The sequence below is a fragment of the Xenopus tropicalis genome, chromosome 8 (assembly GCF_000004195.4).
Source record: "Xenopus tropicalis strain Nigerian chromosome 8, UCB_Xtro_10.0, whole genome shotgun sequence".
Taxonomy (NCBI): domain Eukaryota; kingdom Metazoa; phylum Chordata; class Amphibia; order Anura; family Pipidae; genus Xenopus; species Xenopus tropicalis.
In genome coordinates this window covers 78400483-78472571 of record NC_030684.2, presented here as the reverse complement: position 1 = coordinate 78472571, position 72089 = coordinate 78400483, and the positions used below count along the sequence as shown (strand labels likewise).

Genomic DNA, 72089 nt, shown 5'->3' with positions numbered 1-72089 from the left:
TGGAATCACCAAAAAAAAGATGGGGCATCTTTGGAGGCACAGGTTTTCACTACCCTACTTCTTTAAGCTTTAGTGCTCCAATAAGAACTTTAGGCTGGCAGTTACTGGATCATTAAAAAAAATCAGGAACACTTTTATGAAATATAATTATATGGGATGTTGCAATTACAATTAATTTACCTGCAAACCCATAGGTATAGTTCCATGTACTGCATTTCAGATGATACTGAAGTCTAATTTGATGGAATGCAGAGAGTTTTGGTTTGACAGCTGATGACGGTTTGCCTTATACATGGGCCTAATACAATAAATACTACTGTCTAGTGCACTAATGACCAGATATTTAATATCTAATCTATTACCAAATTTTCTCAAGGTGTACCATCTCATACACTGGTTTTTATTGTAGATGAATGCAATGTATGGGCAATTGCAAACTGATGTGTGAAGATATCGTGGTTCTTTTCCCACTACACTTGCTCTAAACACAACAGATAAAAGCTAGTGGCTGTGTATGTCTTATCAACTACAAACATCAAAATTGTACAGAAGAAAGTCTCCGGGGCTATTGTTTAAGCAAGCATGGTTATTTATACATGTTCTTAGAATTATTAGCCTGCCTTGACTGAGCAGCAAGCCACTCCCATAAAGTGCTCCAGCGCAGATAATGACAACTTTTTTCCACTGTGGCTGCTTGCGGTTTGGAGGTTATAGAAGTAGCTATTCTGGGCTCTAAGGAAGATATCTCTATGCAAACAGACACACTTGCACATAGCATGCATGCTGACTTGGGGATATGTATGTCACATAAGGATCTGCACAAACAAAATAAATACAGGTGTGTGTTTGCTATGTAATTGTGTTGCACAAGTAGACAAGTTTGACTTCCAGTCAAACGGGACAATATCAAGTGTCACAAAATATTCTATTGATTTTGCAAGTAACAGTAAATAAATTCTGGACCACTGTATGCGGTCAAATCAGCCTTCAATAGTTGTGAAGGACCAGTAACATAAAACAGTTGCATGTATTTCTAATGTACCCTTATGTAATCTAAAAATACTCCAAACAGACTTGATAGAGCAGCAAAGGTAGCAAAAGTGCTCATTCAGAGAGCAATTTTGTGTGGGTCTAGCACCTCATGCTAGATGCAGCCCTGCCCTTACAATTTGTACTATGGTACAGGGCCATGATTAGGGTTGCCACCTTTTTATTGGCTCCTTACCACCAAATAATGTAAAAGCAGTAACAAAAGGGGGGATCCATGATGAAGAATGGGTGGGGATGTGGCATTTGTAGCCATAGCAGAAAAAGAATTGTAAGAAGGCATGTAATGGACAAGATGGATGGGGAAGGGGTGTCAGGATTGGGACAGATCTGAGGTGAGCCAGTGGCAAAATGACCAGGCATTATAAATTATGCCAGGTGGCAACCCTATCCATTATTTGGCCTGAGCCTGCTCCCTAAGTTAGGAAACAGAGGACAAACTGCTTCCCATGAGAAACATCTGTTATATCAGGGGTCAAATGTAGAAAGACTTGGAGAGCAATACAAGCATCATAAAATTTCATGGTGGTGCCAAATAAAGCCTAAAATTGGCTATTAGTGAGCCTCTGTGCACACTACTAGCTTACAGGGGGCTTTATTTGGAAGTAAATCTTGTTTCTATTCAACCAAAACTTGCCACCAAGCCAGGAATTCAAAAATAAATACCTGGTTTGGGGCACGGAGAGCAACATCCAAGGGGTTGGTGAGCAACATGTTGCTCACAAGCCACTAGTTGGGGATCACTGTGTTACATGATTATGTCTCTCTAAATAGGTAGAACACTCTAAACTTAATTTAATAACATTATGAAAGGAACCGACTTGTAAGGAACTCCAGTACATTTTATATAAGCATCACTCTTGATGGCCATGGGAAAAGAATTGCTGTTGACAGTAATCATGCAGATTTCTGAGCTTTAAGTACCTGTGTGTCATTTCACAGCCGAAGCATCAGTATCCAGAGGAACCGCCAGGGTCCTGTGGTTACAGAGCAATCTGTGAAGTGTGAAAGCCACAATATGTACTAGGTTTCGCATCACTACCCTCCACTGCAAGTCCTGCAAGCCTGGTACCAAGGGGAGCACTCATAACATCTGTATTGGAAAATGTCATTACTCAGTGCCCCCTGGTCCATTACAAGACTGTCTTTCTTTCCAGCACAGAGTTTATCATTCATATTTATTTATTCCCTGTCTGTTTCTAAAAATGTATGTCACACTCAAGCCACTTTTGTGGCTGTGACTACTCTCCAGAAAAGGGTTATATAAAGCACATGGAATACATCAAAACACTATTAAAACTGAAAAGCTGGCCCCCACACACACTCACAAGGTCAATGATCGGATCATACAGTAAGGCCTATAGAGCCTCGGAATGAGAACTGTATTTGATGTGCTCCTGGTCCAACAATATTTTAAAACCTGCTTGATTGGCCAATGGACCAAGGGGGCTGAGTTGGCAGCTTTTAGCAGCCAAACTTTTTAAAGGGCAATTCACACAACAGCACCACAAGAATAAAGTAGGGCAGCATAGGGTAAATTGCCAGTTGGAAAACACATGACGATTTGTGTCGTTTCCTCGCAAAGCAACTTTGGGTGACTTTCGAGAGCCAAAGCGTTTTACTACCGCAGATTTACAGTCTGGCTGGTAGGAATGCATTCAAGGAGATTAGTCGCCACCATTAAAGAAGGTTAATTGCAGGGCAACTAATCTTGTGTGTCATCGCCATTAGGGTGATGTCCCACTGGGAGATAAATCACCTGCGTTAATCTCAGTTACCACGGGCAACTAATCTCCCCAAAGTGCCTTTCTACCAGCAATAAAGTAAATCGCCGGTGGAAAGGCACACGCATTGCTTCATTTTCCGAAGTCGCACAAGGTTTCCTCCTATAGAAAACGAAGCGAACTGTATGCCTTTCACTTAATTGCCGGTGGAAAGGCATTTCAGGGGGGGATTACCTGTGGGACATCACCCTAAAAGAGGGTATATCAGTGCAGATATGACTACTGACATCCTAATGTGTGTCGAGGCACCTGGCCTATAAAAACAGCATCCCTGACATCACACTGACAAGGAGTAACTGGAGAGATACACATATGTACGTACAGTGGCTTGCAAAAGTATTCGGCCCCCTTGAACTTTTCCACATTTTGTCACATTACAGCCACAAACATGAATCAATTTTATTGGAATTCCACGTGAAAGACCAATACAAAGTGGTGTACACGTGAGAATTGGAACGAAAATCATACATGATTCCAAACATTTTTTACAAATAAATAACTGCAAAGTGGAGTGTGCGTAATTATTCAGCCCCCTGAGCCAATACTTTGTAGAACCACCTTTTTGAGTGCAGTCAGTTGCCCATAGACATTGCCTGATGAGTGCTAATGACTAAATAGAGTGCACCTGTGTGTAATCTAATGTCAGTACAAATACAGCTGCTCTGTGACGGCCTCAGAGGTTGTCTAAGAGAATATTGGGAGCAACAACACCATGAAGTCCAAAGAAGTCCATGTGGGGGACACAGCAAACATGTGGAAGAAGGTGCTCTGGTCAGATGAGACCAAAATGGAACTTTTTGGCCAAAATGCAAAACACTATGTGTGGCGGAAAACTAACACTGCACATCACTCTGAACACACCATCCCCACTGTCACATATGGGGGGGCAGCATCATGCTCTGGGGGTGCTTCTCTTCAGCAGGGACAGGGAAGCTGGTCAGAGTTGATGGGAAGATGGATGGAGCCAAATACAGGGCAATCTTGGAAGAAAACCTCTTGGAGTCTGCAAAAGACTTGAGACTGGGGCGGAGGTTCACCTTCCAGCAGGACAACGACCCTAAACATAAAGCCAGGGCAACAATGGAATGGTTTAAAACAAAACATATCCATGTGTTAGAATGGCCCAGTCAAAGTCCAGATCTAAATCCAATGGAGAATCTGTGGCAAGATCTGAAAACTGCTGTTCCCAAACACTGTCCATCTAATCTGACTGAGCTGGAGCTGTTTTGCAAAGAAGAATGGGCAAGGATTTCAGTCTCTAGATGTGCAAAGCTGGTAGAGACATACCCTAAAATACTGGCAGCTGTAATTGCAGCAAAAGGTGGTTCTACAAAGTATTGACTCAGGGGGCTGAATAATTACGCACACCCCACTTTGCAGTTATTTATTTGTAAAAAATGTTTGGAATCATGTGTGATTTTCGTTCCACTTCTCAAGTGTACACCACTTTGTATTGGTCTTTCACGTGGAATTCCAATAAAATTGATTCATGTTTGTGGCTGTAATGTGACAAAATGTGGAAAAGTTCAAGGGGGCCGAATACTTTTGCAAGCCACTGTATGTATCTTTATACATAAAAATACCACACTTGTAGTGGTGTGGATTAAATTGTGGGCTGTCCATATAGAGTGAAAGCCTTCTAAAAACAGCAGGTATTCACATTTCTCATGCTACACATTGCTATTTTTAGTAGTGCTATGTTTTAAGAAGGCTTTCACCGTATTTAATGAACAATGGCAGGCTTTTTGCCCAACCTCACCCTAATCTTACTAGTACCTCCTTTTCTGTACACAGGTTTTCATTTGATGAGCATCAGAGAAATTATGTGTTCAGGGCAATGCCACACACTTATAGAGAGACTTATAATATCCCTATATTTTACAAGAGGGGGTTGCCCACTCATCACCAATTGTAATGATAAAGATGATAAAGAGCCCTGTCTCATACACAGAGCGGATTATGGAATGGACTCCCGGAAGAAACTCACATAAAAGGAGAAGGAAAGGTCTAATCACTGAGGGGTGCCAAAATAAAATGTTAGCCCCCCCCCCCCAATGATTGTAATCACTTACCCGGGCCGGTGCTCCTGTTAGCAAAAATACATATCAGACTGTGGTACCCATGTCCAAGTGATCCTCTTCCTTCTTCTGCCTGTGCAGTAGAGCGAAAAGTCAAACTTAAACAAGAAAGGCGGCTTTTTCGCTCAACTTCACATGCACTGGATTTGGAATTCTGAAGACAGACGAGTGAAGGAAAAGGCCACCCCAGTTTCCTGCTAACGGTAGCACCGGCCCAGGGTATCACATAGCATTTAGTAATTTAATCCCTATCAGATTACAATCACTGAGGAGTGCCTAATAGTAGACACCCTATTCCCAAAGATCAAACATGAGTGTAAATTCAGATTATGGTTAAATTTCCATACCAGAAAACCCTCCCATCATACACACACAGACAGAATGCAGTACATAAGGTCCATACTGATAAACACAAAAAAACAGGTTGGTACAGATACCCTATAACTTTATAACAGGTCTGAAATTTGTAGTAGGTCTTAAAGGAATAGTAACACCAAAAAAATTAAATAATTGCTTCCCTGCCATGGTAAAAGTGTGTTTTTTTCAGAAACAATACTATAGGTTATATAAACAAAGCTTCTGTGTAGCCATTGGGTTATACTTTAATTACTTTAAAATATGTTCATTTTTTTGGTGTTACTGTTCCTTTAAACGCATTCACTGCTAAAGAAAATATGCAGACAGGTACTGACAACTCCCAACACGTACACCTAAAAAAAGCTTAGCTGGAATATAAAGAAGAGGTGAGTCCATCAGTAAAAAGTGGTTTCCAAACAGTGGAGCTGGTCACCCTGGGGCAGCCTGAAGAAAGAACAGCCTGAAGGACAGATTGGGGAAGATTTAGAGAGCATGCTTATTTGCTCTCCCAGGTCAAGCTGAGGCAGAGCTTGAAAGTCAGCAAAGGTGGATTTACCCCAGGTCAAAAATTACCCTGGTGTGGCACTAGCCTTAGGCTAATGGTGGATTCTTGCAAATAGTTTTGGAGGGCACACCACAATTGCTAAAGCAAAAATAGCTGGCTTTAAAACAAAGACAGCAAAAAGGAAAAAAAGGGTGCAAATGAGAATCTGTTCTCCAAGCCCACATAGGGGCAAACAGAATATTAATACAAATCAATCAATTACTCAATGCACACCTAATAACCACAAAAGGCAGCAAATGGTATGTTTAATATATAATGCTCTTTATATGGAAAATATTTTTGAATCCCCTTGACAAAGTACAGTGTTCCGAAACGCTAGGGTTCTCTCAATCCACGCGTGTCTGCTTTTTCTGTATATTGCATTTTGTTCAAGTGGTGGTATGTATATTATGCATTGTAATTGTATTTATTGTTCTGTGAATATCTTCCATATAAAGAGCATGTTAAACATACCATTTGCTGCCTTTTGTTGTTAGTAGGTGTGCATTGAGTAATTGATTAATGGTGGATTCTCAGAGAATCCGCCCCAATGCTTTAAACCAGCTCTCTTCTGTGTCTGCACCTGCAGCTACTGTGTTGGCCCAACACATGGAGCAGATTTTGGCTCGAAAAAATACATACCCCCGCATTTTTAAGCCAAAACCCACTCCATGTGCCTGCACTTGGGCCAATGCAATGGCTCTGGTTGCAGGCATAGAAAGACTGCCAGAGTAGGGGCCGATTCTCATCCCGACATATACATAGGCTGAGAGTTAGACTAAAGTTGGCCATACGCGAGCAGATTTAAGCTGTCAATTCAGCCCATTTAGACTGAGTAGGCAGCTTACCTGCCTGTGTATGGGGCTATATATTGGCTATATATTGGCCACATGTTGGCCCAACATGTTTGATTTTTCTCTGAGATCGAGGACTGCATCTGCACATTGATGTGGCCCCCAATCCCACTGCCTGCATAGCAGCAACGACTGGATCAGCCTGATGCTGCCCACCTCAATGTGGGCATATCAGGGAAAAGTCTGTTCATCTGGTCGACCTCAGCAACCTGCTAGAGTAAAATCTGGGAAATATGTTTGTTATCCTAGATATTCTTGGAACTATGGCTAATGCTTCAATGTTTTCTGATATCTGCACCCTTGTTATAAGCAAAGGCAATCTCTGATCAAAGGCTGGATACAAGCGGGCCTGTAATAAGGGCTGGTGGTTTCAAGGCAAAGATGCCATTGTTAAGCTGCACACTCCCCAATAAATATGTGGAAGTGCTAATGTCGCTTGTAAAGCAGGGCAGTGTACTAAAAAAATCCAGGTGTGGTAAGGCATAACCTGACTAAATGGAAAAACCAACATTTTTGAGGTGACACAATCATTACTTCCTTCCAGCCAGGAACAAAAACATGTTTCTCGTAATTCTTTTTGCCTTGTGTGTGCATTTTCCTTGTCTAAAAATGGCAAAGCTTTATCAGACTAGAAGGCCCCAGCCATTAAGATATTTCAACAAAATTAAAAAAAAAAAAAAAAAAAAAAAAGTGAGCCAAACCTCTACGTACTTTTGGTTCTATCTCAAACTATAGTACATTCTGAAAAATCTCTCTTGTTAAGGCCCTGAGCAAATGCCCCATTTGCAAAGTTTATTAAAGCAGCCCAGTGTAACCTTCACTGTAGGTAGGTACACATACCATACAGCTTTTAACAACATGGTTGAATGGTACACATTCCCTAAAGCTGTAACCCCACACTGTAGGCAAAGGTGGCCATACACTTAAAGATCCGCTCGCTTGGCGAGGTCGCCAAACGAGCGGATCTTCTCCCAATATAGGGCGAATTCAGGCTAATCCGATCATTTGGCCCTGGGGCCAAACGAGCCGATGCGGTCCCCGATCCGACAATTTTTAAACCTGCCCGATCGAGATCTGGGTGATTTCAGCCCAGATATCGGTCGGGCAGGCCTGTCATTAGTGCCCCTACACAGGCCAATAAGCTGCCAAATCGGTCTATGGGACTGATATCGGCAGCTAGAATCGGCCTGTGTATGGCCACCTTAAGTATACACACCATACAATTGTGACCACAAATGTTTCCTCCGATCTGCTAATTACCCCAACCACTTTTTTTGCTCCCCTTAATCAATAAAAACATACAAAAGACACCCCTATTCCATGAAAATAGTCTTGGACCACCCAAAATCTTAGGGGGGCTGCTCTAAGATAGACAGTCACTATTTATTGGGTTGGTGAGGGGCTGTTTGGGCCTCGGTGTACTTGAAATGCCAGGGCCTATTTCAGTCCCAGTCTGGACCTGGAGGGAAGCATGAGACATCAACACAGGTAGCAGGGTAGGAGGAGTGAGAAATGGACGGGGGTGGGAGGGGGAAGAAACAGTAATGTTGACGTTGAAAAGTTGCTCAGTAACTGCAAACCCAGGAGGATTTTTCCATGACACAGGAGAAAAATGTGTGTGTGTTTGTGTATGTGAGTGTGACGGGTTAACCCTTGACCTTCTCATAATAAAGGACCAGTTGACAGCTCTTGCCACTGAATATTTTGCTTATGTGGGTAAATGGTAAGTTAAGGTCAGAATGTTAAAAGGTGAAAATTTTACAGTAAACACATAAGGAAAAGTTAAATATTAGGCTAGTGGCACACAGGGTTGATGATTGGCTTTTCTTCTCAGCAGAATAGCCCTGTGTGCCACTAGCCTAAAGGTGAACGTCTCCAAAAATCCTAGCCCTATGTTACATGGGGCATTTTGACCTCCACTGCCATCTGAAATGAAAACAGCAGAGGTCAAAAGACCCATCCATCTAATGTTATTCACTGTAAAAGCTGTGTCTGAAGTGCAGTGACCAACTGAGCCCCATTTTTTAAGTGAAGGCTTGTCTGTCACATCTGTGCTTCAGACAAAGCACTTTACATTCACATACAGTCACAGACCAGAGCAGGATTTCTATCTCTCAAGAGAGAGATTTTTATCATGATGTCAAATATTTTAATTGGGTAATGCAATAATGTTCAATATTTGCTTAAGATTTTGAAGCCTCTAAGGGCTCTGGCACACGGGAAATCGCAGAAAAAGACTCGCAAGGCTTTTTCAGCGATTTGCGCAAAATCGCGCCGCCGCGTGTGCCATCCCACCGGCGACTTAAGGGCTGTGGCAGATGGGGAGATTAGTCGCCCACGACAAATCTCCCAGAAAAGCCATCCCACCGGTGAAAATGTAAATCGCTGGTGGGATGGCATATGTGGCGCCTTTCCTCTCAAGGCAACTTCCGCGATTTCAGGGGAAATCGTAATGCCGCGTATGCCATCTCACCGGTGATTTACATACTCGCCGGTGGGATGGCATTCCGAGGAGATTAGTCGCTTGCGACAAGGGAGATTTGTTGCGGGTGACTAATCATCCCGTCTGCCACAGCCCTAACACACACATGATCAGATTGTGTTTCCTGTTCTGCCACTTGTAAAGAATCACCCGGTTGCTGTGGGTTACTAGCCTTGCGGCCAAATTTGTTCCTGACACTTCGTAACCCACTGAAATTACAAGGTCCTAAAGAGAATGGAAAATATTAAGATAATGGAGGGGGGGGGGGGGTGATGGGGGAACCTAAAAATTAAAAATTTTAAAGAAAGAGGAATAGCTATAAAATTAATCAAATATTACACAAATATCAGAACCATTTCTAAATTTTCTTTCTGGAAACAGGGCCACCAGGAAGCGACAAGTCAGGGGCCTGGTTCAATTGGGTGACCCAACAGATATGACCGGCAAATACTGCTGGCTTGTAAATGAGTAAGGCTTTCTGTGGAGTGGGTTTGAGAGATTTGGGGCATGATTGGCCATTATAAGACATGGCTGGACTGCCACTGGGCATGGCTTTGCCCAAGTTGGCCACCCACATACTGGGACAATTTTTCTGAATTAATTGTTGGCTAGGGGGCCAACGATTAGACCATGCTGCAGGCCCTCAAGGACCACAACAGCAAACTCCTTGTCTAGTGGGATTTTCAAATCCACTGATAGATATCCAACTGATATTTGACCAAATATTGTCAGTCTTTTCAAAGGGTCCATAGATGGCCAGCTGTAGATAGCAGGCCCATTACCCCAAAGGGGCCTAAATGGAAAGAGGGCTAATAACAGAACAGAACCAGATTTCTGAAGGTGGCCTTTTCTCGAAATAACTATTTTCTACCGCACTCCTGTCCAGGAGTGATACAAATTATGGCAAAAGGCATGTTGCTAGAAAAGGGAGTAGCAAGAAAGGTTGTTTTCATACAAACATTTGACTATATTGTTATATGTGCAATATGTTATGTTTCCTGTATTTTATTAGTAAATGGGAAATACTGAAGAGGAGTTATTTGGAACTTGCCATCAGGTTTCCAGAATGCGGTTCAACTTCACAGAAAACTGCTATTGTACTTTGTAGAAATGCAGTGGCCGGACAAACTGTTTGTCAGACTGAATGATTGCTATGGGTAAATGCACCAATATAATTAAGTGCCTTTTAGTAAAGGAAGATAAATTGGAATGGAATTGAGTAAAAAATAAGTAATAAAAGGTAGCAGTAAACAGAAAATTGTCGCCTCACAGACCAATAGTTTTTTTTGGCTGCAGGGGTGAGGGACCCCCCATAAGGCAGCTGGAAAGAGGCAGAAGAATCAAAATAATGCAAAAACTATAAAAAATGGAGACCAATTTAAAATGTTGCTATGAATAGGGCATTCTATAGCATACTAGAAAATTAAACTTACAGGTAACCCTTTTAACTACTGGAGGGCAGGTGCAGATGTCTTACACAACTTTACTCGACCTGCCTTCCTAAATAGTAGTTATAATTGCCACGGATTTTAAGGTAGTAGAGCAGATGGCCATTTTAAATCATAATTTATAAAGGCAAATTAAGAACAGAAAAACTGCAGGAGGGGCTTTACACTGAAGCAAAAAAATATCATGTACCAACATATACTGACACAGTCTATAGCAACTGTCCAGTGGCTTATAAATCAGTCTCTCTTAAAAGCTAATGGACTTCCAACAAATGACAAGATTTTAGTCAGTGTTTACCTTGGCCAAAGTGTACTAATATTAATGTAGGATAATCCCGCCTGTGCCCAGCTACGCTACTGACAGAAAGAAGAACAAGTCAAAAAAGCAGCACTGAGCAGCAAGAAAATACACGTATCCTATAAAGTCACATGAGTAAGTCCAAGCTGCGATGTTTTGCTGTGGGGCAATGAAGCAGCTGCTGAACTATATTAATGTCTATTTTGCAGCCACACCTCTCCTGAAGTCGTGAAGTGAAGCAGCTACACACCCTGTTTGTTCAGTGCAGGAGGAATTTATGACATAGGACAGAAACATTTCTTTTATTTTCATTCATTTAACATTAAACCTATAGAGACTGAAAAATAAATATCACTGTAATTCATAACTGTGACAGGCCAGATGTACACAAGCATATGAACAAAACTATATAATATTACTAATATAAGGAAAGAGCACCAGCACTCCTTATTTCATGAATAGTGAATTTCACCATCATGCTGCAAATTCCAATGTTCTGGTCCCACTGGGGAACATGTTCTTTAGTTGGCTAAAAAAAACAAAAACACATAAGTCGGATTTACAGGGAGCAAACAGCCCCTCTCTCCTAAGCCCAATAAAAAGGGACTGTCTATGGCATCTTACAGCAGCCCCTCTAGCATTTGCCAAAACCCAGTGTCACTATTTACAGGGCCTCTGGAGGGGATTTGGGCCTCTGTATACTTGAAATGCCAGGGCCTATTTTGAAACCCAGTCTGGACCAGGCCAATAACATAAGCCTAGTAATGTTTGTGATCCAAGAGTAGGGTTAGAAATTTCACCCCTATTTACCATTTCCTGCAAATAAAATCACTTTAAAACTATAGGAAAAAAATCCATTGTTATTAAGGTGGATGTTCAGAATGTAAGCTCTACAGGGCAGGGACCTCCTTCCTACTGTGTCTCATACCACATGGCACTCATACCTGCATATTTATACTTATTTATTGTATTTATTATAACACTTGTCCTCCCTGTGTGTCATTTTGTATTTTGTAAGACTGTACAGCGCTGCGTACCCTTGTGGTGCTTTATAAATAAAGTTATAAATACATACATGATTATGAATGACCCTAAAAAGCATGCAAATCCATATGTTAAGAACTCTGGTTAGTTTTAAAGAATTAGCAATAGTGAAGCCTTTGTTACGCAAGGGTTAATATGCACATACACATGGGATTTTGCAACTAATTTTAAAGTATTGTTTTCCATACTACATTCATTAAAGCACAAATTTTCACTACTAAAAAGCACGACTGTAAAAATTAGAAGTAACCACAATAAACTTTAATGCATGATTTTGCAAGCCTTCCATAGGACTTAATGGCACTCTATTGCTCCAACCTGGCCACTAGATAGTTACGATACCAATACTTGAATGAATTCCGTAATGGTCGTAGTCTTTGCAAAAAATACGACTTTTTAGTGAAAGTTAAGGCAAACCACAAAAAAGTTGTATAATTTGAACAATATTATTGTGGTCATTACGAAAAAGTTCTAAAAATTAGAAAAAATATGATTTTCTGAAAAAAAAAATCATGGTTTAATGAATGGGCCCCTTAAAGTGCCTATTTAATTCTGTTTTTTTTAAACCTTGTACAACTCTTGTTTTTCTACAGATTCCAGGAACTCTCTTAAAATTTCCATTTGTATGGGATATCCTAGAGGTAGTTAAAGTCACCTACTGGGTTTTAGAGTACAAGTTGCCTAGTATGCTGATCAGAACCCCAGTTACAGATTAGTTTCACGTCTTTCCAACTAAAAAGCTATTCTTGTCTATATACAAATCACATTATTCTTGTGATCCCCTGTAGGCATGTCTAATATATTAGTAATAACTAAGCATACCTGCCGATTCAGAACCATTTCTCTGACCAACGCTGCAAGACATTGTTCTTCAACAGCCAGTGGAAAGGTGTTTACTTTTGTCTTAAAAACAAAGTATATTGTCTTAAATTAAGTAATTTTTAGGAATAAATATGTTGTTTGACATGTGAATAAAGTATTTTCACTTTTTATTGTTGTGCAGAGACCATTTCCTGTCTTATAAAACAAAACAAAGTTCTGTCTAAAGGTGGCCATACGTTGTCAGATCTAAACTACCACCCAAGGCATGTCCCGCCATCTATCACTCCACCCCCACTTCCACCTAGGCATGAAGCAAGGGGGATTCTGGGTTGCTGATGTAAATTAGTAATTTTAATTCTTCAATTTACTAGCCACTGGCCAATGGCATGTTTAGAGCTTTTCAGCCAGAATATATCAGCTGGATGCCAAGCACCTGTGGCCACCTCCTTCAATTGACTCATCACAGTTTAGTGCGTTTGTCATTCAAGTTAATGGAAATCTTTGAAGGTAGTTACAGGCTCTTTTGGCTACAGTCTGGCTACAGTGCTGCGTGTGCTGTTGGCCAAAATATTCCCATCCACTTATACATTAAAAATGCAAATAGAATGGACAAAACATTTGACTGGAATGAAAAATAAATGTTTACCAGGCAAATACTGACACCACATTTCAGTTTAACTTAATACTTTACGTACACAAAAAGAAAGACAAAGCACACATATTTGTGTCTTATGCAAAATATGCAGGCCTATGCCTTCCAGCGCTGGTACAATTACTAACAGAAATATTATGTCCTCTCTGCTCTGCAACAATCTGCCCACAAAAGTCCCGAATGTAGCTTAGTGCCGATGCTTGCGGCCACAAAATACAGCAAATGTAGGCAACTTATGTGCATCTGGAGCAGAGTTTTGTAGTACCAGCTCTCCCCCCATTCACATTCCTCTCTTTCACCAAGGCAGCACTCCCACACCATTCCACCCACCTTTCTGAATATCTGTATAGCCATACACACACAGGGCATTTCATTACATTTAAACGTGTGTCCAATACATATGCACTTCGAGCTTAAAATAAACATGGGACCTATATGAAGAAATTATGATATTTATAAAATTAGAATAGATATTGCTTGCATTTTAGACATGTTCCTGGGTCAAACACTTATGGACTCAGCATGCAAAGTTCACGTGTCTGTCCCAGGTGTAAAATTCTAATATTTCGTACAATATTTGGTACATGTATGGTGGGTTTACAAGGCGACCAATATCGGCAAAAGCCTTGGATATCAGTCACCTTGTTAATCAGGCAGGTCTGAAAATTTTGATTGGGTGCCTTTAAAGGGTCATAACCAGTCAGTATATCTGACGATTCAGCTCACTAACTTTAGTGGAGTGGACAAACAATCTTTCCTGTGACCAATGCTTGCAGGAAAGATCTTTATTGTAACATGTATGGCCACCTTGACCTGCACTACTGGTTGTGACTCTTGAAAAAATGTAGCAAAGAGTAACTCATTAGGTTAACAGCTCAAGAGTACTTTCCACCTGTGGCTGCCTCATGTACATCAGCCAGTGCAATTGCCATTAAAAAACATTAGCGGTGACAGTTGGAAAGTTTTGATTGCTGCTGTTTACCAACAGAGATCTGGGGAGAACTGACTTCTGCTACATGTATCAAGAGTCAGACCCAGAGAACAAAAAGAGGTAAATTACTTCTTCTAATTACAATTACATGTACAAACTATCCTAACTAAAAACCATCAAATATCTGTTATTAAAGTGGACTGGAAAATTGCTTAGTATTAGGTTTCCTTTCATCATACAAAAAAAAAAACCTTATTTGGGTGGAGATTACCTTTAAGTCTGCAATTAACAATATACTTTTTAATGTTCACTATAAAAAAAAGAAACTCTAGAAGTAGTATTTTATTCAGGGGAGTTTCATAACAGGAAATAAATACACTTTTCAAACACATACAATACACATTATGTATTGGACTCCTAGTATCTATAGGCAGTTAGAAATTGAAGCTTACGTTTTATTTTGCCTATGAAAATGCTAAGTATAGCTTTACAGTTCTGCATGTAGAAACAGGGACAACATTAATTATGTACTATCCTTCTTATTTGCTTCATAGTTGATCACTGTGTTTTTGACATAATACCAAATATATATTTGAGGATGCAGTGTACTTTCCATTAGAGCCACCTAATATTCTGGACAGCTGACTTCTACTGTTGCGGGGCATTCTACTTGCATTTCACAAGTGGTCCAGCGATAGTTGATCGGGATTTCACAGCCTAGCTTTTGGGACGAAAGAAATTAAGTGACTCCGATCATGGGAGCTGCTTTGTGTAATCAATTGGTTATCAATATTTTAGGTCTCCGTGTCCTATATGCAAAAGCTATATACTGGATATTACCTGGTCTCAATTTAATTTCAAAGCCAATGATTTAACAAAACAAAATCATCAAACTGGGGGTGCAGTAAGCTCTTACAGAAGCGTATGCAGTCATATCATCCACCTGAAATGGTTAGGACTACAGCTTTAGGGCAAATGCTAAGGGCAATGACACATAGAGCTACTTGTTGCGGCTACAAAATGCCAAAAAATACCTTTCCACAAACAATACTGAGAAATATCTCTGCTAAAACACCAGTAGATCAGTATTGTCTATTTTGTAGCCACTACAAGTTGCTTGGCTACAAGTAGCTCCATGTGTCATTGCCCTTAGCATGGATTCTTTTCCCAGCAGTACTACATCAATGTACTACAGGAATCAAGGGCATAAAGAGATTCAACTGGTTACTTTATAATAAGCAAAAACATGTAATTATCCTGTTAAACAGCAGGAAGCGAGGCAGGTAGAGGTGAAGGTGTCAGTCTCGGCTTATAATTATAAGTAGCAAAGAAATGTTCAGTTAGAAGGCCTAGAAGATCTACACCACTCCCCTGTAGTCAAGAGAATTACCCTGCAAAGCTGGTTTGGCTAAAGCTGTGAAACGTGTAGCATCTAAAAGCATATTATAACGTGATCCAAAACAGAAACTCTGACTGATGGGGCAGGAAATGACAGACAGTCTTCAAACAACAACAATAAAAGTGACTCACATCTCACCAAAGCCTGAATTTATTGTGCTTTATGAGACATTGGCTTTGCTCAAGATTTAAAACTCAGCCTACAATCTTCCCAACACAAACCCAAAGAAAGACTTTGGATCAGACAATTTCCCTGCAGAACAGCAATATCCCAAAGGCCATAAGTTGTTTTACACGGCATAAAAAGTTGTGCAAGGTTTAGGTCATACAAGTGTATGTAATACAACAATTGATGATCCAACTGTCTCCCAAGTATAAATCAGCTATTAAAAACAAGACACGTATTGTATCTATGACTATATTTGTATCAAAACAAACATTCTCAAATAAAGTATGCTTCCATATAGTTTTTTTAATTGGGAGAAACATGAGTATTTTGTCTAGGACAACAATTGTTGTCACAATTTTGTCCTTGTGACAACGAGTTAGATAAGATTAATAATTCAGAGGTGCCAAAGATAAGGAAACAAAAAGAAGTCTCAAAATGCTTTTTGGGAATACGTTAGTGATCTTATGAAGTAAAAAGAATCCCATTTAACTTTGAAATAGAGATGGGCAAGCATGTGTGGGATTTCCAGAAGCTTAGCCACTCCTAATAATGACTAAAAGTTTTTCTCACTTCCTCGCTCTCGGTGTTTAGAACAGGTTTTCCAGGTAATACTCAAAATACATAGCGAGAAGTAAGGGAGAGGTATGATATATTTAGGAGCGTGAAAACAATTTCACAACTATACATACACCCAGAATCTACTACCCACAGACACGCAGAAGCCCAAAGAGCATAGTCAAAACACAGCTCTTGCCTCCTTGACCCACACTCTATTAAAAAGTTGTACAGAAAATCAAACACAGAATACTAAAACAAAATTTAAAGGGCTTATTTTACCAACAGCATTTCAAGACCTGCTAATCAGTTAGCAGGATGATATTGTGTGTGGTGTCAAATGTGGCAGGGTGAATTGATAAACAGGATGTGCTATATGGCTGCATCAAACACTCTCTGAAATCAAATGTTTAAAACACTGAGAAATAAACTCATGTCTAGTGTCTCAAACAATACAATGAAAAAATGAGAATGTAAATATATGGGGGCAGTCATGGTCATGGTCATGGTCAAGATTTAATGAAGTGCAAGCTTACCTTTTAAAATGGAATCCCACCCAAATAAAAAAAGTGAAATTTTGCCTAATGAAGAACATATAATTCTAAGCAGCCTTCCAATATAGTTTCCCTAAAAATGTAGTCAATGTATTTGCTATTCACAGTGATATCTGCAACTCACTTGCTATTTCCTCCACCTCTAGTCTTGACTAAATGTAACTCTGAAATAATGTAGCCAGCTTTTTTCCAGTCCCATATTTCCTTGCATGCTTCTTTGTTTTTCCCTCTTTACAGGTCTGTGGATCAGCGAACATGGAAGGGATCATGGAAATTAGAGGCTTGGCTGGAGGAGAGCTAACTACTGCTACATTGTCTCAACGGTACATGTAGTCAGAATGAGTAGTGCAGTCATACATGAACAAATACATGAGCAGATACTCTCTTGTGACCCAAGCTGCCCCGAGACTTTTCCCCCCTAGAGAGCATTATTTGCTTTAAGGCCAAAAAAAGAGAAAACCCAGTGCCAGTGTAGACTGCACTGCAATAAGCAACTATGTACATTAAGGCTAATGCCACATGAGGCTCATTCTCAGCCTGCGGATTTCCACAGGCCAAGAATCAGCCCCTATGCTTGAATCAGCCTAACCTTGTGACTGCGCCTAGAGCCACTGCATTGGTCCCTTTGGTCTGAAAATAAATACTGTCTCATTTATTGGAGCTCCATATAGATCAGGGGTGTCAAACTCAATAACATAAGGGGGCCGAAATCTAAAACACAGGCTAAGTCGTGGGCCAAATTTTTTATTAATATACTTAGTAAGATACTAAGGGGTATATTTATCACAATGTGTAAAAAGCGGAGTAAGACATTACTGGTGATGTTGCTCATAGCAGCCAATAGATGCTTTGCTACTGTTGAAATCTGATTACTGATTAGATGCCTTGGGCAACATTACTGGTAATGCTTCCCTCCACTTTATCATGCATAGCATGATAAATATACCCCTTAGTCTTAGTTACTATGTGAGGAAAATGGAAATTGATCAGGCTGGATGGTCAGACACACTCACCAAGGGCCACATAAAACAGCCAGATGGGCCGGATTTGGCCCCCGGGCCTTGTGTTTGACATATATGATATAGATCATCTGAGGTTCCTGTTTTAAAAGGGGGTGGGTGAGTCCTAAAGTCCCTGCCAGAAGCGCAGTAGGAGGGGGATAGCCAATCACAGCCTTGCAGTCACACAAGCAAAGAAAAACTTCAGCTTCCTATCAGGTCAGCCCAGCAGCTGATTGGTTCCTATCCTACAATGCAGTGTACGGAGGGCCACGGGCCCTCCTGCACATCCTGGGAAAAGAGGCAGTAGGAAGTGGAACCAATGGGTGAGACTAATAAGGTTTTTGGAGAAATTTTCAATAAATCAGCTCAAAACACTACTCTACTTTTTAAAGCACATTACTTCTATATTTAGATGATTTCTAAATTACATTGCAATTTAAGGTGTGTGTCAATTCATTATTCCTAAAGAGTGAGATGTATGACCATTAAAGTACACTACATGTGGAGAACAATTCTTCTTTATGTATTTACATTTATACATAGAATTTAGAGCCCCTATACCACTAGTATCAAGTGATAAATTCTCCACAGACTTCTAGTGAGCAGCAGAATTGCATTCATCATACGGTTTTATTTAATTCTAGTTAAGCACTATGGCATCTCCCACACATATGTAAAATGCTTAATGCAGCTGGGAGATTTTTGGCAGCTAATAGATTCTAAACTAATACAGAAAAGTAAACTGAAAATAATCTACCATATTGCCCCTTTATAGTTACAAATAAACACAAACAAATGGCCAAAGCCAATGCTGGCACTCATGGTCTGAAAAACAATACATTTATAACTTATATGTGCATTCATGTTTACACTTACTGGAACTCCCTGGTCTTCTGGACTACAAAGAAGGTAATGCAGTCCATTGGGTTCCATGTCACTGCCACCAAAGTCATCTTCAGACTCTTCAAAGGATGAAGCAGAAGAAAGGCCAGATGAGCTGGAGAGTTTACGTAGAAAAAGAGAAGGTACTGGGGATCCACCACAGCCACTATCAGAACATGGAGATTCTGCTTCCCTGGATAGGGGTATGTCCAAAACACTGGTGGTCTCAGGCAGTGGAGGAGAAGTGAAGGAAAGGCAGCTGTTGGGGCTACAATCCTGTGTTATTATGAGCCTAGGAATTGGATAGTTAGGAGAATCTGAGGTCTCTGCACAATACATTTCTTTCTGGAGGGAGGAACCAAGTGGGGCACCTTTTTTGTGAAAAGACTGATCATTGGTGGAAAAGCCTTTCTGTTCTGAATCAGGTGTAGTGTCTGGTGTTGGAGGAGTAACAGTCAGTTTAAGCTCAGTAGCACATGTATCACCAGTCCATTGCTGTTTAATTGGAAGATGAAGGGGCTGAGAGTTTTGTCTTGTTTGGTGAACATTCTCTGACCAAGAAGTCTCAGAGCTGTCATCTCTGTGTGCCACTATTCCCAAGCAATCTGATGCAGCAGTCCTTCCCTTAAAAGGGACATATTGTGTCATCCTCATCTCATAGAATTATATGCCCCCCTCCAATAAATGCATAGTGCCCGGAATACAATGGTAGAAATCTTGTTTTACCTCTTCAAAATGTAATCACATCTGTACTGCTGTGAGATCCTCTCCGCTCCGTGTCTAAGCTGGAATGAGGGCTGGGCATGCCCTTTCATTCCTCCACAGGAAGTGATCATAAGTGTGAGTGACAAGCAGAACGCTGCAATAGTAACCCTAGCCCCGCCCAAGCCCCGCCCCAAGTCTTTCTACTCCCAGCCCAAACAGACCGTGTAAGTAGTATATAGCGCAACTGCTGCTTTGGCCGAAAATGCAAAAGTTCTGTTGCGTCCTTTTGTCATCCGTTAGATCTCATTCTGATTCTAATCTTTATAGGACGTTGTGGTCTTTCTGCTGTCGAACAGCCACAACTCTCTTTGTCACAGCTGTAACAATAAAAGTGCCCCAAGCTTTGGATAGAAGCAGTTGCAGGGGCACCTGTAGAAATGGAAGACTATGATTTCTTGTCATTATCCTATAACATATCAGAAGGGAGCCCTCCAGTTGTCATGGAAAAACAACTACTTCAACTTAAGGCTGATGTCCCACTGAGCTGTTTAGTGGACTGTGATAGATCTCTGCTATGGCGGGCGACACTGCTCAGAAATGTCTGTCCATTGGCAACAATAGGAGATGCTGGTGGAAAGCCCTTCGCATCGCTTCAGATTTCCAAAGTCCCGCAAAGTTGCCTGCAGGAGGAAACTGAGCAACTTAGGGCTCTGGTACACGGGGAGATTAGTCGCCCGTGGCAAAACTCCCTGCTCCCTGCTCGCGGGCGACAAATCGCCGAAAAAGACTCGCGAGTCTTTTTCAACGATTTCCCGAAATCGCCTCGCCGCGTCTGCCATCCCGCCGGCGACTTACATGTTCGCCGGTGGGATGGCAGAGGGAAGGCAACTCGGGGAGATTAGTCGCCCGCGAGCAGGGAGTTTTGCCGTGGGCGACTAATCTCCCCGTGTACCAGAGCCCTTACGAATACTGAAGTGATACAAAGGGATTTCCACCAGCAATGTCTATTGTTGGCATTTTGGAGCGGTTAGTTGCCCGTGATAGCAGAGATCTATTGCGGGCAACTAAACCGATCAGTGGGACATCAGCCTAAGGCAGGGGATCCCCAACCTTTAATACCCGTGAGCCGCATTCAAACGGAAAAAGTGTTGGGGAGCTACACAAGCATGGAAAAGTGCCTGGGTGTGCAAATAAGAACTTTAACTGGCTATTTGGTAGCCCCTATGTGGACTGGTAGGCTACAGAAGGCTCTGTTTGGCTTTACACTTGGTTTTATGCAACCAAAACTTGCTTCCAAGCCAGAAATTCAAAAATGAGCACCTGCTTTGAGGCCACTTGGAGCAACATCCAAGGGGTTGGGGAGCAACATGTTGTTCACAAACCACTGGTTGGGGATCACTGGCCTAAGGGTTAAGTTCTTGTTCCATAAGAGCTGGAGGACCACTACCTGATATTTCCTATTGGACATGTTATTCCATTAGAGCAGTTGGCTCTCCTGTTGTCACTGAACTACAGCTGTTTCTATTTAAAGGCAAAAGCACTTGTTCTGTGACAGTGCATGGATAAATTACCCCCTTTGCATCACTGCTGGAACTACTCGCAAGTGTCTAGTGATAGGCAAAAAATATTTGAGTTTTATATTTCTATATAACCACCCCCTGTAGCTGCCATTCTAGGCATGGGCTTTCAGGCACAAAAAAAGGCCCTGGGTGGCAACCCATGTCATACAGAATAAAATCTGCCTGCACACTTGGCTAGAGGTAGCTTTTATTTATGGATAGTTGTAGGACCACCTTGTGATATCACCTTTTCATGTCTGCTGTCTTAGACAAACCCCAAAGCAACCCTGCTTCTATCCAACGTTAAAGCGAAATTATTTGTTAAAATTGTGACACCACTTAGTACCTAAGAAGATGGTTCCCCAAGTTTGATTAAAGCAGCAATTTAGCATTGCTGCCTTAAAGGAACAGTAACACCAAAAAATGAAAGTGCTTTAAAGTAATTATAATATAATTTACATTAGCTCTGCTCTGTAAGGGCTCTGGCACACAGGGAGATTAGTCGCCCGCGACAAATCTCCTGTGTCTCGGGTGACTAATCTCCCCAAAATGCCAACCCAACCGGCGAAAATGTAAATCGCCGGTGGGATGGCATACGCGGTGCCTCTCGAGGCAACTTGCGTGATCTCACTGAAATCGTGCCACGCGTATGCCATCCCACCGGCGATTTACATTTTCGCCGGTCGGATGGCAATCCGGGGAGATTAGTTGCCTGCGAACAGGGAGTTTTGTCGCGGGCGACTAATCTCGCCGTGTGCCAGAGCCCTAAAGGTTGTGTGTTTGCTTCAGGAACATTACTCTAGTTTATATAAATTAGCTGCTGTGTAGCCATGTGGGCACAGGTTACACTACAGATAACAGATAAGCTCTGTAGAATACAATGGTGTTTTATCTGTTATCTGCTATGTAACCTGTGCCTTTTCTCCTTTGAATGGCTGCCCCCATGGCAGCTTGTTTATATAAACTATAGTGTTTCTGAGGCAAACGGAGTAGTTGTACCAGTGCAGGGCAACAGTATTATATTGTAATTACTTTTATACACAATTTAATTTTTTGGTGTTACTATTCCTTTAAGGTGGCCATACACGTTAAGATCCTGGTAAGGTCGCCAAGCGAGCGGATGTTATCCCGATATCCCCCACCTACGGGCGAGTAATCTCCCCGTCTACCACGGCCCTAACACACTATTTTGAAGCGCTCAACCTTTGCGAAAAACCCTTTAGGATCAGGTGCTATACAGTATATTTATCAAGGCTTGATAAAGGGCCCAGTAAGGTCTAAAACGTTGCATTTCTCTTGTCTACTTTTTTTAGCCAATAAATTCACATTGAAGCAAAAAAATTCAAACTTTTTTGTACGCTTGCGCAACTTTTTCGAACGCTTGCGCAAAAAAAAATCGGAAACGTTTTCCCGCTCTTTACAATCGTTCGGTACGAAAATTTTGTGACTTTCGGATCGCCAATACGATATTATCATGACTAATACGAATTTTTTTGGAAGCATTTTCGTGTTATTTGTGATCTTGAGAAATTTTCGTATCCAATCTGAATTTATCCCATTTGGGATTTGAACTCTCGTGATTTCATGAATCTGCCCCTAAGTGTGCTGTTGTCATTTGGACCAGTGTGGCATTCCTGCTAATAGGCCTGACTTCTGGTTGCCTTGTATTGAGTATCCTTTATATGGTTGCCACCTGGCCAGAACTTTGCTGGTCTGGCTGGTAAAAATTATACATTATGCCAATGTAATCAATAACTATAAATGGAATTGCTACTGAAAGCAGTTTCCTTCTGTTCCTCTGATTAACAGACCTGTGAAGAAGTAGTCATGACATGAGGAGAGCTGACTATTGCAGCAATGTTTCAAAAATCAGAGTAGCAGTGCAGAATAGAACAGACAGAAGGTGCTTTCAACTACATTTACATATACCGGTAACTGATATCCAACGTGACCCTGATATCCAAAGTGAAAAATTCTAATCTGTGCAGAAATGCCAAAAATAAATTATTTTGACACTTAGGGGCACATTTACTAATCCACAAACGTCTGAAAAGCGTCCGAATGCGTTTTTTTCGTAAATTGACGCAACTTTTTCGTAGCCATTATGACTTGCTCGTAAATTGTCGTGACTTTTCTGTAGCCATTACGACTTGCGCGAATTGTCGCGACTTTTTCGTAGCTGTCGCGCCGAGTACGAAAGTTTCGCATTCATTCAAGCTTCAGTATTGTGACTTTCCTTGGGCCAGGTTGGAGCTGCAGAGTGCCATTGAGTCCTATGGGAGGCTTCCAAAACCATGCAAAGTCTGAAAGGTTTGCTTGCCGTTTACGAGCGCTCAATACGAAAAAGTCGCGACAATATACGAGCTAGTCGTAATGGCTACGAAAAAGTTGCGACAATTCGCGCAAGTCGTAATGGCTACGAAAAAGTCTCAACAATTTACGAAAAATTCGTAACGGCAACGAAAAAAAACGCAAAAATACGAAAAAGTCGCAAAATGTTCGTTTCCAATCCGAATTTTTCCCATTCGGATTCGTGGATTAGTAAATGTGCCCTTTATTTTGGTATTTTTAGCAGCATGACAATACAGTGGCAAAGAGAACCAGAAGTCATATTTCTTCAGTAAAGACTAATGATATCTGGTTCGCTTTAAAGTGCTTGCCCTGTACTTGATTGAGAAACTCACTAAATGCAGTATTAATGTTTACATTAGTATGTCTATGTGAATTATTTTGCTGTGGCCTCTGAATCTGCGTGGTCCACTGTTTGCTGTGTGTCTCGGTGTTGCACAGAAGAAACACTGATGACAACCGCTCCCTTCAGGCTGTGTGCTTCTACATTTCAAGAGGAATTAGGTTTCTGAGACACTGTAGGGCTCATTTACTGAAGGCGAGTCAGGGTGCAAAGTGCAAAAAACTGGCACAAGTGAATATGTTTTTTTACACTTTGTATCTTGCCCCTGCTGTCAGCACCTGTGGGTGCAAGCCCTTGTGCTCCACAACTGAGCACAATGTACTTTGTTTCCCCCGTAAATACAGCATGATTTGTGTTCAGCAGCACTGTATTTGTGAGGGGCAGGTGGGGGAACCACATAGGTGTCCCCTTCAACTCCCTGACTATTGTGTCGTTCAGACTAACTTATTGAATCCCTTAAATATAGTCAAGAGTACATTTACAATGTTCTTTACCATATAAATACATTTGGTTGGCGGGTCAGACTGGGCCCTTATAGAGTCCTCCAGAGAACCTGACATCCAGGGGCCACTTTCAACAGATCTTTTAACAGTGCCAAATGTTATTGGTATTATAGTGGAAACAGGGAATGGCTGATGGGAATTGACCTAGGCTGGGGCTACTAGAAGATCATCATGTGCTCTGGTAAGACATTCAGACCATCTAAAGTCGATCATATATTAAAATCACTAATAATAATCATAATAATAATAATGCATTTTCATGTCTTGGGGAAAAAGTTTAAATATTAATACTCTAAAGTTGTAAGTTGTGGAATAAGTTTAAATATTAATACTCAAAAAGCACAAAGGAATCACAGCTTTAGTGATATAAGTAGAAACCTTACCCTTGGTTAAGGTGGGTCCGGGTGCTTCTGCCCCAGACCTTCAGCTTAGGGGCCAATTAGGGATATGTAGAAAAATGCTGGCAGGCACTTCCGCATCACAAAAAGAAGCCTATGACTAAGTACCCCTCTAGATACGAAACATGTAAGGCTTTTTTTGGCATCTTATGTATGGACAAAATAAACTGAACATGTTTTTACTTTAAATTGAGCAGCTTCAAAATTCTTTTTTGGTGATTCGGAAGTGCCTGCCAGCATTTTTCTATGTGATATCCCTAAATATTAATACTCTCAACTTGCGGAAATAGCCAAAGTATGAGTATTAATACTGAGTTTTTATAGAGTTCCAAAGGAGGTTACAGTGCTGTACAAGAGGAGTAGGGCACTGCAGTACTGCATTTTTTATTGTTTGTATTCTCCTTTTCTTAACTAACCTTCCTGAGAAACTCAAACTAAATAATTGTACTTTCCTTTCATGTTCCTTTTGTTGTTTACAATAAAGGATTAATAATGAGATTTAAAATAGAAACAATAACTACCAGCTCCACAGAGAAAAAGTTTTTTGGCTGCCAAGGTCAGTGACGCCCAACAATAGAATTTAAAAAAGCAATCTGGAAAGAGGCAGGAGTGGAAGGCAAACACGTCACAAATTATAAATTGTGTTAGGAAAGTTTGAAACATGTCAGACCATGTATTTACATAATTTTACTTAAAAGACTTTTACATGTTTCTTCTTGAGTGTCTGCCTTACAGCTATTGTTTACTCCTACTCATAACATATATACATGTATAGATACAAAATGATATACACTGGCAATGTGCAGGCCAGGTCAAAATGGGTCAGGGGGTTTCCGCCTGACTAAACACACCTATTGCAGTTTGGCCCACCCTGCCCGCAACCTTACCATGCCACCATCTACCCACTGGCTGGGTCCTGATGGCCTATTTATATACCCATGCCTGCATGCCCCCATCAGTGACATCAGCCACTGATGATCCAGGCATGTGTTACTACATTAGGTGCAAATCAAGTGACTTTTAATACCCCTTAAATTGTGTATTCCTTGGATACCTTTTTAGCATCTTCTAGGCTGTAGGACGACAACATTCCCCATCCTCTGAACTGAAAACCAAAATGTTCTGACAGTGCTGGGATTTCAGCCTGATCTAGATGCTAGGCCCTACGGGTTACCTGCATTAGAGTGTTATAGTCATGAGCAAATTATCAGTAACAGGCTTAGACTACTGTCACTTGTGGGGTTTTACTCTGCCAGTGGAAAAATGCTGTTGAAATAAACAACAATGGGCTTCAAAATGTCCCATGGTTTTAAAGCACTAATATCAATGGCATCTGCCTGTTGGAGAGCACATAGTGGGAACTTTGCCCCCAAAATGAACACAGATAATATGAATTTCTGAAAGCACATTATTTATGGAATGGCTGCCAAATCTGTATCATTTGCACATTATCTGGAGACTCTATCTCCTCTTCTATCTTGCTTATATATTATCGTTAATACTTGGTGGAGCTTAATACTTATTTGTGGAAAGTGCAGCTATTCCTTTTTTGTTCCAAATATGTATTTAGTTTGCATTATTTATTGTTATTTATGCATTATTATTAATATTGTATTATTTGTATTTATTTATTTATTTTGTATTTATTTGCTTTTTTAACCCGCACCTACTTCAAACCATACCCATGCTATCACAAGAGCTTTTCTGATGATACCCACATCAATAGTGGTTGTGCAGCAAAAACCCAAATGGTTGGTGCTCACTGTAGGGATATCCCCCTTTATTCATATGTGAAAGAATTATATTTAAGATATACCCTTAAATCCATATGCCTTCTACTCCCCTGTGGATAGCACAGCAACCCCCAGCACATAATTACATACCTTAGGGACCATATAATGACTATTTCCAAATGCTCCAAGTCAGCCAGACAGGTGGGGGGGGGGGGGGGGGGCACACAGAGGAAAGGGGGGGCACGGGCCACAAGTTGGAAAGCACTGGTCTAAAGCAATCACTTGAATCCACATCAGGCAGGCATAATAGGGCAAATGATCAAGACAGGTTCAGAAGTCTTTATGTTTCTGTCCATCTCCTAATTTCTTGCTGATCTCAAAAAAATAAAGAAAAAAGAAAAGTAATGTAGAAAAATTCTAAAGCTGCCCTTGTAATAGAAAGTCATATGGTTGCCTTACATAGAGTATTTCAAAATAGCTGTTCCAGATGTGCTCTATGTAGCATGGTGTAGAATTAACACATGAATCCCCTGCTTATAAGCAGATGCTTAATGAGTCACTCAGATGTGCGGCTGCTAGGAAGGCACTTTAATGGAATGACTAACATGATTTTCCAAATGACACACAGTTTGTCATTATCCTTCAGCCATGTGAAGGTAATACCATGTCACTGTGGGTTTATCAGGTCATCATAAGACTGCAAACAGCTGGCTATCACTATTATTCCAAACTAAAAATAAATCAGAGCACGCCCAGAGCATTGCCTTAAACAAAGGCAATCTTTTAGCAAACACTTGTGTTTATTCAAGCATTTTCTGTTGCTTAAGCCATTTCCTTTTGTAACCAATAAAAATCCACTTCTGTGATGCTGCGTATGCGCCAAATATAAACATGGCATGCAATATAAAAACACAGATTAGTATAAAAACATTTTGGCTGTATAGTTATGCAGAGTACATAAGCTGATCTTTTAACTCTGAAAAGTACAGAATATAAGAAGAACATGCTGTTATTATAGAATCTATTACTGTACTGATCCTAGTGTTATTCTGTATTGCAAAACCTATATGCCAGTATTAAACATTTTTTATTATACAGATATAGGTTCTCCAGAAATCTGTTATTCAGAAAGCTACATATTACAGAATGGTCATCTCGCATAGACTCAATTATGAGCAAATAATTCTAATTTTTAAAAATATTTTATTACTTTTCTCTGTAGTAATAAAACAGTACCCTGTCCTTGATCCAAACTGAGCTGCATGAATCCATATTGGTAGTAAAACAATCCTATTGGATTTATTAAACATTGAAATGATTTATAGCAGACTCAAGTTATGGTGATCAAAATTACGGAAAGTTCCTTTATCTGGAACACCCCATATCCCAAGCATCCTGGATAATGGATCCTATACCTGTAGTTATTGAAATGTGAAAGAATAGGATTTGTAGTAATCTCTTTATAAGATTACAAGCATCAAAAGATGCTGCACAACACAAGACAGCTCCCCAGCCTAAGAGATGGGGAATATGCCAATAGTCCTTGTTTTCCAGACAGAAGTTAATTTACGGTAAGATTTAGGGTGACCACATATTTACTGTCCTAGATACTCTTATAACCATGACTGCATCACTATTAAATAACTAATATATATATATATTTATTTATTTATATATATTTATATTTATTTATTTTTAAAAACAGTGACAGCACTCGCAGGGATTCGCACAAAAAATAAAGTTGAATAAAATGAGGTTTATTGAGTCCAATGTTTCCGTTCCCGACTGGAACTCTCATCCCTGAGGAGAATAAGGTGTGAGATTGTGGGTCTCATTTATAAACAGTGGGCAAATTTGCCCCTGGGCAGTAACCTATAGCAACCAATCAAATGTTTGCTTTTGTTGCTCAACCTGCAGCTGGCTGAAAACAATCACGGATTGGTTGCTATGGATTACTTCTACATTTATAAAAATATTGTTTCTTATTACTATTCACACAGCTTTGTGAAACACTAAAACTGGGCCACTGAAATTAGGATACTGGGCAGCTGTGTAATAAACAATAAAGGGGAAAAACAGACATCTGAGGGTTGATTCACTAAAGTGCGTTAAAACGTGCGCTATTTATAGCATGCGTTAAAAATTTTATGAAAATGACCATTTCCCTGCAAACTGGAGGATGCATCACTCTAGGGCCAACACATACTTGAATAAATCACACTGCAAAGTCCATATTTTATTGCCAAAAGCTCATTAACTGTACTTTTCTATAATTACCGCCTGCCTCAAGTAGGTGTTAATTTTCGTGCAGACAAATGCAATATTTAGCGCGTCTAAGTGTTTGTGAATCATGCATTAGTATGATTTTGGCGCGCAAATTAACGCATGCATTAAAATTAACGCATGCGGTAGTGCGACTTAACGCATACGTTAATAGCAAATCGCGCGTTTTCCGCTTAGATTTTAACGCAAAAAACCTTGCGATAAAACTTATCGACCTTTAGTGAATAAACCCTCTGGTGAGCAGTGATATGTTTATTCTGTTGAGATTTTGTGTATAGTTTAAGTAAATTAATATACACTCAGTAACAGGCCCATATCCACTGCACTGTAAGCCTTACAGCCGATACAAGAGGTCTTATTTATTAAAATATATAGAAACACTTTTACATTTAGTACAGGCACTGAGATGAATGAACAGCACTAAAATGAAAATACTGTATATACCCTTTTTTGACTTCAGCTTATTATGTAGAAAAGGTGTATGAACATTATCATGTTCGCTTTCCAAAAACTTTTCTTCAGTTCAGTTGTTCTCAGATAGTACCCCAGCGCTGCAGAATATGTTGGCGCTATATAAATCTGCGTTAATAATAATGATAATAATACATCAAAAATAAGGACTATTTTCTATTTAATGTTCCTCTCCCTTGTGCTTCATTCTGGCAGTTCAGAATCCCAGAGGCAGACTCTGTCTAAAGTGTTACAATTGGCTACATTACTTGATGCATTTTAAGCAGCATCTATAGCAGTGGTTCTCAAGCTTCCTAATGCCGTCACCCTTTAATACAGTTCCTCATGTTGTGATGACCCCAACCATAAAATTATTCCTAAGACCATAAGAAATATGTGTTTTCCAATGGTCTTAGGCTACCCAAAGGGGTCCTGATTGGCTTTAATGTAACACAGGGATTATGCTTTACAGAGTTGGTGACTCCCCAAAATGACACTTTAAACTTCAATATCAGAAAAATGGTCAAACAAAAAAATAGAAAGCAATTGAAAAAATACTTTATTTCTGGTGTACTATCTGAAAACAACTGAACTGAAAAAAAGTATTTAAAACAGGAGCATCTCTTCAGACTTCCATAAATATAAATGTAATTTGTTTTACACAGATATACCTAATTCCACAGATAAAAAGGATCACAAGGAGTCGTTTTTAGGTTCACGGTGTAATGCAAATCCTCCCTTACTTTTTCCATTATAAAGTAATGGATTCTGGGATTTTAAGTTCCTCTGCTTTAAGAACCTCTGCCATGCCAACAGGGAAGGGCATCTTGGAAGCCCTCTGGTGTTACACACCCTCCATGCACATCACTTTATACTGCTGCATCCCTTGGCTCTGCTCATCATGTCTTTCTCCTCTCCCTTGCGGCACTCGCAACACACACAAAAAATGCCTACTGCCACCCTGCTTCAGAGCTAAAAACAGGCCAGAATGAGTTAGGGCTAGGCTAGTAGAAAAGGTAAGTGCCCCCTATTGTTGCAATCTAGGCACATGCCTCTTCTGCCTGCCTCTAGTTCTGGCTTTGCCAACCACACCTCATAGATATCATGGTTTTCTTTTACTTTGTGATAAAGTATGTCTGTGTAAAAGAAAAATGTATTTATAATTAATGCTGAAAGTTCAAATAATGTTTATGTACCTTTCTACATAAGCCCTACCGAATAAGCTCATGTCAAAAGTTCTGTGTAATTTTTTCTTTAACCTACGTATGTGTTGGGACCAAAAATTGGTCCTTGTCACAACTATATAAAATTCTAATTAAACCAAGGTATGAAAAATAGTTTTTGAGTTGCTAAATAGAATTAACTTGGATCTCCAGAGAAAAATGTTCTTAAAAGTTTGAATTTAAGCTCATGGTTTAGTATTAGAATAATGCCAAATGTTTAATGTTTTTGCTTTGATGAATTTCAGAGGAAAATCTGTCTAAAATCAGACCAGTAGCCAACTGTAGTCCAACATACAAGCCTGAAGTTGATTTTGAAATAAAAATTCCATGACAACCTTTACCTATCAATGGAATGATGGAAATTGATGCATGTTGGGCATTAGTTGTCGTTTTAATCAGATATTTTGTAAAAACTTATATACATAAAACAATATGACCATTATACTGTAACCACAGTTTTGCCCACACAGTTTTCTATGTGATGCTGGGGTCACAAAGAAATTGCCCTCTTTGCCTTAGGCTAAAAACAGTACTTGGGGGGAACCTACATGAGCACAAAGAGAACATAAAAAGCCATGCAGATAATGCTCTGGTCAGAGCTGAATTCAGGACCCCAACACTGCAACATTCCACTGCGTATGTTTTGTTATTTTATCATTTAATCACTGAGTGTATTACCCAGTGACTGCGAGAGGTGCCTGTTTTGGCAGCTGACATGTGTGTGGTTAAGTGCAGGAAGTGTTGTACTCATGTTCTGCACAGGTCTGTAGGTGCCAATGAGACAGACATTTTCAACTCAGAAGTCTTTTTTAAATCAGTAGCAAAAAAAGGGAAAGTTGTGCTCAACCACTAAATTTTAAACCATTAGGCAGGGGTGCAATGAGGTTGTGACCACAAAATACATACAAACAACAACAAGAGATCCTCTGCACTCACCCATTATCAATATATATAGGACATTAAGACATTCTGTGCATTAAGCTACTAGGAAATGCCCTCCCCTTTAAGCAAAACAGGGATTGTTTGTCCATATATTGCAATATATTCAAGCTGGCCAACTGCGTCAAAGTCATCCCTTCTGGCCAGTCCTACACTCACTTAAGCAATTCATTAAGAATTCTACTGCTTTAATATACATTTAGCAAAGGGACTAAGTTTTACCTGCAACTTACTTGCTTTCAAGGTTAAAACCCCCATATGGTTGCCCTTTTATTGGCTCCACTGGGATCACCTGACTGCAGCTGGGAAGGGTGGGAGCTACAACATGGAAGCTGGTCACTGCTCCTGTATAAACTATAGCAAAAAAAGGGAAAGTTGTGCTCAACCACTAAATTTTAAACCATTAGGCAGGGGTGCAATGAGGTTGTGACCACAAAATACATACAAACAACAACAAGAGATCCTCTGCACTCACCCATTATCAATATATATAGGACATTAAGACATTCTGTGCATTAAGCTACTAAGAAATGCCCACCCCTTCAAGCAAAACAGGGATTGTTTGTCCATATATTGCAATATACTTCAAGCTGGCCAACTGCGTCAAAGTTATCCCTTCTGGCCAGTATCAGTAGTCAGCATTGCCAGGAAAATTTTTTGTTATGGCTTTATTTTCCTTTAAAAAAATGAAAAAGTTATATTAAAAGAATTAAATGTATATTATGTAATTCTGTGAAAGAAAAAAACAAAAAAAACTTTGTGTAATAATATTAAATAAGATTTACAATAAACATATTGCCACACATGTGCAATGTAATATCAGCACTTCCTTGGAACACTAAATTCCCTTAGTCTCATGCAATTTCGCAATCACTGGTTTTAGAATAGGGTACACACCCTATTCTAAAACCAATGAATGCGAAATTGCATGAGACATATGTGAAAATACAGAATGAACATAAAAGTGACCAGTTAATATAGGATTTTGTAACATCCATTGTTGCCTGTAAATAATAACTTGAAAATATTATATTGTGAAGAATACAAAGCTCTATATCAGGGGTCCCCAACCACCGGGCCACAGACCCAATGCCTGTCACACTGGGATGGTTCCCGGCATGTGTTAAATGTGGTGTAAGTATGATGCCGCATAAGACAGGTTTAGTCACCTATAGCAACCAATTAGCAGGTAGCATTTACTGGTCACCTGTTTAAATACAAACATCTTGTTTATTTCTATTAGTTATTCTATCAGTTACTGCACTTAGGAAAACAATGTGCCTTTTATTAGATATGGTGGTTTTATTGTAAGCTCCACTGGGGCAGTTAATGAATGTAATGTGCTGCAGAATATGTTGGTGTCATATAATTAAAGAATAATAATAATAAAAGACTAGGGGCCACATTTACTATTGATTGAGCCTCTGGGTTCAAGCAATTTTAGTTATAGAATTGTTATAGGGTGAGCATTTGCAAGGGTGATGCGTTCCAAAGTGATTTGTTTACAAGTGATCTGAACGAGTTTAACAAGGAATTCAACAAGGAGAACTACAAGAAGAGCCACTGTAGACTACTTATGGAAATTTGTTTAAAATGCAGAAAGATTCACTGATGCACTGAGGAACCTACCTTCCTGCTTACTGTCATTCCCTGAAGCTATAAGACTACAACCTACCTGGTAATGGCAAAACTCACTTCATTTTTACTGATTCTATGCATGTTGCTCTTCCTTTGAACCGCCTGTTGTCTGTCTATATTCCATTCACATATCTGCATCCCTGCTCCCATCTACATACTCCAAATCAGGGCCGCTGCTCCCTATAAGCAGAGTACTCAGTCTGCATAGGGCACCAACTCCCAGGGGGGCACCATCCCAGCTGCTCAAAAAATAGTTTTTATATATTATAACATACCCCCCAACACTGTCCCGCCGGTTTCTATAGCGCATCCAGCTGTTCCAGATAGTTCAATCAATCTATGGGGGCAATAGGGGGCACTTACTATGGGGGCATTGTCTATGGGGGCTATTGGGGGCACTTACTATGGGGGCATTGTCTATGGGGGCTATTGGGGGCACTTACTATGGGGGCATTGTCTATGGGGGCTATTGGGGGCACTTACTATGGGGGCATTGTCTATGGGGGATATTGGGGGCACTGTGTGTGGGGCCCCTATAGTAGGTGTTTTTTTTTTTATTTTATTTTTACTTCCGTAATATTTGGGGGAGGGGGCACAAAAGTAAATTTCTGCTTAGGGCACCCATTTGGCCAGCAGCGGCCCTGCTCCAAATCTTTCATGCTTTATAACAACTTGCAACATCTATCTCCCCCATACACGGAGACGCAGTCATTTTAAATCCTCTGCTTGCATCTCCTACTGTTACTGGCTGCAGGGGATATCTCTCCAAACCCTTGGCCCTGCTCCATACCTACTTATATTCATCCTTGTCCTTCTGCCCCTATACTTAAAGCCTTTTGTTCCTCTGCCGTTTCTAACCTTATTCAGGTTCCCATTTTTTCTATTTTTGTATCAGTGACAAGTAGCTACTAGTAGCTCTGTGTGTCTTCGACCTTAATGAGTGGATCTGCTTCTCTCATCCATGCCCTCACCCTAACCACCCTAGACTACTGCAATTTGCTACTAACAAGTCTAACTCCCATCTAACCCCACTACAGTCTCTCTTCTAAGAGAGAACAGGCCCCTGCACTCCTGAAATCCTTACATTGACATTCAGTTAAGCAAAGAAAAACTTATAGACTTATATTCATTACTTACAAAGCCCTTCATTTTTTGTACTTCGTTTCAACTCTTGTGTCATCATATATTCCTGACTGTCTTCCTGTTAGAGCAACTGCAGTACAGGCACTTATAAACTTATGAAGCAATGATAACTGTAAACAGCAGCATTTAATATCCTCCTATTTGTGTTTATAAGTTACCCACCAACCATTCAAAATGCACCAGTTAAAGGAGAAGGAAAGGCAAAGAAAATTCGGAGAAAATAGCACCAGCCCGGGGTACCTGGAGCGCAGCACTTCCTCCTTCCGCCTTCAGCTTCCTAAACTGCCGGTGGCCGGGCATGCACAGTAGAGCGAAAAAGCCGACTTAAATGTTTAAGTTCGGCTTTTCACTCTACTGCGCATGCGCGCGCAGCGAAGCCGGAAGGAGGAAGTGCCGACAGCTACCCCGGGCTGGTGCTGTTTTCTCCTGACAGCGGCACCAGCCCGGGGTAAAAGGTAGGCGGTTAAAGTCACTTGGGGGTGCCTAACATTTTGGCACCCCCAAGTGACTTTACCTTTCTTTTTCCTTTAATAGAGCTTCTCCAGCAGAATCCTGCATTGAAATTAGTTTTTTGTAAAAGCACAAACAGATTTATTTATATTTAATTTTTAAATTTCACATTGGGCTAGCCATGTTCTTCATTTTCCAGGGTGCCATGGCCATGTGACTTGTACTCTGATAAACTTCAGTCACACTTTACTGCTACGCTACAAGTTGGAGTGATACCACCCCCCTCCCTTTCCCCCGGCAGCTGATTAGCAGAACAACGGGAAGGCGGCAAAGTAGCAGCTACCTGACACCTGTATTGCTAAAAGTGGTAGACATCAGCACAGAATAGTAAGAAATCCAAGTCCAGCTTGGGACGCCTCCAGTTACATGGGAGTAGGAGAAACAATAGGTTATCTGAAAGCACAATGCACTGAGATGGCTGCCTACACACCAATATTACAGCTAAAAAAATTAATTTGTTGGTTCAAGAAAATTTTTTTAACTGGTAGAGTGAATTATTTGCTATGTAATCAGTGTAATTTATCAATAAAAATTACCATAAAAATCATGACAGAATCCCTTTAAAGGAGAAGGAAAGGCTACTAAAGAGTTAATCTCAAGCTGCAGGCATACCTTCAGTTGTCGCAATAGTGCACTTAACCCCCATACTTCACCCATTCAGAAGATCAGAAGCCAAACAGGAAAAAAAAATGCTGAGCAGTGTAGAGAAGATTCCCATAATACATCGCTCCTTCAAGACTTGGCGACTTGTTACTGCAGGCGGCGCATGCGCACACAGCAGGAGCGTCTGGTTGCCATGGTGATGCAGCGTCGGCGAACTCTGTGACAAGCAGGTGGGGGGAGCGGGGAGCAGGGGGCTGGTGTGGCGGAGGGTTTGTGGCAGGAACGGGGAGCTGGGGGGTTTGTGGAGCTTGGGGGGGTTTGTGGCAGGAGCAGGGAGCGGAGGGGGGGCTGGCTTGTGCTTTTCAGCCCATACAGACACGCTGGACAAGATGGCGGCGCCATTCACTGAAACAAGTATGTAGTTTCTAGTAAGTGTATCTCTGTAAATCTTTCATTAGGCAAGCCAGGAATATAGCGTTTTTACACAGCAATAGTAGTACTATTTAATAGTGTGCTTAATAGATTTTGACTTTCCTTCTCCTTTAATCTTGAATGTAACTGTACTTTGTATTGACAACTGTAGTGACTTTTTTTGCTCTATTATTGTATTGTTTAGCGCTATTTAAACAAAAATACACATGCAATATAAATGACAGAAAATATGAAGGAAATAGCTTATTGTAATACTTATACTTACCATTAATAGGAGAATGACTAGAAGGCAGCGATTCTTAGAATGAAAAATGAACTTTGTCTGTGGCAGTAAAGTGGTGAATTGTTTTTAAACAATAATGTCATTGTTTTCTGATGCCTTTTAAACTCCTTTCAGTTTTCCATCCAAGCCCCCACACACACCCACAGGGAAATCAAAATCTCTTCCTCTTCTGTGGGGGAAGGAAAGCCAGGGGATACAGAACCTTTAGGTTTTGTGCACAAACCCACAGTATGACTTGTGTACTCATTCTCTGCTTCCGATCAACGTGGGCAAGTCACAAAAGCAAAGTATTTGTATCGAGCTGTCACTTTCTCTCCTCAATAAGAAAGTCACACAAGGGGATTTACTGTGACATAAGCATGGAACATTGTGTAAAAAAACAGTACAGTGGTTTCGTAACAAACAGGACAATACCAGATTTGTGTTATATGTTACACATAGTGACATTATAGTATCACATTATACACTCTATTCATATGACAGAGAAAAAACAGCTGGCAGGTGTATGTCACAACCATTTCAGGGAAAAAAATGGCAGAAAGGAGTTAAAAGAGCCAGAATCCACCCTTGTACAGACACCATTAAATGCACAGGCTGCTACATGCACAGACAAATAGCGCTATGTAACATTGTTATTCCTAGGTATAATATCTCTCCATTCTCCCAGCTGCCTAGTATGTCCCACAGAGTGTCAGCCAACACACACAACTGAATTCTGCAGAGTGAATCAGTGTGGCCTGGAATCAACTTGCATGCTTCATAAGTTGCAGTGCTACCTTAGCACAGTTATGCTGGAAACATGTATTTATTATCTTATTACTGTGCAAAAAGGTTACAAATTTATATAATGAATTTTCTGACTCAACAGAAAGGCCTGCTTGATAGATGGAAGTAGTAACCTGGGCATTTTTTATTATATTCTATTGTTTGTCATACTTCTTTCTGAATTACATGAGTCCCTGTTCATCTTACATCACAATATCATTTGTTTTCAACTTAGATCACAATATAATTTGGTGTCTGAGGGCTTGCAAATAGAGTTACATTTAAAAGGGAGATTGCATACAACCAAGACAGACTGGACTCATTCAACCACTAAGCTGCTTCTTGTCTTTAAGTTTCAGGTTGGAGTCAGGGTTGATGCTAGCATAAGGCTATGGCACATTGGGTGTGACTGATAACTACAGTCATCGTACATTGACATTTACACTTTGACCGGTGATTATTACAAAGAAAATTCTCACTGCTGTTTATTTCAGAGGTTGTTGTACAAGGATAAAGATAATCATATCAATATCAATAGAAAATGATTCATAGTCAGAGGGGGCCATTTTGATCTACATTACTAGTGCTAATAATCAAAATGCATGTCAGCGGGGGCCTTCGGCACCCACGGGGGGGGTGAAGTCAGGATCAAGGAGGAAGGCCGCTTCCAGCGAGTCCGAGCGAAGTACAGATGCGGGGTAATCCAATAGAAAGGTCAGGTTCAGGCAAAGGTCACTTGAGGCAGGCAGCAAGGTTCAAGGTCAGGGACAGGCAATGGAACAGCAACAGGAAAGCAGAACAGACAATTAGAGACCCAGGAACACAATAGGAATATTGAGCTATACTTGGGCATTGAACCTGGGTCTCTGGCGTCCTTTTAAGTTTGAATTTGGCGCCATAGCGCGTGACGTCATCGCGCCGGCATCCTTGCGCCCACGTGGAGCCCTGGGTGCCACCATCTTGGATTCGCCGCGCCGAGATGGGAGGACACCGCCGCACACCAGGAGCAGGTAGGGAGCGCTTCGTGACAGTACCCCCCCCCCACGGGGGGCCACTGGACCACCAGGCCGAGGTTTCTGAGGAAATTGACCATGGAACGCCGTCACAAGACGAGGAGCATGTACATCAGAATCTTTCTCCCAGGAGCATTCCTCAGGGCCGAACCCCTTCCATTGGACGAGGTATTGGAGTGATCCCCTGGAGAGCCTAGAATCTAGAATTTTCTCAACTTCGTACTCTTGCTGACCATCCACGAGGACGGCAGAAGGAGGGGACTGAGCAGAGGAGAAGTGATTGAACACTACTGGCTTCAACAAGGAAACGTGAAACACGTTAGGAATCCGCATCTCTGGGGGAATTTGTAGACGGACAGCCACTGGATTGATCACCTCAGAGATGGAGAAGGGACCCACGAATTTGGGACCCAGTTTCGGAGATGGTACCCTCAAGCGGATGTTCCTGGAAGAAAGCCAGACTTTATCACCGACCTTGTATGGAGGGGAAGGCTTTCTCCGATGATCAGCGAAGGTCTTGTGTACCAGGGAACTCTTCTCCAAATTAGACTTGGTGGCAGCCCAGATAACAGACATGTGAGACGCCAGGTCATCTGCAGCGGGAACTTCGGAGAGGAGAAAATCTTGAGGGAAGGCCAAAGGATGTTGACCATACACCGACAAGAAAGGAGATCTTCCAGTGGAGGAGTGACTGGCATTGTTGTGAGCGAATTCCGCCCACGGGAGTAAATCCGACCAGTCGTCTTGGCAAAGGGAAATATGGTTTCGCAGAAATTGTTCAAGAGCTTGGTTTACACTCTCTGCTGCCCCATTGGTCTGGGGGTGATAGGCCGAGGAGAACTGAAGAGACACTCCCAGAGACTTGCACAAGGAGCGCCAAAATCTGGAAACAAACTGGGACCCTCTATCGGAAACAATTTCCACAGGGAAACCATGTAAACGAAAGATATGCTGTACGAAGAGATGAGCCAGTTCTACAGCCAAGGGGAGTTTCCTCAAGGGTATGAAGTGTGCCATCTTGCTGAAGCGGTCTATCACTACCCAAATGACAGTGTTACCACAGGAGGGCGGCAACTCCACAATAAAGTCCATACCCAAATGCGTCCATGGGCGAGAGGGTATTGGCAATGGATACAGAAGACCGCAGGGTCGAGAGTGGCTGGCTTTAGTGGTGGCACATACTGTGCAAGCTGCGACAAAGTCTCGGACATCCTTGCGGATGGTCGGCCACCAAACTAGGCGTCGAAGAAGCTCAAGAGTTTTTTCAGAACCAGGGTGGCCAGCTTGTTTGGAGCTATGAGTCTGCTGGAGAATGGGAAGGCGTAACTCAGGAGGTACAAATGCCATTACTATGGGAGTATCTGGAGGAGCGGCAGACTGGCAAAGCAAAATTTGTTCAGCAAATTGGGGCAATACAGAGGCAATGATCCTAGAAGGGGAAATGATAGGCTCTTGCTCTATAGGCAGACGATCCTCTGGGGAGAAACTTCTAGACAGGGCGTCTGCCTTCCGGTTCTTGGTCCCAGGACGATACGTCAGGACAAAATTGAAACGGGAGAAGAAAAGAGACCACCTCGCCTGACGGGGATTCTGTCTCTTGAGAGACTGTAGAAATTCTAAGTTCTTATGATCAGTGTAGATCGTGACCGGATGAGATGCTCCCTCTAAGAGGTGTTGCCATTCTTCAAGGGCGAGTTTGACAGCCAGGAGTTCTCAATTCCCAATGTCGTAATTCTGCTCAGCGGAGGAAAACTTCTTGGAGAAGTATGCACATGGATGGAGCTTACCATCTGCAGAATGCCTCTGGGAAAGGATAGCACCTGCCCCTACATCAGAGGCGTCGACTTCAATGAAGAAGGGTAGGTGAGGCTCTGGGTGTCGAAGAACAGAGGCAGAAATGAAGGCATCCTTCAGGAACTGGAAGGCTTCTAGGGCCACAGGAGGCCAACAATTGGGTCTCCCTCCTTTGCGGATAAGGGAAAGGATAGGAGAAATGCGGGAAGAAAAGCCTTTAATGAATTGGCGGTAATAGTTCGCAAATCCTATAAACCTTTGGATTGCCTTAGTACTCTGGGGGAGTGGCCACTTCTGGATAGCAGATACCTTGGCAGGATCCATTTCGAAGCCCCTAGACGAGATAATGTAGCCCAGAAAGGAGATCTTTGGTACTTCGAAGGTGCATTTCTCCAACTTGGCGAAAAGAGAATTTTCTCTAAGACGAGAAAGAACTTCTTTGACTTGGGAGCGATGGGTTTCCAAATCTTGAGAGAAGATAAGGATGTCATCCAGGTATACGACAACAAACTTCCCCAGGAGATCCCGAAAAACATCATTGACGAACTCCTGAAAGACGGCTGGAGCGTTGCAGAGGCCGAAGGGCATCACGAGGTACTCGTAATGCCCATCCCGGGTATTGAAGGCCGACTTCCACTCATCGCCCTCTCGGATCCCAATTAGATTGTAAGCCCCGCGGAGATCCAACTTAGAGAAAATCTTGGCCCCTTTAAGTTGGTCGAAAAGTTCTGAAATAAGGGGTAAAGGGTATCAGTTTTTAACAGTTATTTTATTGAGACCCCGATAGTCAATGCAGGGACGGAGTCCACCGTCTTTTTTTTCGACAAAGAAGAAGCCAGCTCCTGCTGGGGAGGTAGAAGGACGGATAAAGCCACGCTGGAGATTCTCAGAGATATACTCCTTCATGGCAGCCGTCTCTGCAGGGGATAAGGGATAGGTCCGCCCACGGGGTGGCATGGTTCCAGGAAGGAGGTCAATAGGGCAGTCATACCGCCGATGCGGGGGAAGAAATTCTGCTGACTTTTTGCAAAAAACATCAGAGAAGTCCCTGTAGACGGAGGGCAAAGCTGAAAGACTCGTAGAAGAGACTGTAACTCGCTGGAGTGGGTGAGGGTTTATACAATGTCTTTGGCAGTACTGACTCCAACGGGAGATTTGACCAGATGACCAGTCAATGGAGGGGTTATGGAGTCGTAACCATGGCAACCCCAGCACAACAGGAGAAGAAGGACATGGGATGATCAGGAATGACATCTTTTCCAGATGTAGCGCTCCAATCTGGACAGATAGTTCACCGGTGGTTAAAGTGATGGTGTCCGTGGTGAGGGGTCTGTCATCAATGGCAAAGACCCGAATAGGAGGAGTCACTGGAAAGAGAGGAATGCCAACCTTTTTTGCGAATGCCCAGTCCATAAAGTTTCCTGCAGCTCCGGAATCAAGGAAGGCTGAGACTGGAATTGCCTGGGAGGACAGCCGGATCTGCACAGGAACATGAAATTGGTGAGATTGTTCCACTGACTTAGGAACAATACTACCAGCAAAAGAAACAACAGTCTTACTTGAAGCAGGAGTATTCCCCAGCTTGACAGGGCAGGAAACCGCTAAGTGGGATTGTCCGCCGCAGTATAGACATAGGCCGGAAAGGCGTCTTCGAAGCTTCTCCTGTGCAGACAGTCGAGCCTTCCCAAGTTGCATGGGTTCCTCCGAAGGGGAAGTGGTAAACTGCGGAGAAGACGGGGGTATCATAGGGTTCTGGAAGCACGGAGCCAGGACTGGATGAGACTTTTTATTCCGCTCTTTATCAGCCTGATGTTCTTTAAGGCGAGTGTCCACCTTAATAGCGAGAGCAATCAAATCTTCAAGGGAGTCAGGTAGATCTCTGGATACCAGGTCATCCTTCAGACGGGACGATAGGCCTTGGTAGAAGACTGCCTTATAAGCCTCCTCATTCCAGGATGTTTCCGCCATGAGGGTTCTAAAATCTATGGCATACTCACTGGCACCAAGATTGCCCTGACGGATTTGCAGCAGGCGTGAAGAGGCAGTAGCGACCCGACCAGGAGCATCAAAGATGGTTCTGAACATCTGTAGAAATTTTTTCACATCAAATGTCAGGGGTGACTGACTCTCCCAGAGAGAAGTTGCCCATTCCAGCGGTTTGCCCTCCAGACGAGACATAACGTAGCCCACCTTCGCTCGCTCACAGGAGAATTGGGAAGGTTGGAACTCAAACGGAATCTGGCATTGAGTCACGAATCCCCTGCAGGCCTGAGGATTGCCACTGTAGCGCGGAGGAGGAGGTATTCGTGGCTCACGAGCTGGCGACATCGCTGGCACAGGAACCACCACAGCAGGAGGAATTTCCACGACAGCGGGAGTAGCGGGCAAACGGGACAAAATGGAGTCAAGTACTTGCCCAATTCTGACTTGCTGGGATTCATACGCCTCCATACGGGACGCCAGCCCGCGAAGGGCTCTTCCGACGTCCGGTACCGCTTCCTCGGGATCCATGGCCCAAGTATAATGTCAACGGGGGCCTTCGGCACCCACGGGGGGGTGAAGTCAGGATCAAGGAGGAAGGCCGCTTCCAGCGAGTCCGAGCGAAGTACAGATGCGGGGTAATCCAATAGAAAGGTCAGGTTCAGGCAAAGGTCACTTGAGGCAGGCAGCAAGGTTCAAGGTCAGGGACAGGCAATGGAACAGCAACAGGAAAGCAGAACAGACAATTAGAGACCCAGGAACACAATAGGAATATTGAGCTATACTTGGGCATTGAACCTGGGTCTCTGGCGTCCTTTTAAGTTTGAATTTGGCACCATAGCGCATGACGTCATCGCGCCGGCGTCCTTGCGCCCACGTGGAGCCCTGGGCGCCGCCATCTTGGATTCGCCGCACCGAGAGGGAGGACGCCGCCGCACACCAGGAGCAGGTAGGGAGCGCTTCGTGACAATGCACAAGTATTATGATGAAACGGTCTGTTTTTTTACATGCAATAAAATCTAATTGAATCATCATCCCTGTAAACATGCTCAGTTTGTATGTAGAATCCATGCATCACCTCTATTTATACTTCAGTGTTTTATTCTCCTCCATATGAACCTGACCTAAAATGTTCTTTTATTCAGAAATATAATTTCCCTTTTAGCACTTGAGACAATAGGTTAGTATATGGTGGTTTAGAACTACCTAACTATTTTTGACAGTATTGTAGCCTTATGATATGGTACGGTACAACAGAGTAAGTTAAGGTAAAAAGAAAATGGAACAATTGTATATTCAAAATGTAATTTTATGGATATATTTAATAACAGACTACTGAATAGTAAAGGAGAACACATTTTAAGATGATAGCATCTCTTCAAATTTCTTCCGAATAAAACTTAAAAAGAGGCCTCAAGTAAGTCATTTGTAAATGTCTTAAAAGAGAAAGAAAGGTTAAATCAATGGGGGGAAGCCAAGTTGTGATTCTAGTCACCTACCAGTTGCCCTGGACTGGTTGCTCCTCCACTCCTCCTGCACAAAAAATGCACCAGCATGGGGTGCTGCTTATGGAGCTCTTTGACGCCTTCCTCTCAAACAATTCCATGGACTGGTGCTACCCCACTGCACATATGTATGTATACAACGCTACTTATGTATGTAAATTTTTGTTTATATAACACTACTTAAGGGCTCTGGCACACGGGGAGATTAATCGCCCGCGACAAATCTCCCTGTTCGGGAAATCGCCGAAAAAGCCTCGCGAGACAACTGCCTATGTTTTAGGGCACATCTTAAATAGTCCATATGCAATTAGCTGCAGTATTGCACGAACAACACTGGTCCAATTAGAAAATGTTCAATTTACCATCACTCTTTGTTGGCACTGTATCAATTGCTTTAGCAAAGTCTAAGTAGAGTGAACCCCCCCGTCCTATAGTCTAGGTTCCTGCTCACCTTCTCAGTACTGGGTCTATTAAAAAGGAAATCTTCATTAGGTGGTACCTGAGTTGTGTAGACAGATTAATATTTGCTGTTCCCTGCTCTCACCAACCAACTGACCCCCTCTGATACTATGGGACCCACAACTTCTTGCTTAATTTTTCAACTTTTTAAAAAATAGGGACTAATTTTATTCTTTGCTGTAATGCCCTTCTCTTGAGACATTTTTATAAAGCTATGTATTTAAACAACTATTTATAATGTATTGGCATTTGAACTTATGCCCAACTAAATCTGTGTGAGCTACTTATAAAAGTGAATATGCCATTTCATAGTCATAGGGATCCAATATTTCTTGTTTTCCTGGGATTGTCCACTGGGAAACAAAAACACCCCAGGTTTGCTGCAAGTAACACAGTTTCAAAACACCTCTTAAATATGTAAAAAAAAATCCCTAATTATGCTTTGGTGTTGATGACGTTACTTACTATATAATAATATAGTATATTTATTAAATTGTTAAATTGCTTAGAGTGTTCTTCTGGGCAATTTAAATAGTTTTTTCTTTTATTTGTCATCATATAAGCAGTTGTACACTGCAAAAATTATGAATTTGTAAGAGGAATACCTCCTGCTCTTCTGTCTGGCCGGCTCACTAGACAGAATACAAAAGACTTAAGTTACTGATGCAAACGGTGTCTTCTGTCGCTTTCCTCCACAAAGCTATTGCTTAATATGATATTAGCACCCCAATATCAATACAATATATAAATTAATATAATATCAACTAAAAGACAAAAGTTAAAAAAACAGATTTACAGTAAGTTGTTTTGGGGGGTATGGGTGCTCTTTAAAGGCCTTTAAAAATGGGTATGATGGGTGATAATCTCTTAAAAACAGAATTACTTACAGATAAGAGACAACTAAACTAATTACTAATTTTTGAGATGGTAAGTTTAGCATGAGTGAGCCCCACTACACTGGAATATAGAGATTGTGAATATCTGTGTTGCAGTTTTATACAAAAGTTCTCACTCAAGTACTTGCAGATTAAAGTGGCATACTAAAATGTAAACAATGCTGAGAGTAATCTTTGGAATGCCATACTTTTTTTTCTTTTAGCCAGGTCACATGCTTGAACCTATACATTGCTAAATCTTACCCAGAACTAATTATTCCAGCAGACATTCCACGGGAATTCCGGCGTCCAAACGACTTTTTCGTACGGCGCACGACTTTTTCGTACACCGCACGACTTTTTCGGACGTTTGCATGAAAAAATCGGAAAGGTTTTAGCGCTGTTTACAATTGTTCGGTACGAAAATTTCGTGACTTTCGGATCGCCAATACGATATTATCGTGACTAATACGATTTTTTCGTAAGCATTTTCATGATATTTGCGATCTTCTGAAATTTTCGTTTCCCATACGATTTTTTCCCATTCGTGATTCGGATTCGTGGATTAGTAAATGTGCCCCTTAGGGTCTCGTATGGTGTGTCTGTAAGCAATAGGAATACAGTGAATCCATAATCCATCAAGATTCTGCTGAATATCCAACCAAATCAGAAACCTAATGTTCATATTCAAATTAGAGAGTACAGTGTTTCCCAGTAACATTAATGGGCTGGTAAGAATACAATATTATTTTTCCACGATTCAAGAAAAACATTTTAAAAAAATGTGCAATCCTGGTTGAACTGAACATTCAGATTAGATTTGGCCTGCAAAAAGTGCTAAAATTTGCAAGAGTTGCTGAGTGAGATCTTGAGGATTTAGGGCTCTGGCACACGAGGAGATTAGTCGCCCGCGACAAAACTCCCTGTTCGCGGGTGACTAATCTCCCAAAAATGCCATCCCACCGGCGAAAATGTAAATCGCCGGTGGGATGGCATACGCGGCGGCGCGATTTCCCTGAAATCGCGGAAGTTGCCTCGAGAGGAAGAGATTTCGGGGAGATTAGTCCAGGGTGACTAATCTCCCCGTGTGCCAGAGCCCTTAAGTGTCTATACAATGGCTGATAATAGTTGCCGACACACAGGTGTTAGAAGCTTATCAGGCTGTGTATGGGGCCCTCAGACAGGTCTACCCAATTGTTAATTGCGCAGGTTTAAAATATCCTGTTGGGAAGGTGTATTCTGGAAACTGCATTTCTCATGTGAAAATATGTATACACAAATAGTTTTTGTGCATTTTTTTTCTTTTTAAGGTGAAGGAATGACATGCTTGGGAAAGCAAACAAGAATGTTTAATTTAATTTTTATTTTATTATTTCCTGTTCAAATAATGCATCCAAATTTACGAAGCACTTTGCAAAGATTATACATTATAAACTGCCCCAGTGAAGCTTACAATCTAAGGCCCTATCACATTCACACACAACAATTTTATTAGGAGCCAATAAACCTGCCTGTAAGTTTTTGGAGTGCTGTAGGAATACCTTGCAGACCAGGGGCATTTCTGGCCCCTGAGCACCTGAGGCAGCTCCTCCGAGGCACCTTGTGAAAACAATGTGAATGACCAAAGGCGCTGAAAAAATATAGGAGAGAGAGAAATTCATGTTTATGTTGTATTTTAATAAACTGCTTTGGAATTTAAGGCATTTAAACAAAAGCATTTATGAAATAGAAAGCACAGAATAGTTCCACAATGTATAAAGACATTGATACTTTTTCAGACAGTATGGAGACACCTTGTGGACTGTTAAGATATAATTGTACAGAAATTTCCTGACTGGATGGAAACAAAAGGACGCTTTGTTCACCTAATGAAAGAGGGTATTTGTATACAATTATGTGATTTTGTTATCTTTCAGAAGCTAGAGATTGAAAATGATTGATACAATAAATCTTTAAAACATTTTTACTTTACTAGGAAGTGTACTAGGTATGCAAATTTACCAAAAGGTGAAATAAAAAGGCCAGAGTGATTTTATACATAGGTATGGCAAACTTACTTACATGTTTAAGCCAGGGGCATTTTTGGCATCCATGACGCCTTTTGGCTGACCTGATGCCAACTCCCCTTACCCACTCAGCTTACCTTTTCTGTGGTATGGGATAAGAAGGGGCAGTGTCACTACTGCATTAAGTGCAATAGCATTTTGCTGCACACTGAAGAAAAATCTTCAGCTTGCTTCATGGCAAGAGCACCAGTGCTTTAATACCTCTTGCAGATAGTCAGGCTAGGAATTCTCTGGTTCCCCTATTAGGCATGTTTAATCAAGAGCCAAACTGATTGCATTAGTTACACACTATAGGGGCTCTGAGCCCTGCCTGATACGGAGTGCTTAAACAGCAACCAAACTATAGGTCCGTGGTAAAACTACCAGGGATGCAGGGGGCGCAATCGCACCTGGGGCCCACCTCATGCTCGCGATGATTCAAATCCAGCACGAAAGCTGCATGGGGGGGGGTCCAGCTGTGCCGCCTGCATCCAGGGTCCATAAGCATTAGTTCCATTACGTTATTGCTACAGGCATTTATTACACCCCTCAGTAATTCTGGGCCTTTACAGTATTACTCAGATGTAGCAGACTTATGAATGGAGTCCTATTTGTTTTCATGACTCTAGAGCTGGGCAAGAGTGGGTTACTATCCATTATTTATAGCACCAACACATTCTGCAGTTCTTTACTGAGATTATATTTCTTGTACATTAGTTCCTGTCAAGTGGGGTTTAGAATTTAAGGTGCCTATCACATTCACCATAGCCAGTTTTATCAGTGACCAATTAACTTTCCTGTACACATCTGGAGTATGGGAGGAAACCCACAAAGTCAATGGGACAGTGCCCTGGCTGGAATCAGTCCTAGGTCCTCAGCTGCAAGGCAGCAGTGCTAACCACTGTGCCACCATGCTGTCCCAATAGCTTGTTTCATTCAGACCAAATGAAACAGTATATTTTATTAATCAATGCTTTGGCTGTGAGGTTTGGCTATGTTCTTGCTGAGAGCCTGATCTGTATTTGGTTTCCAGTAGGGTGATTCACATGTTGCAAGGATAAAGGTAGAGATAATACAGCCTCCTGCAGTCCTGTGCATAGTATGCTATCTATATTTTTATTTTACTTATTAACTGGCATTTTGCTAAAATATTTATTCTGTTATTTTTGCTGTGGGGAGTATCTATTTGCTTGAGAAGGCAGAGCCATATTGTGGTGATATGTGCTGCTTGACCTAAGAAACCATGATTTCATTCATGTTATGCTGGCAATACATGGGTAGATTTATTCCAGTAGTTCGTTTCTGCTTTGGAAATAGTAGCTGACATGGGGCAGTGGAGGGAAAAGGTGCAATTCAGTGTCCTTTAAAGGAAAACTAAACCACCAGAAGGAATACTTAACTAACAGATAGTTTATATTATGTTAAGCAACCTATTAAGGAATCTCGCCAAACTGGAAAATACATATCAGAAAATAGTGCCCTTTTATATCCTTTCCCTTGATCCACCATTTAGTGATGGGCTGTGTGCTCCCTCAGAGATCACATGAACAGAAATAATGCAGCTCTAACTGTAACAGGAAGTAGTGTGGGAGCAGAATGCAGAACTCTGCCCATTCATTGGCTGATATGACCTAGCATGTATGTGTACCTTGGCTTGTTTGTGTGCACTGTGAATCCTATGATCCCAGCAGGCGGCCCTTAATTCTTAAAATGGCAATTTTCTATTTAGGTTTACCCAATGGTTCATACTACTAAAAAAGTCTGTTTATGTAAACAGTTTATTTAGATGAAGCAGGGTTGTACAATGCAATTATATTATATAGACCTACATTGATTGGGGGGTATAGTTTTCCTTTAATCACTGCTCTATCCAAAGAGAGTAGCAGGTTTTGCCAATCACATTGGCTACATGTCATGATATGCTGGGGTCACTACATCAGGTATTGCTGTAGCCACTGATATTAAATGTTGGGATCCCTGTATCTTATAATGCTTGGGCCAAATTGTGTCCTAAAATGTTAAATTCACTGTCATGAAATGCTTGGGGTATTGTGTAATTTATTACTCGAGTCATACTGAACTAAAAAGTATAAGCGCGTATACTGCCCATTAAAGCATGTATTATAACAGCCGGATGACGGGCAAGACTTTATTTCCTGGCATGGCACAGTCCTTCCACCCACCTGTATGGCTCACACTGCCTCCCCATGCAGCACTGTGAAGATTACAATGTTCTCCCATCCGTGTGGATTAGACTGCTTTACAAATAAAACCAAAGTCCGATGAGCCTCTGGCACTTTCCAGAAACCCTAACTCAGTGCTGTCCAACTTCTGCGGTGGCGAGGGCCGGAATTTCTCTAGCATACATGGTGGAGGGCCGCTAATGGAAGCCAGTTTTGACCACTCCCTTTTTTGAAACCACACCCACTTCAAACCACACCTATTTTATCACAATGGTGGTAGCACAGCAAAATCCCAAATGCTTGGTCCTTACTGTGGGGATATCAACCGTCATTCATATGTGAAAAAAATATATTATGTGATATTAAGGTATACCCTTAAATCCATATGCCTCCTCCTCCCCTGTGGATAGCACAGCAACCCTCAGTACATAATTACACACCTTAGGGACCATTTAATGGCTATTTCCAACTGCTAACAAACTCCCGCAACAAACCCCTGCCAGGTTCACCTCCCACAAGCAGCATAGGGCAAGCAGAGTATGGCACACACAGACGGAACTCTGCCTGTCCTATGCTGTCTGTGTGTGCCATACTCTGCCTGTGTGTGCCATGCTGTGCCTGCCCTACCCTGCCTGTGTGTACCATACCCTCCCTGCCCTATGCTCCCTGTGTGTGCCATACACACAGGCAGCATAGTCCAGGCAGTAACTACATAGGTACCTACAGTACCTATGTCTGAGGTGTGAACGGGTGAACAATTGGGGTGATTACAGTCTGAGGTGTGAACACTGCAGGGGTGAACAATGCAGAGATTAAAAGGTGTGAACAACACAGGGGATTACATGTTTAAACAATACAGGGGGATTACAGCCTGAATCTGAGGTGAGAACCATGCAGGGGGCCAGTTAATCACAGTACTGGTACCATTTAAAGCTTACACAAAAGTAAGCCATCAAAGCAGCCAGACAGGTGGGGGGCCACACAGAGGGGGGTCGCGGGCCGCCAGTTGGACAGAATGCCCTAACTGATCCTTTATTCCCCAAGAACAATTCCCCCATAACCCTTCATAGCCCTCACCAATCTATTATCAGCTACAGCGCACATGACCTCTTGCAAACCCTTCTTTGTTTAATGTCTAATCTCTGACTTTTTGACCAAGCGCCTTTAAAAAATCCTCTCTCCCTTCTCTGGTTCCGTGTCAGAAGCAGCAGCTTCCTCGTGTTATTAGAGAGACAGGTCTTCGCCAAGCAGACGTGCTAGATACTTCCTGGTATTACATCATGTCGCCCCGCCCTCATTTTAGTCACATGGCTTGTGACATCGTGACCTCTACCAAGGCAGTCTATTCGATCAGATCCCAAAGCAGAGTCGTTGTATTGAGCAGCACGGGAGTAAAGGAAGGTGAGAGAAGGAAATAGCAAAGCCGGTTATACAATGAGCTCCACTTGGCAGTAGCATACAGCTATATGTGCCGTATGTTTAACGTTCTGGTTTTGCAGCTTCCAATTGATGCGGGAAGTACATTAATATAGTGTGACTAAGGAAATGTACAGTTATAACATGGTATATGGCTCACAGTGTGTGAGTGATTAAGGTATAGGAAGAGTGAGAAGAATAGTGTGTTTCTTAATTCCAAAGTGTTGTAAGAGTGCAGAGGGGGTGTTGTACTTTATACAGCAATTACACGAAAGAATGAATCGCACCACCACTTCTGATTAACAGGTCAATAGTCAACTAAGTTGAGGAGATTGGTGCTTTAAAATGTACATCATTCTGTGAATTCTCAACATGTATATTAAATACTCCTGAAATATAATAACTGGATATCAGGCCCAGACTGAAATTCAAAGTAGGCCCTGGCACTTCATGTACACAAAGGCCCAATCAGCCCCCCACCAGCCCACTAAATAGTGACTGTCTATGGCATCTTACAGCAGCCCCTCTGGCTGCCAGAACCCACAGATTGCCAGTCTGGGCCTGCTGGATATACTCTGCATGCAGAAAGAGAGACCGTACTATCTGCAGCAATACGTTATGAAAAATATCCTTTCTGCACACTTAAAACTGGTATGAAAATATGTTCTTTCTGTGTGCATAGAGAGGTTAGTGGTTCAGAATATGCACTAAACTATGTCTTTTTACACAAAATTCTTTGTTAAAATTCTCTGGTGCACTGGGCTCAAAATTGTGTTCTTGTATGCAAGCACATTAGAATAAGAATTATATGGAAATGCCAGGGTGGCACCTGCCCCATGTTAAAGTTGAGCTGCTGCTAGATGTGATACACAGCCCTATTTTGCTCACAGAGAGAAAAAGTAAGAGCATTTGGTTGTAGCCTGTGTGAATGTTCATGTAATACAGCAAGGTATAGTGAAATCAAAATCAGTCAAGTATGGACCAGGATCCTTTTGCTGCCAAGCAAGGTGTATAATTCCAAACCTAATAGTTAGTGTTTTGCAGCATTGATTCTTTTTCTCTGATATGTACTATTTTAAATTTGGTTTGGCTTTTGAACTTAATTTTAATTGCCATTACATGAATTAATACTCTTTGCCCTATAGTAACAGCATATATGCCATTAACTAAAGTTGTATGAGTTTGTACGAAGTCTATTAACCCTAGGCAAATAGCATTTACTGTTCATCGTTATAAAATTACAGCTTTGCAAATTTTGTAGTGCCAAGGATTCTAAACACACCTTATCCAAAGCAGGAAGTATATACATTCCTTAAAAGGAATGAAACACTTTTTTTTTTTTTATAGCAAAATCCTTCTATATTTAGAGGGGTAAAATGCACTGGCACATTCTTGTTTTTCATACAATATGTCCCCTTTAATGTAGAATGTTCCCAGAGTTAATTGTTCCAGGGCTGTGGAGTCAGAGTCGAGGAGTCAGAGGCAATTTTGGGTACCTGGAGTCGGCAAAAAATGAACCGACTCCGACTCCTACTAAATTTAAATGGGAATAAAAAAAAAAAATAAAGCAAGTTTGAATGTCCCAATTCACAAGCAGTCATAATTAATTACTTCTCTGCTATAAGAATAAAGCCCAATGCACACAGTGCATAAACGAACACGTTAAGTGACCATGAAGCATGCTTTTCATTGACTGTATGAATGTATAAAATACATTAGCATATTAAAAACAGAGGAGTCGGAGTCGTGGAGTCAGAAGTATCAGAAACTGAGGAGTCGGAGAATTTATCTACCGACTCCACAGCCCTGAATTGTTCATGTACATGGATCTGAACAGTACAGAGTGTAGTGAAAGGGGTGGTTCACTTTAACATGAACTTTTAGTATATAATACAATGTCCTATTCCTAGCAACTTTGCTATTGGTCTTCATTATTTTTTATAGTTTTCAAATGATTTGCCTTCTACATCTTTCAGGCTTTCAGGTATGGGTCACTGACCCCAACAGTCAAAAATGATTGTTCTGTGAGCTCACAATTTTATTATTGTTACTTTTTATTACTTATATTTCTGTTCAGCCCCTCTCCTATTCATGATCCAATCGCTCATATAAACCGCGGCCTGGTTACTAAGGTAAACAAGACCCTAGCAACCAGATAGCTGCTGAAACTCTGGAAACCTGCTGAACAAAAAGCTAAATAACTGAAAAACCACAAAAAACCCCATAAAATTAAAACCCATTGCAAACTGTCTCAGAATATTGATGTCTACATTATACTAAAAGTTAATTTAAAAGTGAATAACTCCTTTAATCTGTAGTACACACACTGTCTGTTAGGCCAATGGCACTCAGGCATTGACCAGTGCTACCCTCAATTAAAAACAGCAGCAGTCCAAACATTTCTATTGGCCTGTCACCGCTTGCAGATATAAGCAGAAAAGTGTCTGACACACACACAGAGCAGTTACCGTCAGACCCCTGCAGAAATGCTGTCACTGCTTCATGCGCAACATTAAAGGGATTTTTCACCCCTTAGTTAACTTTTAGTACGTTATAGTTATCAATTGGCCTTCATTATTTATTTGTTATAGTTTTTGAATTATTTGCCTTCTTCTTACAACTCAATGCAGTTGGGGGTCACTGACCCCGGCAACCAGAAAACTATTGCTCTGTAAGGCTAGTTTTATTGTTATTGTTACTTGTTATTACTTTTCTTTTTGCTTAGGCCCTCTCCTATAAATGTATCAGTCTCTCATTCAAACCACTCCCTGGTCGTTAAGGTAATTTGGACCCTAGCAACTGCTGAAATTTCAAACTGGAGCACTGCTGAACAAAAAACTAAATTATAAAAAAAACACAAATAATAAAAAATGAAGACCAATTGCAAATTGTCTCAGAATATTACTATCTACATCAGTGTTGCCAACCAGTGGCTCGTGAGCAACATGTTGGTCACCAACCCCTTGGATGTTGCTCCCAGTGGCCTCAAAGCTGGTGCTCATTTTTGAATTTCTAGTAAGAAAGCAAGTTTTGGTTGCATAAAGACCAAGTATAATGCCAATCAGAGCCTTCTGTAGGCTGCCAGTCCACATAGGGGCTATAATGTAGCCAATTAAAAGTAGCCATTTAAAGGTGGTTCACGGGTATAAAAGGTTGGGGATCCCAGCTCTACATCATACTAAAAGTTAACTCAAAGGGGAACAACCCCTTTAAATGTGGTGACATGCAGACAGGGGCATTTTGGTTTCCAACTTTTTGAGCCAAAAAGCAGTCAAAAAGAGTCAAAACGCTGCATGTAATCGTAGAACCATATGATATTTTTATTATTCTCACCACTTTCCTCATCAGATTTTGTATGCTTTAATCTTAACTTTCTTAAGTTCATCAACATGTGGAGCGAAGTGTCGTTGGTGCTGCGTGGTGCATCTCGTGTGGGACAGGCCATAGTGGAATTGCAGGCCGAACAGCTGCGGATGGTTATTCATTCCTCCACATTGGGAAATGAGATTAAGTCTGTGCAGGCCAAAGCAGAGCAATGTGCTGCAACTCTCTTTACTCGTTGCCAGGTATGTTTATATGCTGCCTTAAAGGACTTTCTATTAAAAAAGATGTTAAAACACTTACGGTACTAGCTACTGCAAATTTCTAAATAGACCAGTGTACAACACACAGGTCTGGTAAATACTGGCCTTTCAGCATAAATTCAAATATATTTTGTATGTCTATTGTAAATTGTAACTGTTTCGCTGTTATTAGGGCTAGTAGCGGTGAATTAACATATCTGCAGTTAGTACACTCTGCATCAGTTAAGCCTACAGTAGAACTGACATTTTAAATTTTTCAGCAGACCGTTGGAAAAAAAAAAAAAACATGTAAAATCGGGGAAATGTATTATGCATTATATGCTGGGGGACCACATAAAGTTTAAAATTAAGGAAAATGTAAACTCAGGGTATGTTAAACTGAGGTTTCACTGTACAGGTATCGGACCCCTTATCCGGAAACCCGTTATCCAGAAAGCTCCGAATTACGGAAAGCCTGTCTCCCATAGACTCCATTTTAATCAAATAATTCAGAATTTTAAAACTGATTTCCTTTTTCTATGTAGAAATAAAACAGAACCTTGTAATTGATTCCAACTAAGATATAATTAATCCTTATTGGATGCAAAACAATCCTGTTGGGTTTAATTAATGTTTTGTTGATTTCTTAGTAGACTTAAGGTATTGAGATCCAAATTACGGAAAGACCCCTTATCCGGAATACCCTTGGTCCCGAGCATTCTGGATAATGGGTCCTATACCTGTATATCCTTGTGAAATTTGCATTTTGCCTTTTGTCTCCTGATGTCATGATCAATGCTTAAAGAGGGCAGTTTACCTTGAAAATAACTTTTAATAAGGTGTAGACCAGTGATGGACAACTTGCAAAGATTCAGGGACCTCTAGTTTCTCCTGACTTTTCAAAAGGCCCCCACAATATACTCCATGTTGGTTATAGTGCAACAAAATTGCATTTAACAAAAGAATGATGTAGAGTTTTAACTTTTTTTTTAATATGTGCAGCATGGTAGGGTGTCTAAGCAATTACTGAGTGAAGAATCATTGTTGTGGACATGCAAAAAGTGGTGCAGTCTAGTAACATGTGGGTCTACTATAACTGAATTTGCACCTGACTCTAACCCACCAGAAGCCGTGTATGGTCACAGGCAAGGAGAGCGGACAGAAGAGCTCAACCTGAACCTGCCTGTGACACGCAAATGTTGTGCCGAGGTAAGCCCAAACCCACCCGACCCGCTGGTAAACCCATGGGTCCTGTGGGTATCGGGCCAGCCTGCACATCACTAATGCAGTTAACTAATACAGTCATTTGGCAAATGGACTTAATTTTAAGGTACTTGCATCCAAACTTACTCCTTATTTTCACCTGCATTTTCATATAGTTGCAACTGGCATTGGTGCATTTGTCCACCCTCTGGTTTTGAATCTCATGCAAGTGCATGGGAATGCTAGAGCCACTACACCTCAAAGATGGTTAAAAAGCTTGTATTTTCCTCCCTAGATGATCCCAATATACAAGATAGCTTAATTGCATACCAGTTTGTGTCAAATATTGCTGGGGACACTGTTTATTCATTTCTGCAGTTATGTGGTATTGTGACGGTGACCTACAGTACTTTCTGTTACCTACAGTATTTTTTATGAGGAACAGACATCCAGAGGCTTTATGTAATTCATCTCTTAATAAACCACACAAATAAAGTAGTTTTTTTTTGTGGAGTTGGCCACACAGGAATTGTAGGGATATAACTTAAATTATTGTTAGGGATGCACCGATCCACTATGTTTCGACTCCTTTGTGAAAGATTGGCCGAATGCTGAACCAAGTCCTAATTTACATATGGAAATTAGGCTACGGGAGGGTTAAATAGCACGTGCACATAAAATTTTTTTACTTCCGTGTTCATGTAACCATGTGATTTTAAGGATTCGGATTAGTTCTGCCAGAGACTCTGATTTGGCTGTATCCGAATCCTTCTAAAAAAAAAAAAAAAAAAAAAAGCAGAATTCTTGCTGAATACCCCCCTCGCGCGTGTGTGCGTGCACATGCGCAATGCCGTCGCAGGGGAGGTGGGTCATTGCCCTGCCGTGCAATTAAAACTGGTGGGGGCAATGACAAGACTGCACGTACTAGGGGTAGGCAGGAGAGGTACCTGCCTCCTAGCTCTGGCCCTGGCTAGTGTACTACCTGTTTGCAATCCACCCAGTTTTTTACTAAATGCTGGCTCATGCATAAGTATTCTTTAATTCATGAGCAAACCATTTTCTTTCATTGTTCTCAGAATAGAATGCCTGATTTAAGGGAACGTTCTTCTTCCTCAGAACCTGATGCTTCCAATTGGGCCATAGCATCAGAGTTTCCTCCTGCAGAAGAGCCAAGAGACATCAGTGATGGGACTGTCAGAGCAAGCACCTATACTTTGTCTTCTTCAGGGAAGGGTTCAGGGGTTGATGGAGTTAGCACAAGACAGGTCAGAGCTTATCGGAGTTACAGCACATTTAGAGGTCTCACAGCTGATGAACTCAAAAGGGCAAGAGAGTCGAAGCTTCAGAAAGGAACAGAGGAACAAGGAAGATCCAAACGTCAGAAGGTACTGAATAAACATATTGGACCAAGTACCCCAAAATATTTTCTTTCATTATAAGGGGGTATGTGAAAATGTTTATAAGTGAATGTAATAGGTATATTACAGGATAAATTGGTATATTTATCACTTTGTTAAAAACCTGTAGAATTCTGAGGAGGAAACAATATGTCTGTTATATAAGTCCCTAATAAAGGCTATAACAGAATGTTTAGTATTTTACAGTAGATGGGTAACTCAGAAAAGTATTGGTTTTAGTCAAAACAGAATTGATCGGTTATCTGCCATTAACAATAAGCAGGTGATGCCCCCTGTTTTATCAAAATATATTTGGTTTGTTGTGTTTTCATGAAAGTTCTAGTTTTGTGTAAGTTGATATTTCTTTAATGCCAGTTTTAGGAACTGATGATGTAATATAAGTATCTTTCTCTTACAGCTCAGTGATAGAGCAAGAGAAAGGAAAGTTCCTGCATCTCGCATAAGCCGCTTGGCAAATTTTGGGGGTAACTTTTGTTTTTTGCAACCTCAGTTTTAAAAGTTAGGAGTTTTCTTTAGGTAAATTTACTGGCTTTGATATTTTTTGTGTGCAGGTCTTGCTGTTGGTCTTGGAATTGGTGCTCTTACAGAGGTGGTCAAGCAGTCTCTAAATCGTGAGGAAAGGCAGGACAGTAAGTCTCACCATCCTATTAGCTTTTGCAAAACACATGACAAATGTCCTAATAACTGTTTGCTTTATCCTTCTGTCTTACAGGTAATCATTCCATATTGGAATCTAATACTTTATTGAATGAAGCCAATGCTGAGAGGATTGTTGACACTCTTTGCAAAGTGAGAGGAGCAGCGTTGAAAATTGGGCAGATGCTAAGTTTGCAAGGTGACCCATGCAGAATGACAAGGTTTTAAGATGTAGATGCTCCCTGGTTCCTTGGTCTCCCTAAAATACAAAAGATCACCCATTGGGCCTCATGCGGGGTCTGCTTTCCCCCAAGTTACACAACTGGTCATTGACAGAATGTCCGCCAGTTATCTTTGAAGGTGCTTAGAGCTGATTTAAGACTTATTACAACTTGAAAGGGAAAACATTTGAGCAGTGATCCCCAACCAGTGACCCAATGGTGACTCCTAGTGGCCTAAAAGAAGGTGCTCTTTTTTAAAAATGTTTGTCTTGGAAGCAAGTTTTGGAAGCACAGTGACACGGTTTTACTCCAAGCAGATCCTCCTGCAGGCCAGCAGTCCACTTGAGTGTGGTTCATGAGTAAAAAGGTTGGGGATCCCTGCATTTTAGGAAAAAAGATACTCTTTTTGCTACAGGCAACGAATCTACCTCCTTAAAATGATCAGCCATGTCATGTGGAAAAGTATTAAATGGAACCATCTCACATAAAAATGTCCTTTCATGCTGTGTTAAAGAATTGAAAGATTAAAAATAGGGATCAATTCTGCCTGTGTGGCCCTTTCTTGTTGGGTATCTTTCTGTTTTTCTGCCGAAAAGAGAGAATTTTTGCTTAACATGCATTGCAGGCAACTATCTATTGGTAGTACTCACGGTTGCAGGGTTGTCCCCTTCAGAGTACTCACACTGTGTAAATGGTGGCAGTACTGGATTTTCTAGCTCCCAGTCCATAGACCCTGTAATGCTAAAAACAGGTATGCATGAAGCTCTAAAAAAGTCGTGAGAAATGTTAAAATCCTGCCTTGTACATAGCTGCAAAGAGGATTTTCTGTTGAATACAGGCTTAACTAAATAAATTTTGCATTCTTTGTTTGGCCAGTTAGCTGATGATTTAATTTGCACAAAATGTTGGTGAGAAAATGATGGGACATGTTTTAACAATTATCTTGTACAGAGTTTCAGGTTTATGTTTAATTAGCAAGGAATGGATTAGACAGACAAAATATTAGTGTAGTCAAGTAGCATAATGGTTGAATGTATCCAGTTGCTTACGGTGCAGAGGATTAAACAAATGTGAATTGAGTATAATGGCATTAGTACATGTATTATTCTGTAATGAATAGAGAGTATAAAGCAAGGGAAAATGTGCCCATAACAGTTAGATCATGTATTAAACAGAAATTTTTATTTGCCCATTTAGCAATGGTATACAACAGGGGGCAGCATACTGCTTCCAGCTTCCGTATGCTCACTAGCCTATGCAAATATTTTTTTTAATACTTGTAACCATTTCTTAAGAATAAGACATGATGCAATTTTTTTAGACTTATTGTTGATATTCTTAGTAAGGACTACCAGGAACAAAAAAAAACAAAAAAAAAACTGTACAATTAAATAAGAAAGATGGCTATAAAAAATTCCACTTAAATTTAGTGAATGTTAAATACATTTTGATAAAAAAGTATACATACAAATTCCATATGTTTTGACAGTTCTAAATGGGCTTATATTTAATATTTAATAAGTCTGTATCGCACAAAGTCTTCATTTTTTTGTTATCTTTGTTTAGGTATTTAATGAGTCAGCAATTTGAATGCCTTGTACATTCTGATGACCAGGCAAAGTAATTACAGAGGCACATAACCTGTATTATGCTTTTGGCCTGGCCTGTAAATGAAAGTTAGGAAATGATTAAAAAATCAATTGAATTGTCCATGAATAATGTTTGTTAAAAATCCTAATTTGTTTTTGGTCCCACAGATAACAACTTTATTAGTCCGCAGCTACAGAAAATCTTTGAACGAGTTAGACAAAGTGCAGACTTTATGCCATCCTGGCAAATGACTGTAAGTTTTCACTTGTAATACAATTTTGGTATATAGAGGAAAGGGGTTTAATATGATCATATATTTAATGTATGAGGCAAAGTAGTTTTATGCACAAAATATTTCTTCACTAATTATATGATTTTATTATTTACTATTATAATTGTTTTATTTTAACTGGGAGCTTTTATACTGCTTCTGTTTCCCATAAGCACTTTAACTGATGCAAACCTCTTTTGAATTTGTACTTAACCCACATTTGCCAGATTGATTTCTAATTATTTTAGAAGCATGATACTGGCGGTACTAGGTTTCCCTGCAAGCATGAATCTGAATGGATTTGTATGTAGCCATGAAGCACTGGAGTTGTGAGTCTGTTTATGTGAATTCTGAATATTTGTCTGTATCTCTTGCTGATAATGACATTGAAGTCTGTAGTCTTCAAGCAGAACAGACAAGAGTAAAAGCAAAATATATAAATAACTTTTCAGATTACCAGCAAAGTTTTTATATTTGCATCAGATGAGGTTCACATTTAGCGTGGCTTTTAATTGCAGTTATACTTCATGCATGCAAGTAAATGCAGTTAGAAATGTTTAGGCAAAGGTCATGCCTGCAAAAGTTAAAGAGAAAACAGAACAGCTGCTAAAGGGCACCTATCATACAGAAGTTGTCTCCGCCACCAGAGGTGGCTATTAGAGCCCACACTGTGTTTAAGGATGACAATCGTATTTTTTCAAGAAAATACTATCACAAGGGATATGCTACCTGCACATGACATAATAAATCTTTTTCTGTTTTATAGCAAGGGTACAATGAGGGATTGTCCACACAAACAAAAAATAGATCTTGTGCATTCACTCATATTATTATGTTATAGGACATTACATCACTATGTGAAAAAAGCTGCTCAAAATGCCTTTCCTGCAGTCACTGCATATAATACAGCCAGATATGGGTGCCTCCAACCACACTGCTATATTCTGTGTTTAAAGCCCACCAAGTCAAAAACTGACATCTGCCTCCTGTGCACCAAAAGGGTCATGCGTGACCTTATGGAGTCAGAAGCATTTGGTACAGTCAGTAGGTGAGTTCTGACCATACAAAGGTAAAAGTTAAAACAAATATATAATCTCTTATAGAAAGTGCTCGAAGATGAACTGGGCCATGACTGGAGAGAAAAGCTGGAATATTTTGAGGAAAGACCTTTTGCAGCTGCCTCTATTGGTCAAGTACACCTAGCTCGTCTTTTGGATGGCCGGGAAGTGGCCATGAAGATCCAGGTAACACAAAATGGTTTGGTTGTCCAAAAAAATTATGATGTTATGAAGCCTAAAGTTTGTAAATAACTGGAGATATTCACTTAGTTACATATAAATACATTTTGTGAGTTTTAAGTAGTGACAGGGTGTAACCTCAACAACAGGAATATTGAAATACTAAAAGGACCCCCTTTCCTCTGCTTTTTTTTGTAAAAATATGCAAATCCAATCTGATTAAAAAAAGCAAGTCGCCCTCAGAAACTATATAGTAGATTGTAAAAATAAACATATAGAAATTTAGTTTTGTGCGGTGCAAAACTGAAAGAAGTGCCTTTTTATAAGTTAATTTTTGCACTGATCAAATCTACCCAAAAACCAAGCTTTTCTGGAGAGCTGGCAGCACGGATCTGTTTTCATTGTGGGGTACTAGCCAATCGCAGTGGGCAGGTGGTGAATAGGAAGACTCTTGTGTTAAAGTAATTTTTAAACGTACTGTACAATATATCTCTGGCTGTTCATATACTCTCTATTATTGGTTGTGACTTGTGAAATCATGTAGTAGAAACCAGGTGATTAACAGTACTGGTGGAGAATGCATATGTCTTTGAGCCTCTATCACAGTCCTGTTCGCTATTTTAAATGAAGGTTTATAACGTGACTTTGAGATTATATATAATATATACCCCGAGGAACCTTTTATATGCAGTGTAGGTTTGGATGGGTAGGTACTTGTTCAGATGCACATGAATTATACTACTTTTATTAAATTACTATTAAATTACTAATGTGTATATATTAAAGGAATACTGTTACTGGTTTTTTTTTTTTTATGCATCAGATAATAGAGCTTCTCCAGCAGAATCCTGCATTGAAATCTGTTTTTCAAATACACAAACAGATTTTTTTATATTTAATTTTAAAATTTCACATGGGGCTAGCCATATTCTTCATTTCTTAATTTCCCAGGGTGCCACAGCCATGTGACCTCTGCTCTGATAAACTTCAGTCACACTTTACTGCTGAGCTGCAAGTTGGAATTATATCACCCCCCTCCCAGCAGCCAATCAGCAGAACAATGGAAAGGGAGCAAGATAGCAGCTCCCAGTAGATATCAGAATAACACTCAATAGTAAAAAATCCAGGTCTGGCCTGGGACTCCCCTAGCTACATAGGAGTAGGAGAAACAATAGGTTACCTGAAAGCAGTTCTAATGTGTAGCGCTGGCTCCTTCTGAAAGCTCAGACTTGGGCACAATGCACTGAGATGGCTGCCTACACACCAATATAACAACTAAAAAAAAATACTTTTGTTGGTTCAAGAATAACATTTGAAATGGTGAAGTGAATTATTTGCTATATACACAGTGTAATTTAGAAATAAAAAGTATACCATACAAATCATGACAGTATTCCATTAATCTTATAAATATATTCTGCAGATAAAAAGTGCTTATGGGAAATTAAAATATATAATATGTAATTGTCTTTTTATTGAAACAGTATCCTGGAATTGCTGAGAGTATAAACAGTGATGTGGAAAATCTCCTTTCAATACTTAAAATGAGTGTGGCTATTCCAGCAGGTAAGGGGCAACATTTATACCAAGGTACACTTGTACCTTCTTCTAACAAACATGCCCCAAAGTTCTTTCAGTCAGAAAGAGTCAAAAACATTTCAGCTTACAGTAACCGTAATGTCCACCAAAAAACTTAAAGTTATATTTGTATAGTTGGCTGTAACATAAACAAAATACTTTGAAAATGAAAGCTACTAAAATACAGATTTGCATGCATTTTTAACACAGTTTACTGTAGTGCACAGAACTTCGTATGGGTCTACTTTTGTGCAAAGGAATGCTGCTAGTGTCCCTTATAACTTAGTTATATCTATAGATAGGTTTTCCCTTTTGCATGAATACTAACCAGAGGTATGTTGTTTAGACAGATACATGTTAATAAAATCCATGAAGTAAGAGAGTCAGGGATGCGTAATAAACCATTTGGTTTTTCCAGGCACCAAAGATTAAGAAATAAGGCTTTTTCTTAGTATTCTAGTTTTTAAAAAGTGTGTACAGATATTTGTTTTTTGCACTTTGATCAGTATTTTAAATTTTCTTTAGAACAAAATTTGAAAAGCCTCCAATATAATATTCTATGTTGGGTACTATCAGCTCTCGTCCTACTCTTCGCTATAGGTCTGTTTCCTGAAAACAGTGTCCAGGTCTTGCAGAAAGAGTTAACGTGGGAATGTGATTACACACGTGAAGCCAAGTCTGCCAAAAGATTCAGGTGATAATACAGGGCAATACATCAGAAGAGTTAATAGATGCTTCCTTGAATGTAGTGTGATGCAAAACTTTTCCAGTAATGTTATTTCTACAAATCTTCCATCCTTATGTTTTCCCATTTTTGTTTTATTAAAAATATTGGTTTTCCTTATATTTCATCCTGTCTTTGCACAGAATCTGAATGCTTTCCTTATTTTCAGACATCTCCTCAGTAAAGACCCATTCTTCAGTGTGCCACAAGTAATTGATGAGCTCACAACTGAGAGGGTGCTCACTATGGAACTAGTGTCTGGGGTTCCACTGGACCAGTGCGTTGAGATGGACCAGGAAACGCGCAACCAGGTACATACTTTTATAGTTGAGGGTTGAGACAGCAGGCCATATATCGCAGAATTAGTTTTTTTACAGCAGAGAAACAGTTGAGGCCAGGGTTTAAATTTTGATAAACGTGGCATGTTGGTGAAGAGAGGCTCAGAGCTTTAAACACTGTACAGCTTACAGCTCTTGGTAGTGCTACTGTATCATGCACAGAGAATGATCCTTGATTCCTGAATGCAGGCATACAGTTTGCTCACCTGTTTGTTTTACACACGTGTTTATTAACAAATAACGGTTTTGTCCTGATCACCTGTTTTCCTTTTATAGTGTTGTTCTTGGACACTGATATTGCAGTGTGTGTGTTTCAGTCCAGCTTCTTATTGCTTCCATTTGCTTTTCAGATCTCGTACAACATCCTGCGTCTCTGCTTGCAGGAAGTCTTTGAATTTCACTTCATGCAGACAGACCCTAACTGGTCTAATTTCTTCTATGATACAGAAAGCAATAAGGTGCGTTTATTGACCTTTAACACACTTTTTAGAATGTTTATGTTTTGCACTGTGCTGTTTATCTTTGTAAAGTTTAGTGACATTTCTGGCAGGAAAGGGTGTTGCCTCCCAAGAAGCCCTTAGCCCACAAGTGTTATAAGAAAACATGCAGCTACATGATCTTAGGCAACAATTATAGGCTAAATGCTACTTGTACTTCACATTGCAGACAATAGAAAGCAACCTGAGGCAGTTATCATGTTTTGGTTTACTCTGTGCCAGAAATCAGATTGTACCATCTGCCAAAGTCCTCAAGCATATTCTAATGCTTGCCTTCTACAAATTGCTAATTACAGTATACAATACTCCTCCCTCTTGCAGGTGATGCTACTGGATTTTGGTGCCAGTCGAGAATTTGGAGAAAAATTTACAGATGATTATATAGAGGTGGGTGAAGTACCATCTATAGCAGGGGTGTCTAAGATACTAAGGGGTATATTTATCACAATGTGTAAAAAGTGGAGTAAGACATTACCGGTGATGTTGCTCATAGCAGCCAATAGATGCTTTGCTACTCTTGAAATCTGATTACTGATTGGTTGCCTTGGGCAACATTACTGGTAATGCTTCACTCCACTTTTTACACAGCATGATAAATATACCCCTTAGTCTTAGTTACTAAATGAGGAAAATGAAAATTGATCAGACTGGATGGTCAGACACGCTCACCAAGGGCCACATAAAACAGCCAGGTGGGCCAAATTTGGTCCCTGGGCCTTGTGTTTGACATATACGATCTAGAGAGTTCTTCCCCCTATAATAAAACAAGGAAACTTTTATTTGTTGCTCTTAATCTAGATGACAAACTAATCACCTGTTTCTAAAGGAAAACTATACCCCCAAACAATGTAGGTCTCTTTAAAAATATATTGCATAAAACATTTCATATATAAAACCCTGCATTTTCATAAAAATATACTTTTTTAGTAGTATGCCATTTTATGTAGTAGTGCCCTCTGGGACCGTAGTTTTTGCAGTCCACACAAACAAGCCAAGACATGCATACATGCTCAGGCACATACATGCTCAGCCAATACTTCCACACTTCTTCCTGTTACAGTTAGAGCTGCATTATTTCTGGTCATGTGATTTCTGATCCATCACCAAAAGGGGGATCAAGGAAAAGGATGTAAAAGGGAAATATTTACTGATATTATATATATATATATATATATATATATATATATATATATATATATATATATATATATATATATATATCATTTAATAGTTTATATCATATTAAGTAACCTATCTGTTGACTCTGTATTCATTCTGGGGGTATAGTTTTCTTTTAGTATGCAGAAATCTGGGTAGTTGCATATAATTTCCTCTTAATATTGTACTAACCTTTTTTAGTTCCCACCCCTAATATACAGACATAAGGCCAGCTCCCTTCTCCTAATACACTGTTTGGGAGAATGTTCTTGTCTTCTTCTAAACTACATGTATCAAAGCACTGTGTATCCTTCTCATAATATACAGATACTGATTACAACCTTCCTTAATCTATGGATGTAATTCTTAATGTCATGTTTTTAGGTTATCAAAGCAGCAGCAGATGGTGACAGAGCAAAGGTGCTTCAGAAATCACAGGATCTTAAATTTTTAACAGGTTTTGAAACAAAGGTTAGTGACTCTATTTACAAAGTATAGAAACTGGTAAAGCATACTATAATAAAGTTTTGACCTGCTGGAGATATGTTACAAATGCGCAGACCCCAAGGAGTTTTTTTTTTTGTTTGTTTTTTAAAGGAACACATCTAGCATGCTCCAGAAAAGGGATTTATTGCATTTAAAAACGTTACAAAGTTGCAAGTCTCATTATTACCAGTAAAAGTTGTTTTTTTAGGTGACCTAGGTCCATTTTTTTCACAATGCAGTCTGGTCCTCCATAAAAGAATACATTTCTTTTTCATACAATTTGTATGTGTTGCACTTCTACACAGAGTATGCTGTGAAATACAAATTTACCACATCATACAGTACAAGTTGTTTTTTTATGAATGACAACAAGCATTATAGAATATAAGAAAATACATTTATAAAATGACAGTCTTGAGATTAGATTATTTTCTTATGGGCCTACATTTGCCACCCACATGGATAATATAAGCATATTCTGTTATGAAGCAATGCCCCTCATTCTATGATACACAATGAGTCTTGTTACCAATATTACCTATAACCTGTTAGCTCATTTATTAAAGGAGAGGGGAGGGTGACAGACTAACTTGTTCTACTTCTGTTGAAATCGTTTGATCTTGTGCCTAGGTTTATATTGATTGCTTTGTAATAGGGAGCGAAATTTCCAAGAGGGAGTTTGTCACCACTCACTCAATCACTGCACTCCAGTGGTGCCACAGACTGTGGTCTTTGCAACCTTGTAGCCACTAAGAGGTAGGGTATAATGTCACTATTCATGGAAGCGGTCCATCCTGTGCTAGTGTGAGGTTCTTTGTTTTAATGCAATAGAAAAGGACGTTTCAAAAGAAAGGCAGCAGCATAGAACAGTCAAAACAGTTTAACAATAGTAACATAGTAAGTTGGGTTGAAAAAAGACATACGTCCATCACGTTCAAGTCCTTCTAGTTGATCCAGAGGAAAGCAAAAAACCCCATCTGAAGCCTCTCTAATTTGCCGCAGAGGGGAAAAAATTCCTTCCTGGCTCCAAGATGGCAATCGGACCAGTCCCTGGATCAACTTGTACTAAGAGCTGTCTCCCATAACCCTGTATTCCCTCACTTGCTAAGAATCCATCCAGCCCCTTCTTAAAGTTATATAATGTATCAGCCAGCACGACTGATTCGGGGAGGGAATTCCACAACTTCACAGCTCGCACAGTAAAAAATCCTTTTCGAATATTTAAACGGAACCTCCCTTCTTCTAAACGGAGTGGGTGCCCTCGTGTCCGTTGGCAGGACCTACTGGTAAATAAAACATTAGAAAGGTTATTATATGATCCCCTTATATATTTATACATAGTTATCATGTCACCTCTTAAGCGCCTCTTCTCCAGTGTAAACAGACCCAACTTAGCCAGTCTTTCTTCATAACTGAGACTTTCCATACCCTTTACTAACTTAGTTGCCCTTCTCTGGACCCTCTCTAACTCAATAATGTGCCATTTGAGCACTGGAGACCAGAACTGAACAGCATATTCTAGATGGGGCCTTACCAGCGCTCTGTAAAGGGGAAGAATAACCCCCTCCTCCTGTGAATCTATACCCCTTTTAATACAGCTCAAAACCTTGTTTGCCCTTGCAGCTGCTGCCTGGCATTGCTTGCTACAGCCAAGTTTATTATCTATAAGGAGTCCAAGGTCCTTCTCCATTATGGATTTGCCTAGTGCAGTCCCATTAAGGGTATAAGTGGCTTGCATATTTTTACATCCCAGGTGCATGACCTTACATTTATCCACATTAAATCTCATCTGCCACTTAGCTGCCCAGATTGCCAGTTGGTCAAGATCCTGCTGCAAGGATGCCACATCCTGGAAAGAATTGATTGGTCTGCAGAGTTTTGTGTCATCTGCAAACACTGATACATTACTTATAATACCCTCCCCCAAGTCATTTATGAACAAATTAAACAAAAGTGGACCCAGTACAGAACCGTGAGGGACCCCACTGAGAACCTTATTCCAAGTAGAGAATGAACCATTAACAACCACCCTCTGTACCCGATCCTGTAGCCAGTTTTCTATCCATGTGCAAATGACTTCACTAAGACCAACAGACCTTAGTTTAGAAAGCAGTCGTTTGTGGGGAACGGTATCAAATGCTTTGGCAAAATCCAAATAGATTATATCTACTGCATCCCCACTGTCCAGCTTCTTACTTACCTCATCATAAAAAGCAATTAAATTGGTCTGACATGACCTGTCCTTCATAAAGCCATGCTGATTACTGCTCATAATGGCATTCTCCACTACATAATTTTGTATGCGATCAATTAACAAGCTTTCAAATAACTTGACCACCACGGATGTCAAACTTACAGGCCTATAATTGCCAGGCTGAGATCTTACTCCCTTTTTAAATATAGGAATGACATTCGCCTTCTTCCAATCCCTAGGTACCATACCTGATGAAAGCGAGTCTGAGAATATCAGAAACAAGGGCCACTGCAATTCTGCCCCTAGCTCTCTCAGTACCCGAGGGTGTATTCCATCTGGCCCAGGTGCCTTGTTTACATTTATCTTGTGTAACCCTTTTAAGCACCATATTCTGTGTCAACCACTGTGTAGTTGGAGCTGAGGCAACAGTGCAGCTATTGGGTGGGACTTGGCCCACTGGCTCCTCTACTGTATACACAGAAGAAAAGAACTGGTTAAGCACATCTGCCTTTTCTGTATCCGCTGTAACCATATTGTTACTATAACTCAATGGGGCCACACCCTCAACCTGCATCTTTTTACTATTAATATACTTAAAAAACTTTTTGGGGTTAGTCTTGGCCTCTGCCATGATGCACTCCTCATTTTCTACCTTTGCCTTCCGGATTGCTGTTTTACAACACTTCTTATAGTGTTTATAGTCATTAAATGCAGCTACTGTCCCCTCTGACTTACATTTCTTAAAAGCTTTCCTTTTTTTCCCCTTTTAACTTCTTCAGTGTGGTGCTGATTTTTATGTATCCTGTCAATAGAAAGGTGCCTAGGGCTTACGTATTGAATTAATGTTTGGGACTCCGGTATCTTAAGGCACATAGGATGCTCTCTCTAAGAAATGTACGTTTTGATAAAATACTGATTCAGAAAAGTCCAACCTTGTGGAACTGCAAGAACACCACATAGCTTGTAATGCAGTTCAGACTTGTTTGCCACTAGTTTTCTTAGAGCTTGCTATATACAAACAGATGTTTATTAAACAAACTGGGTTCTTTGTTTTGACCAAAATTTTGATATTTTTGATAAAAATGTTTGTCCATAGCAAGCCCCAAGAATGCACTTTTTGTTTTTGTTATTGTTTGGAGAGATGCTTGCATTTTTCTACATGTTATATACTGGGTCCTGTAACTTTGCATTTTGCATGGTGCATTTCTAACATACCCTTATTATGTAGGCAGTGTTGAATTATAAATATTGCATCATTTTAATGTGGGCTAAAAAGGTCTTGTTACCTTTAAAATATTCACCTTGATTGAATCCTTATAGATCCATTTGCATCCTTTCTGTTGTTAGTTGGTAGGCATATCATAATGCTCCTTGCCCAGAAGCATAGTAAGATGTAAATAGCTAATTACAATTGTACCTTTTAAATACACTGTATAGGTGCTGATTGGCTGCCATCCTTCAGTGCAAAGTGCTGAGAGCTGTAGGCCCTCCTGCACAGCCTGTGAAAGCAGTCAGCAGTAAGAGAGATGGATGGGGGATGCTAGCAAGGTTTTTGGGTACATTATTAGTAATTATTATTTTAACTTTTAAAAGCACGTCCTCCTCCTATTTTTAGAGGTGTATAAGGAAATGACAAAAGCTTGCCCTCAGGCCTGGGTTTATGGAAAGTATAGATGCAAAGGATAGCAAATTGGTAGGGGTGACATACAGGTTACCCCCTTAAAACTTTAGAAAATTATTAGGATTAAAGGTGAACTATTGCAAAGTTTGAATTTGTGATCTTTTTCTCATCAGTTTAATTTTTGCAATAGTACTTTTGCAGAATTCATGCAACTCTGAGGGGTGTTCTAATATGCATATGTTTTTTTTATTTCCCTTAAATCAATAAGTTCAGAAAACATAACTAAGGACCATTTATAATTGTTTACAGGATTTTAATGGTTTCTTGTGTTTTTGTATTGAGACACGTTCAGAATATATATAATGTCAGGATTCCAAATACTGAATGATCCACCAATGACTTAAATACTAAATCTGAGGCTTAATTTGCATATTCACATTTAAAGGAGAAGGAATGTCGAGAATCTCTGGGGGAGGGGAGTGCCAAATGTAAGGTTACCCTATGTCATAACAGGATTCTGGGAAGAAATTCCTTAAGGCTCCTAGAAAAGTCCATTTACATGGGCTTTGTCCCATTTACATGGGTTTATCCTATAGGCTAAAGCTCACCCACTGGGTTTAAAGCAGAAGCCAGGATAATAGCTGATCAGATTCCCAACTACAGACCGTGATTTATTCACTTACCTGATACCCCGGGCTGGTATTCCTATTCGCAAACAGTGGATGCAAACACTGCATGCGCAGTGGAGTGAAAAGCTGTACTGTAACAAAAGAGCTGGCCTTTTCAATCAGTAAGTGGGGGGGGGGGGGGGGGGGGGGTGCCTAACTTTTGGCACCCCAAAATGATTGAGACTTTTCCTTTAAGGAGAAACACAAAAATATAATTAGATAATAAAAGAATACTTTTATCCATTCATCCAGTGCTTTAAAGTCATACAAATTGTAGAGTTTCGGCCAAGTTCAGCCAACTGCTATTAGTATAAAGGGTAAATAAAGATCACTAAAGAATTGCAATGACGCTTCTTCATCAGTCCCCTGAAATTTGTTTCTCACTCAGAACAGAGCTGTCTGATAGTTATATAGTTTATCACAAGATTGTTGAGATTTTCTCTTAACCATTTCAGTAACATGTTTTGAAAACTCTTAATCTGAATTTTTTTCTTTTTTCACTCTATAACTCTTTAGGTGTTTGAAGAAGCTCATATAGATGCTGTAATGATTCTAGGAGAAGCATTTGTTTCAGACGTACCATTCAATTTTGGTACCCAGAACACCACGCGTCGCATCCATGACTTAATTCCCGTTATGTTGAAGGATCGACTGACACCACCTCCAGAGGAAACGTATTCTCTTCACCGTAAAATGGCTGGGTCCTTTCTCATCTGTGCTAAACTTCAAGCAGTTATCCCATGCAAGGAGCTATTCCAGCGTTTTTATTGCGAGTACTGGGAGAGGCGCAGCAATGGAGCCCAGAGGACAAGAATTTGTTAAACAACCCTTTTCCAGGAGAGTAATAATTAGTGGTAAAGTTACTGTCATGCTTTGATCACAATGCCTTCAGTCAAATGTCACAACATCCAGTATGAGCAAAGTATTTGCACTGGGACACCTGGAGGCAAGTTCCACCTGTTCCATTACCTCATCTGGGCAACTGTTAATTTCCACTGATAACGAGGGGCATTGAATTGCCGAGAGGCTCTAAACCCCAGGAGTTGCTGAGTGCAATGTCAAGCTGAAAGCTTTAGGGCAGTGATCCCCAACCAGTGCCTACGGAGCAACCCCTTGGAAGTTGCTCCCAGTGCCCTCAATGCTTATTTTTGAATTTCTGACTTGGAGGCAAGTTTTAGTTGCATAAAGACCATGTGTACTGCCAAAACAGTGTCTCCTGCGGAATGCAGTCTAGTATTTGCTGAACTAGATTTAAATGGACAATATTTACATTAGGAATAAGGCAAGAGGGTAGAAATAGCCTGCCTGTTGCTTTGTGTAAATGTAGTGTGTTGGATAACAGGTTATATGCAATTCAGTTGGAGATTCAAACCAGTAGAGGTGGGGGTCTGAGGTTGCCAAAACATTTTTTGATTTGAGGAAGAATGCCTTTATGTGCTCAGTGGGCTGCTGCATCCTATGACATGATGTAAATAGTGTCCTTAAATAAGGGTCAAAACAAAAATTACCATCTCTAAGAGATGGAATAAGGGATTTTCAAAAATTATCTTTCGCTCTTTGCCCCCTACAGTAGTGACAAATGTACAGTATTAACCATAAAAATCAAAAGCACCCCATTCTAACGAGAGGTTAGGGTGGGGTGCTTTTTGGGAAGGCCTTGTGAAACTTGCCATACTTTCGTAATTAATTTTTTAGTGGCCGTATGCTACTTCTCTACTTTTTTTTCCATTTTGTTTTAATTTTGTCCTAGGCAAGATCATAATAATAATGGTAGTATATATGGATTGTGTTTGCTACCTAAAATTAACTGTTTCAAATAGATCAAATCTTATTTATATTTTTCTAAAAGTTCACAAATACCCGTGGTTGGCAAAACGTGTATACAGTATGAATTAAAATGTACCAATTAGCAATTCTCTTCATATAGTAAAGTTCTTATATTCAGTGTTCCTGGAAGGCAAGATACACAAGTTCATTTTATTTTGGTGGTATGATGATTTTTAATATCTTAAAACAATTTGCAGTTTGTCTTCCTTTTTTAATTTATTTTCTAGATTTCTTTTACAGGTTTCCAGTTTGGAATTGAAACCATCTGATTGTCAAGGTTCCATTGACCAGGCAATGGTTTGAATAACAGACTGGAAGATAATTAGGGGCTGAATATAAAGTTGAGTAATGAAATATAAGAAGCAAAATCTAGTGCCACAATAAAGAGATACTGTTTTAAGAATTAAAAAATAACAGTTCTGTCTTTCTTTTCGGCACTTGTCTGGCAAAACAGGATTAATTACCCTTTATTGAAAAGGCTTATTTAAATCTACTTCACTGCTGTAGTACAAGCAGAGAGTTATGAGAGGGGAATACATAAGAACTCTGACACAGAAAAAAAACTGTAGTGAACTGAAATTTAAAATACAAAATTGGTATCTGTGGTGTGACAGCACAACTGGTAAAGCTTGCGTCAAAAAGTTTATGAAATTATAAAAAGACAGGTCATCCTATGACAACAGAGTCTTCTGGTGGTCAGGTTCGCTGTCCATGGCATTCAGATACTAAATAAAATTTTAGGTTACAGTAAACAGATAAGTAAATTAAAAACACCTAATATAAACATAATTTAAAGGACAAGGAAATCTCATTAAACTGGGTGCACAAA

General features: G+C 40.4%; 2 protein-coding genes across 2 annotated transcripts in view; one reads left to right on the top strand and one right to left on the bottom strand.

Annotated features, from left to right (window-relative positions):
* itpkc (inositol-trisphosphate 3-kinase C) overlaps nt 1-19679 on the bottom strand; it is a 31861-nt gene extending 12182 nt beyond the window's left edge. Inside the window, 1 exon segment of the mRNA NM_001078788.1 lies at nt 18895-19679. Within this exon segment, the coding sequence (NP_001072256.1) occupies nt 18895-19548 (654 nt within the window). The 5' untranslated portion in view covers nt 19549-19679.
* Nucleotides 19680-49905: 30226 nt separating this feature from the next.
* On the top strand, nt 49906-71677 carry coq8b (coenzyme Q8B). The gene is made up of 15 exons (XM_002938817.5): nt 49906-50014; nt 53410-53595; nt 55872-56180; nt 56611-56677; nt 56765-56842; nt 56926-57048; nt 58828-58913; nt 60035-60175; nt 61654-61735; nt 62348-62441; nt 62641-62782; nt 63160-63267; nt 63628-63693; nt 64849-64935; nt 69950-71677. The coding sequence occupies exons 2-15, from the start codon at nt 53419-53421 to the stop codon at nt 70253-70255; spliced, it is 1866 nt and encodes a 621-aa protein (XP_002938863.1). The 5' UTR covers nt 49906-50014; nt 53410-53418; the 3' UTR covers nt 70256-71677.
* The last annotated feature ends 412 nt before the right edge of the window (nt 71678-72089 follow it).

Coding starts and splice junctions, on each gene's coding strand:
- coq8b (XM_002938817.5), top strand. CDS start 53,419: ATGTGGAGCGAAGTGTCGTTGGTGCTGCGTGGTGCATCTCGTGTGGGA. Junction 56,843..56,925: donor TCGTGAGGAAAGGCAGGACA/GTAAGTCTCACC, acceptor TCTGTCTTACAG/GTAATCATTCCATATTGGAA. Junction 62,442..62,640: donor AAGTCTGCCAAAAGATTCAG/GTGATAATACAG, acceptor CCTTATTTTCAG/ACATCTCCTCAGTAAAGACC.